The 72,089-nt window shown below is 39.2% G+C and overlaps 4 protein-coding genes across 6 annotated transcripts; 1 reads left to right on the forward strand and 3 right to left on the reverse strand.

The window, feature by feature from the left end:
* Positions 1–2,108: 2,108 nt before the first annotated feature.
* Positions 2,109–15,464, reverse strand: LOC117302505 (cyclin-dependent kinase 11B-like). Of its 2 annotated transcripts, none has more exons than XM_033786468.1 (17): positions 15,308–15,464; positions 12,871–13,060; positions 11,948–12,078; positions 11,372–11,505; positions 10,844–11,186; positions 10,255–10,403; positions 9,945–10,046; positions 9,390–9,824; positions 8,895–9,017; positions 8,212–8,448; positions 6,934–7,055; positions 6,125–6,230; positions 5,196–5,425; positions 4,313–4,429; positions 3,337–3,485; positions 2,694–2,880; positions 2,109–2,484 (listed from the first exon to the last, which is right to left on the reverse strand). In XM_033786468.1, the coding sequence occupies exons 2-17, from the start codon at positions 13,018–13,020 to the stop codon at positions 2,392–2,394; spliced, it is 2,808 nt and encodes a 935-aa protein (XP_033642359.1). In that variant the 5' UTR covers positions 13,021–13,060; positions 15,308–15,464; the 3' UTR covers positions 2,109–2,391. The 2 variants fall into 2 exon arrangements, with proteins under 2 accessions (XP_033642359.1, XP_033642358.1); XM_033786467.1 differs by having other exon boundaries at positions 12,871–13,063.
* Positions 15,465–15,852: 388 nt separating this feature from the next.
* On the forward strand, positions 15,853–26,769 carry LOC117302740 (tumor protein p63-regulated gene 1-like protein). Of its 2 annotated transcripts, XM_033786751.1 has the most exons (6): positions 15,853–16,195; positions 21,444–21,538; positions 22,896–23,072; positions 24,797–24,953; positions 25,527–25,766; positions 26,652–26,769. In XM_033786751.1, the coding sequence occupies exons 1-5, from the start codon at positions 15,932–15,934 to the stop codon at positions 25,728–25,730; spliced, it is 897 nt and encodes a 298-aa protein (XP_033642642.1). In that variant the 5' UTR covers positions 15,853–15,931; the 3' UTR covers positions 25,731–25,766; positions 26,652–26,769. The 2 variants fall into 2 exon arrangements, with proteins under 2 accessions (XP_033642642.1, XP_033642641.1); XM_033786750.1 differs by having other exon boundaries at positions 25,527–26,769.
* Positions 26,770–34,501: 7,732 nt separating this feature from the next.
* LOC117302219 lies at positions 34,502–37,008 on the reverse strand. Its single transcript, XM_033786047.1, has one exon. The coding sequence runs from the start codon at positions 36,374–36,376 to the stop codon at positions 34,823–34,825; it is 1,554 nt and encodes a 517-aa protein (XP_033641938.1). The 5' UTR covers positions 36,377–37,008; the 3' UTR covers positions 34,502–34,822.
* Positions 37,009–39,900: 2,892 nt separating this feature from the next.
* LOC117302220 lies at positions 39,901–41,300 on the reverse strand. The gene is made up of 2 exons (XM_033786048.1): positions 40,907–41,300; positions 39,901–40,767 (listed from the first exon to the last, which is right to left on the reverse strand). Exons 1-2 carry the CDS (start codon positions 41,269–41,271, stop codon positions 39,960–39,962), a joined length of 1,173 nt encoding a protein of 390 aa, XP_033641939.1. The 5' UTR covers positions 41,272–41,300; the 3' UTR covers positions 39,901–39,959.
* Between the last annotated feature and the right edge of the window lie 30,789 nt (positions 41,301–72,089).

Here is a 72,089-nt window from a genome sequence, read left to right on the forward strand (position 1 = left end):
CCCATTGTTTTCCTTTGTGAAAGCAACTGTGGACCCATTGTCCCTTTTGGTCCCCGGTTTGAATGAGGATACAAACCCATTTTAGTTTGGTGTCGTGTTGGGACGAGTAAGAGTTGGAGGTTTTAAAAACTGATTTGATCTGGTTGTTGACTACTGTACAACTCTTTATTTTGCCTCATTGTAAGAGGTCCTTGCATGTATTATATTCTTACTTGATTTCATTCAAATAAACACATATTTTCTTCTGTAATCTATTCTGTTGTATTCATTTAATCACACTGAGATTACGTGTGTGTATTCCGAGATGGGCGTCATTGATGATTTCAGTCAATAGAGGGCGACATGTAGGTCTCCAGATTGTTTGGTTTAAACAGACAAACCATTATAAATTATACAAATCAGACATTGATAATATTTACAAAAATGTTTATTTTAATAAAAAAAAAAAAACTACTTTCAAAAATACAAAGAAGCCTGCAGAACAGAAATTGAGAACCCAGATTCAAAATGGGAATGGAAGGCTCATTAGTCTGGTGTCTGTTTGGTACCACTAAGTTAGTATTCATTATTACAGACTGCACATCAGGAACAGGACTTACAGGCGACAGTACAAAACAAGGCAATGATCCCGACTCCATTGCCAGAAATGTCCACATGAACCTAAAATTATAAACTTGCCTTCATATGTATTTAGTTTTTTGCTTCAACAAAAATTTGTGTTAATTCTTTAAAATGAATGCATCCCAACTTATGTTAATTAAAATAAAATAAATAGGGCTGTGCCACCAACATAACGTTAACAAAAATAGAAAGTGAAATAGGAAAATTTAATTAACAAGTTGAACAAAAATTCCCAACCCCATAATGACTAATGTGTCGAAACCTTAAAAGTTTTGTCTGCAAAATCTCTCAACATTTACAAACTTTTCCTCGAGAAAGGTTTTTACATAAGATGCCGATTCAAATTCAATATTAATCAAAGATATTTTCAGCTATGTCATGCATAATGCACAAATCATCTTGAAATTTGTGACTTGTTTGTACATGGCTCCGGCCCGAGGTTTTATCTTTGAGAGGGAATTGGGCAAGGGCAATTTTCATTTTGCAAAGGGCACATCCATTGGAAAAATCTTTAAGTCTATGGGAAACCTTAGACATGTTAGTAGGGCACTAAGGCCAAGACCAGGGGCAACGGAGGCCAAGGCTTCTAGAAATGTAACATAAAGTCAGCTTCTAGTTACCGGGCAACCTCGGTAGTCTAGTTGGTAAGACACTGCTCTAGAATTGCAAGGGTCGTGGGTTCGAATCGCACATGAGTAACATGCCTGTGATTTTTTCACAGGACTGCAGAAAATACCGAGTATACATGTACAGAGCTAGCACACATCGGTGTATGGGTAAAAAAACAAAATATTTATTAATATTCTTTATCCCCGATGCAAATTTAACATCTATTAAAGTCAGCTTCATTACATTTGTGAAAATGACCTTTTACTAATCATTGAAACTTGTTTTCGATCAGTGTCTCAAATAAAAGTTTACTATACTTCCATAACTAAGTTGATAAATGATATCTATTGTTTCAATACATTTCTTACCATCAATAAAATAAAAAAAAATTGGACGAGGCATTTTTTAACAAAAAAACATCAAATAAATTTGGTATGTGATCAATACTGAAGTTTTTAATTCAATAAAAGTGAGAACTTTCAGCCCCCCCCCCCCAAAAAAAACCCCACCTAATTATTTTTGTAATTAAATACAGGAATTTAAAAGTTTGTGTACATCTTTCACTGCACTGTTTCTCAAAGAGTGACCAAGAACTGAGTACTGAAACATTAGCCAAAATCATTCCAAAATCTGTACAAACGCAACTGCAGTTTATTTATTCTGTTTGACTGAGGACTGCACTAGTAAAACTGATTATGCTTTACATGGGATCAGGCACACCACCATAATCAGAGTCCAACAGTTTAGGCGATGAGTTACTGAATGTTGTTGGACTGAGGACTGCACTAGTAAACTGATTATGCTTTACATGGGATCAGGCACATCCCCATAATCAGAGTCCAACAGTTTAGGTGTTGAGTTACTGAATGTTGTTGGACTGAGGACTGCACTAGTAAACTGATTATGCTTTACATGGGATCAGGCACACCACCATAATCAGAGTCCAACAGTTTAGGCGATGAGTTACTGAATGTTGTTGGACTGAGGACTGCACTAGTAAACTGATTATGCTTTACATGGGATCAGGCATACCACCATAATCAGAGTCCAACAGTTTAGGTGTTGAGTTACTGAATGGTGTTGGATTTTGTTGGAATGAATAAGGATCCTAGTTTATCACTCATGGGAGTTAGGCTGTACTGCGGTTATAGATGGATATTATTAGAAGCGTAGATTGAAACCCATTGTCTTTGCTGAAGTTCCTTGAGATGCCAACGTCAGCCGGAATCCTTCTTCAGTTGTTCCATCTTGTTCCTACAAGATTGAAAATAATGGAAAGTGTTAACCATGTTGTCATGTTAATCATGTTGTCAATAGTATACAAATATTGAGTGGCTCAGAGTGGAATGGGAGGAATATTATCGCTCGGTAAAATTTGGACTGTTCCATTTCACGAGGCGAAGTGAAGTTTGAGTGAAGTGTGAATACATCAACAGGTTCAGAGTTATTGTTCGATGACTTACCAGTTTAGCGTATTGAAGCCCGCCCTCTGGAGCCTTAGGGCTACGTTTCGTTGTACGAGCCATTTCACTCTTGGCCGGCCATGTTGGAAACATCGACTCGTCTATTGGAAGAGGTTTCTCTCTAAAGTAGGAATGATGTAATGCATCGTCTGCTGAGATACGACGCTCAGGATTGTAGGTTAAAAACCTGCCGTGAAAGAAATTTACAATTAGTTCACTGCCTTGCTTCCTGACCTTTCGGATCTTCATACAACATCAAAACTAAAAAGGCACCAGTCTAAGCAACCTCTGAGTACTTGTAGCTGCATGCCTATAGACCTTTATCATGGTGCAGCCATTTTGAATTTCTCCCATTGATATCAATGTTACCAAACCGTGGCTGGAAGAACAAAATAGTCTGGTTCCTGTTTGCAAAATGATTTTTAGCATTCTTTATTGTTATTCGATACCAGCAACATGACCAAGATAGAGGCGGATAAAGGTCTACTATGTGACATTTTCTAGTCCAACTTTTTAAATATCCCAGTCCAAACTGTAGTTTAAATGTAATTCTTTTATTTCAATTCGTAACTCATCATGGTTGATTTTGATTTCTGTAGCGCAAAGTGCGAGAGATTTAAGACAATGGTAATTTGAAAGCTACCTGTTCATGAGGTCAAAGCCGGGGTCAGTGACGATCGTCCCAATGCGTTCTCGTAGATTGTTGTACGGATGTTCGGCAAACGTCATCTTCTTGACGGCTGGTAGCTCATTATAACCAGTCCATATCTTCTCACTTGGTGTTCCCAACTCCTGTAAGATCGAAAAATGTGTTAAGCGCAAAGAAGAAATTAACCAAAATACTCAAAAGGTATGGGATTTGAGGCAGTGCGTGGTGAGGCATCAATGTATAGTTGTATCACCATAGAGTGGAGGATAGTTGAGGACTGAGGTCACCTGTAGGCAAGTAAAGCCGTTGGTCCCGGGTGTTGTGTAACGCACATAAAGAAAAGGGCTTTGCCCCGGTGTTCCGTGGCCGAGCGGTTAAGAGCACCGAATTCAAACTCTGGTGTTCCTAATCAGCAGAGTGTGGGTTCGAATCCCCAGCCATGACACTTGTGTCCTTAAGCAAGACACATAACCATTGCTTCGTCCTTCGGATGGGACGTAAAGCCGTTGGTCCCATGTGTTGTGTAAACGCATGTAAAAGAACCCAGTGCACTTATCGAAAAGAGAAGGGGTTCGCCCGGTGTTCCTGGTCCGATCAGCAGCAAATTGCGCTACAGCACCTTGTAAACCATTACATGGGTGCTTAAGGATTAGGTCTTATATCTCAAAATTCTCCCCACTCCTTGCATTAATAATACCTGGTGCTTCGTATCCTTTGGCAAAAAGGCGTGTTATAAATACGGTTCTGATTATTATTGTTCCTGGCTTGATTGGCAGCATATTGGACCATAGCACTTGTAAACCATTACACGGTGCTGTATGTAAAAAGAGTAGGTCTCACATTTCAAACGTAGTCCCACATACCTTGCAGGAATGACTGTATCTTGAAGCGTCTTGAGCGACACTGAGCGACGGATATGCGCACTGTATAAGAAGCCACTACATGTATTATTATCATCATCTATAATTACCTTAAAGATTCTGTTGAGTTGATCTACTTCAGAGCGTCCAGGGAATAATGGCTTCATTTTGATGAACTCAGCGAAGATGCAACCGACTGACCACATGTCTATTGGACATGAGTATTCCTTTAAAATCAATAATAAATATGCATTAGAATTAACATTGATTATTTAAACTTGGTTCCTAGCTAGTACCTTTAAAGGCAGTGGACACTATTGGTAATTACTCAAAATAATTATTAGCATAAAACCTTACTTGATTACATGTACGAGTAATGGGGAGAGGTTGATAGTATAAAACATTGTAAAAAACAGCTCCCTCTGAAGTAACGAAGTTTTCGAGAAAGAAGTAAATTTCCACAAATTTGATTTTGAGACCTCAGATTTAGAATTTGAGGTCTCGAAATCAAGCATCTGAAAGCACACAACTTCGTGCGACAAGGGTGTTGTTTTCTTTCATTATTATCTCGCAACTTCAACGGCCGATTGAGCTCAAACTTTCACAGGTTTGTTATTTTATGCATATGTTGAGATACACCAAGTGTGAAGACTACTCTTTGACAATTGCCAATAGTGTCCAGTCTTTGACAATTGCCAATAGTGTCCAGTGTCTTTAAACCAACTTGTTTTAACACTTCCACCCAGTGACCCATACGCCTTGCTTGTCAAAGCAAGTCATATCTATTTTATTATCCAACAATAACACATACTCCTTAGCTATTTAAATTCATCATACTCCCTAGCAAGTAAAATTTTATTCACATTATCGTACCTTTGTCCCAAGGAGTAGCTCTGGGGAGCTCTGTACCGAAATGTAACAACAATAGGTGTATAATGCTTCAACGGTGACCCATACTCCCTAGCTTGTCATAAATTATTCACATTATCGTACCTTTGTCCCAAGGAGTAACTCTGGAGCTCTATACCATAATGTCACAACAATAGGCGTATAATGCTTCAACGGTGACCCATACTCCCTAGCTAGACCAAAATCACCAATCTTAAGAACTCCTCGATGGCTGAGGAGTAGGTTGGATGTCTTAAGATCACGATGAAGGATCCAGTTGTCATGGAGATGATGCACACCACGGAGTAGCTGCAGCATCAGACATTTTGTTTCTCCTGTGAAGAGATGTTCAGATTAGAAAGTTTTAAAATCAAAATGACATCTTATCACCTAGCATTTACAACGTCTGCAGTAACGCATAGTACAATTCCAACCCCAAGTCGTCATGCAATTTTATGTCAGCTTCACTCTTACAGGAATGGTGAGAAGAAAACAGTCGTGAAGATCACAGATTTACATAAAACTAACAGTCTATTGATGATGTCAGAAAACATCCCTTGAAATATTTCTGTCTGAAATGTCATACTTGATGAGAAATAAATAAAACTAATTTCCCGTTTTTAGTTTATCGCTCAGTGAGCGTTTTATTCATATATATTTTTTAATCGATATTATGCAAAATATGTTTTTAGTTTTTCACTATTTTCTTGTGACCCATATGGCCGATTGATCTCAAACTTCTACATGTTTGTCAGTTTATGTATATGGTGGATTACAGGGACCCAGTACTTACAAGCTGTGCTTTTTTATGGGTTCCTATACAGTTTCACTCCCTGTTTACATAATACTGTATTGTATTTGACTGTTATACTTGTGAATGCTGTGGAAATAAATGAACTGAACTGAACTGAACATGTTAGCAAAAACCAATTCTGTTATATTAAGTTAAAGAACAGTAGACATTGCTTTATATCATCAATACTGTTTGGTTACACATTTCCAGAAATCTGCTTAACAGTAAAATTCTGGCTTACCGATTGTGAAAGGTTGTTTCATTGTCTCCATAAGGCTCTTTAGATCATGTTCAACGTAATCCATGACGATGTAGATTTTATCCATGTTACTTCCTACCACAATCTCCTGTGATAACCAAATTAAGAACAGACATATAAATTAATTCTTTTTGTGATTGAATTTTCTTGGTGCCCTTTTTTCAAGATTTTTGGCAGCACTGGATGCACTCCCCAGAAAGCCGAGATGGTTTAAAGACACTGGACACTATTAGTAATTGTCAAATACCAGTCTTCTCACTTGGTGTATCTCAATATATGCACAAAATAACAAACCTGTGAAAATTTGAACTCAATTGGTCGTCAAAGTTGCAAGATAATAATGGAAGAAAAAACACCCTTGTAACACAAAGTTGTGTGCTTTCAGATGTTTGATTTCGAGACCTCAAATTCTAAATCTGAGGTCTCGAAATCAAACTCGTGGAAAATTACTTTTTTTTCGAAAACTACGTTACTTCAGAGGGAGCCGTTTCTCACAATGTTTTATACTATCAACCTCTCCCCATTACTCGTTACCAAGAAAGGTTTTATGCTAATCAATATTTTGAGTAATTACGTGTCCACTGCCTTTAAGGAATTAAATAAACGGCCCAGTGACCAGGTAGCAACGTCCATACATGCCATAAGGAAATAAGGAGAATTGAAGCATAGAAATGTCCATCCTCTGATTATATTAAAACATATTGCTGAATGTTGCTTAGTCTGTTCTAAACACTACATCAATGATTGTGACAGACTTCAAATTTACGCCAAGATAAATGCGTCATATTTACCCTGACTGTTACGATGTTTGGATGTTGTGATTTTAACAAAGTGTTGACTTCTCTCAGCGATGTGATCGGAAAGCCTTCTTTTTCCTTCTCCATCTTCAATCTCTTCAAAGCGACGATTTGATCTTCAAATAAACGAAAAAGAAACGACTTCATAAAAACATAATATTTTTGTCCCCCTCTGGTAAGGGATACTTCCATGAGGAAACTGTTAATTTACGCTGGAACTTGACAGACAGAGATTCAGTTTTAAAATGAAATTGTATGAGTTTTTGTTGATATTGCTGGAGAAAACCTATTTTTTAAATATTTTTATGCTAGTCGCCTGACACACGAGGCCTGAAGGTCACTTCAAGGTGTGGGCTACAGTTATTTTTTTCCAGAGGCCATTGCCAGCTACTCCTAGGGCTGAAACAGGGTTACCCCTTTTACAGTCCATACGAATGTAGGCTTGGGTCTTCAATTCGAAGCCTAGCCGGTAGAGCAGAAAGCACTACCTCCCCAATTTTATGCAGCAAGTGTCACGACCGGGATTCGAACCCACACTCTGCTGATCAAACACCAGTGCTTGAATCCGTTGCTCTTAACCGTTCGGCCATGACACTGCCACATTTTTCTTTAAGCAAGTTCGTCCCAAACAATGCTGTAAGCCATTCTAGGTAAGGGGCTACAAGAAGAAAACGATTAAACATGAAAATAACTCAGGAGAGCTGGAGGCAGGAATTGATATTCCTCTTAAAGCCAATGGACCCTTTCGGTACAGAAAAAAACAAAAAAAGTTCACAGATTTACAAATAACTTACAGGGTTTACAGAAGGTAGTGGTGAAAGACTTCTCTTGAAATATTATTCCATGAAATGCTTTACTTTTTGAGAAAACAGTAAAATAATTATCAATTCTCGATATCGAGAATTACGGATTTATTTTAAACACGTCATGACACGGCGAAACGTGCGGATACAAGGGTGGGTTTTCTCGTTATTTTCTCCCGACTCCGATGACCGATTGAGCCTTATTTCCACAGGTTTGTTATTTTATATAGAAGTTGTGATACACGAAGTGTGGGCCTTGGACAATACTGTTTACCGGAAGGGTCCAATGGCTTTAAAACAGTCCAGATTGTAAGATGGGGGGGGGGGGGGGGAATATCCACCAGGCAAGGAGTTCCAAAGAGATGCAGGATGGTGGAATGAAACTGTTGGAATGACCTATAACAGAAACTGTCAAATATCTCAAAACACATACAAAAGACAAAATCATGACCAAACCTCAAGTCTTTACCTGTTCTCTTTTCCTTTGCACGATAAACAACCCCGTACGCTCCTTCCTCAATCTTATTCAAACAAACAAACTCTTCAACACTGCGGCAACCAGAGACAGCCGGGAAGTAGGGTGGTAACTTCTCTTTCAGCTCAATGGGAGACTGTGGCGGGGAGTCAGGGAGATAGTCCGGTTCCGCCGTGTGCTCTTCATCACCGCTTGGTGATGACGTCACATCAAACTTGGACTTCTGTACATCTGTGTAAGATTAATCGAACATTACAGAATTAGTTTTGCTAACAACAAAGTTGCTGGCAGTGTAAGCACTTTATGCAATCCACCATACACATAAACTGACCAACCTGTAGAAGTTTGAGAGCGATGGGCCATCTGGGTCGCAAGAAAATACTGTGGTCAACTACTAACAGAAATGTGGAGTATCGGTTGTCCAATTAAACATGACATTGATTTTATTATTTTATTAGTTTTATCAATACTTCTCATCAATTATGACATTTCAGACAGAAATATTTCAAGGGATGTTTTCTACAGTTCACAGTACACAATCAGTTAGTATTCTACCACCCAATGCTAACCTAGAAGGTATGGTACTTTGTGGTGGTCTGCTGTACAAGTTTATAGAAGGGTTTGACAAGAAAGATAAAGGAACATGAATAATGTTGTCTTAGTTATGGGTGTCTTACGTTGATGCTGTGGGGATCTCTTATGATGCCCGTCTTCTGTCTTGACGTTTCTTGTGTCTCTCTTTGCATCGTTGTCATGGTTACTCCGCTCACTCTCACTACTGCTTTTCTTACTGCCGTTCTCTGTAGAATTTCCAATTTTTATTGAAAAGAGAAAACTTGTTTAAACAAGCATTGTATTATTATTAGTTTGGCTTCATCATTACATCAATCAAACTCAAACATTCTTCTTTATAGATGGAATTTTGCATTGGGGATAACGAATATTAATTTTTGTTTTACTTATAGATACAAATGTGTTTTGGTTTTACCTATACACATGTGTGCCAGCACTGTATACTTATCACAGGCTTACTACTCTGGTGGGATTTGAACCCATGACCCTTATTCACGAGCTGTGTTATACAAACTAGACCACCGAGATTGCCCGGTAGTTAGAGGTATCTTTCCAACATTCCATGATTAAATTTTGATTCTACACTGATTAAGAATTACCAGACTCGGTTCCAGATTCTGATTCCGAATCCGATTCTTCCGATTCCGATGAGTCCTCTTCTTCTTCGCTCGTCTGTCCCGTTTCTCCTTCCTCCTTTCCATCGTTCTTCTCTCCTTCCTCATCTTCATCTTCTTCGTCGCTGTTCTCCTCTCCTTCTTCAGAGCTTGACTCCTCCTCAGATCCTGAGTCTTCCTTAGAGGAGTTGACGCCCGATCCAGGTCGGCTCTCTTCCCCAGACTCCTTCCCAGATCCTGACTCCGCGTCGCTCTCGCTCGACGACGAGTCCTCCTCCTCGCTGCTACTGCTACTCCTGTTGTCAGTCGCCATCTTGGTTGCCGTGGTAACCGACTCATCATGGTATTTGTCTTCTTTCTGGTTCCTCTCATAATGATCTTCGTCGGTGTCGGATTTCTCCAACTGCCATGAATGTTGGGCTACATGGAGACGAGAAGAAAATGTTGGTTATACTTTAAACAAACGACGATCTTAAATACAAGTTCTTACATGACCACAGGCCTTACATGCAGACCCCCCCCTATAGTGACTTTTCTTACCGTCTTGCTCTCTAAGTGGAGTTCGATCTCTAGTTGTCAGATCTATCTCTTCTTCATCTCGTCTGTCTTGTCTCTCATAATCACGACTTTCATATTTAGATTCTATCACAGAAGAAAACAAATATCTAATTGTTGAACAAATCTAACACATTACTTTCCCAACTAAATGTACATTTTAGGTATAATATGGGAAAAGAGGACGAATCCTCAACTATGGTAAAGTATCTTCAGACATGCAACTTTCTAACTGGTAAAGAACTTGAATATGGTGCACTAGATTGCTCGACCGACGCTCAACAAGTTAACTTACCTCCTTTATGTTTCCAGTAGTCACCATCTTGCTTCCTTCCGCGGTCTCGCTCCCTTTCTCGCTGGCCCCTGTCCAAGTCTCCTCGACCCCTCTCTCCTCGTTTTGTCAAATCACGAACTCTCTCACGCTCGAGACGTTCCAATCGTTCCCTAATATCAATCAGTTGAATAGAAATGTTGCTTATGAGGGACTCAAATTTGGAAGAGTCTCAAAGGTCAAAAGAACGTTCCCGTAGACGACGCACGCAATCCAGTGGACCGTCAGAACAGTCTACTGAACTGTGACATTGTGTTGAACATGTCAATCTCCTGCAGATTTATCTGAACTTGTTCACCATTATTCCCCTACTTGGACTTTATGATCATCTCAACAGTCATTGTTTTCAATTACAAGAGCTTGTTCAATTTTTCATGGCCACAAATCATGACCTTTTGGCCAAACGGAGTTATGACCTTCTTGCATTGATAATATTGTATGTTTACAAGTGTGCAAAACACGAACCAATATTATTGTTAGAGTTATTGTTGAATGGTATGCAATAATAATAAAGTAAGGCAAGTGGTAGGTGGAGAAAGTTTGAGCGAAATACCTGTCTCGTCTGGATTGTTCCCGTTCAAACCGGTAACGATCAGAATCGCCGTGCCTCTCTTGATCTGACGATCGCACCAGATCGCTGTATCGATTACCATCACCATGGCGACTGCCATCATTGTGTCGTGATGAGTCTACGTATCTCCCAGAATCCCCGATAACTTCAACATGACGCGATTCAGAATGCCTCGCATTGTCTTGATACCGTGATTCAGAGTGCCGTATGGGATTGCGATCTCTGACCCCTGATGACCTTGTTTCATCTCGTCTGTGATCTTTGACCTGGCGACCTCGCTCATGACCTCTTTTCTCTTTTGAATCTTTGGAGTGTGAACGTTTACCTTCCAATAGGAGGAAAGCAGTGTACAAGTAAAGACATTGTCTTGTAACGATTTTAATTTACAATCTAGCTAGTATTGCTCCTTCCCACTTTTGGTTTGGGAAAAGCACAGTATAAATGCCTTTTATGATTATTGACAAGAACTCTCTCTAGTCCCTTTGACCTATTGACCTTTGACCTACTTACGTCTCTTGTGTCTCTTATCATCTTTATCTCTTGTCTTGGAGTGTTTCTTACGGTCCTCTTTGCCATGTGTGTCCTTCGATTTCCGTTTTCCGAGCTGAGGAGGTTGAATCTGAAGCATGTCATCCTCGTCCATTCTGAAACCAGAGTTTCAAATCAAGAAAGTTGACAAACAAACATGTACAATTTACAATACAATAGGCATTTATATAGCGCCCCCACAAAGATCTGCACCCTTAAAGGCAGTGGACACTATTGGTAATTACTCAAAATAATTATTAGCACCAAACCTTTCTTGGTAATAAGTAATGGGGAGAGGTTGATAGTATAAAGCATTGTGAGACACGGCTCCTTCTGAAGTAATGTAGTTTTTTAGAAAGAAGCAATTTTCCACGAATTTGATTTTGAGACCTCAGATTTAGAATTTGAGGTCTCGAAATTGAGCATCTGAAAGCACACAACTTTCATGTGACAAGAGTGTTTTTTCTTTCTTTATAATCTCGCAACTGTTGTAGCATAGTCAGGTATGGGTTGGCTGTCTTGAGAAGCACACTAATAGTAGGAGGGTGTAGTGAGTACCTGTCATCTCCGGACGAGTTGTGGCGAGTTCTCTGAGGTGATGGATTGGAACTCATCTCTTGCTGTCCGTGAATCTCTCCTTCCTCCAAATGCTTCAATTTCACAGTTTCCTTCTTCTTGTCAGCCTTGTCCTGAGGTAAAGAAAAAGACCCCAAAAGATTTCTCAGGATACAACTGGAACTTCACACTTAAAGGAACGTTACAAAATTGGTAAGAAACAAAAATCGTGAAGATCACATATTTACATAAAACTTACATGGTCTAATGATGATGATATTTGAAAACATCCCTTGAAATATTTCTGTCTGTAATGTAATAATTGATGAGAAATAAATAATCTAACTTCGCGTTTGGAGTTTATCGCTCAATGAGCGTTTTATTCATTTTTATTTTGGTATCGATGCACTGCAAACAATTTTAATCGGTTTTCCACTATTTTCTCGTGACCCAGATGGCCGATCGATCTCAAACTTCTACAGGTTTGTCAGTTTATGTAGATGGTGGATTACATAAAGTGCTTACACTGCCAGAAACTGTTTTGTTAGCAAAAACCAATACTGTAATGTTCCTTTAATTTTACAGGAACATTACAGAATTGGTAAGAAAAACAATTGTAAAGATCACAGATTTACGTAAAACTTACACGGTTTGACGATGATGATAGTAGAAAACATACCATGAAATATTTCTGTCTGAAAACCTATGGCCATCCGGAGGACTGAGGGTTCTGATTACAACTAATTATAACCAATTTACTGGCTGTCAATAGTGCTTCAACAGCCTTGCGCTATATAAGACTTTGATATTATTATTATTAATTTTCTCATAGGGGTGCCCTTTACCAAGGAGAAAATGCCCTGGTGCCCTTGCCCTGCCAAAAACAGGCATGGAATGGCAGGTTGTAAAACTCATTCCCTCCCTACCTGTTTTCTTTCTTCTCGTTCTTTCCTGAGGCGTTTTTCTTCTAAGATTTCATCCAATGATTTCACGTGCCAGGAATCTTTATCATCCTCTTTTCGTCTCTTCTTGTGATGAAGGTCGTCGTCTTTGCTCTTACTGTCTGAGCTTGACATTCTATCAGAAGACACTGGATGCGTAGGTCAGCTCGTTTGACTGCTACATAAGGGGTGGGGTGGAGTGGGGGGGAGACAAACATAATCAGTTGATTGTTGAGTAAATAAAACCTGATCTTTCCCTTAAAGGGTATGGTTACTTTTTGTAGGACACAAAACAAGAGGTCCACAGATTTACATTAAACTCACACAGTTTGAAGATGATGGTAGAAAGCTTCCCAGAAAATATCAATTACTGAGGTGCTTTAGTTTTAGAGAAATGAGTAAAACAACGTAAAGCATATTTTCATGACATTGTTTTACTCAAAAACTACAGCACCTCTGCAAGTAATATTTTAAGGGTAGCTTTCTACTATCATTATCTTCAAACGGTGTAAGTTTAAAATCTGTGGACGTTGTGTTTTGTATCCTACAAAAAGTATGCCAGACCCTTTAAAGTTAAAGTTAACACTTACACTTGCAGTTAAAGTAACTACAACAAAAGATGACACTCTGGATGCGTATGTCAGCTTATTGGAATGCAACTTAAGGAGTGAAGACAAACTTAATGTAATCAGTTGGTTATTAAGTAAATGAAATGTAATCTAATGTGTACATCAGCTTTGGTCCTTCCTCAATTGTCGCTGGTCGACAGCTTTTTAAATGAAATTAGGACCTATCAATAGAGTCACAGTTTGTTTGTTGGGAATTTTCTGTTGGGTAACAATTTTGTTTGGCAACAATGGAATTCGTCAGGGCTGGAATTTAATCTAATTTTAGATTTTTTTCCATGGGCACATACATCTCTAACATTCTAATGACCATGGACTCGGAGCCTGCCACCATGATATGTAGAATCAGAAGTGTTTAGTGTAGAAGATTCATCAAGTTGATGATGATGGGTACTTTTGAAGGGACACCAATAAGTCAGAGACTTGCTGCACTTGTCTGGTCAACTGGCCAACTCTAAGGATTCAGAGAGTTGGCCATCCACAAAGCATGACAAAGCAATCAACAAACTGAACAGAATTCTCCTCCTACAGAAACGGGCTTTACGTACCATTAATTTTGCTGATTTTCGTTCACATACAAGTCCCTACTTTACTAAACATAAGACTCTTAAAGTCAAAGACATTTATTATCACCAACTTGGGTCCCTCGTGTATCAGTCTACCGGTAATACTTTACCATCCTCAATTAATCTTATCAAACAACTATTTATTTGTTTATTTCCAACTACAATGTAATACATTGCCTATGACCGATTTGATACTGATTGTGATTTTGAAACTGTGGAAATAAACTGATTGATTGATTGATGGCCACCGGCATGCATCAGGGCAACAAACAAAGAAAATAGGCTACAAGTACATACTATGCACTCTTTTAGAACTATATGAGGTTCGTTCCGCTATCGTCTCCACGAACCTCATTATATTATAGTTCTACCTAGGATGTCAAGTGTGTGTTATAATCTAGGCTGGCTGAATACCTTTAAAAAACTGAAGGGAGTTTCAAACAAAAGTTTATTCGATATAAAAGCGTTTCACCATAGCTTCGTCCTACTCCTAGAACTATGGTCCTAATGGAGGTTCGTTCCGCTATCGTCTTCTCGTTGTGGAGACGATGATAGCGGAAACCTCATTCAATGATAACAATGATCTAGCCGCATGTACACTGTTGTAGGCCCTAGGAGTAGCCCCACTTTTGTGGCCAAGGATAGCTATCCTTGGCCACACAAGTGGGGCTAGCCCTTCAGCCCTCATGAATGTCCGTGAGAAGATTTGTTTGTCACTTTAGTGTCTGTATTTAGTCACACCATTCACACATGGGAATAAATCATGTGATAGTAATACCCTATAAATAGATGTTAAATTTGCATCGGGGATAACGATGATTTATTTTTTGCCAATACACCGATGTGTGTTACAATACAGTGCTAACACACATCGGTGTATGGGGGGAAAAAAAACAAACTGTGATACCCATTTTACTACTGTACTCTTCTCTTGTTTTTAACTCGGACTCGGTCGCGACCGACCGAGCGAGAATAAGGAGAACGACAAAATTACATCCCAGTAAGGAAGGTCTTTTAATGATGTGAACTACATTACATCCAACTCCATGAGCGTAATGGACTACTTTACAGTAGGCATAATTGAATCATTTAAACTTTGCCTTTGAACCAAAATTCAAATTCAAATTTCAAAGTTGTAAACGAACGGTGGGTAAACCAATTCATTTTTTTTTTTAAATCAAACAACACTCTTTAATTTTGTTAGTACCATTAAAAAGACCGTTTTCTCACCTTATAATAAAAGAATCGGATACGCCTATGTACCTCCAGCCTCACTAAACTACCGACAATTGAGATCAGATCTCTTGAATATCACCTAATTAAACATGCATTTTGGTTAGAACCGTAAATTAGTGGTCGTTTCAGCATCATTTGTGCATTGATTGTAGTAGTAGGCATTGGTTTTCAGGACCGTTCACGTTGAAGAGCCCCCTCAACGTCAACATCTGCTTATCTTTATACTTATTGGCAGTTGCATGTCACTATTTATTTTTTTGCAGAGTGCTTTTTATCTATCAATTTCTTTAACTTAAAAAACGGGATAATTTAAGATTGTTTGTTTTTAATGATTAAGTTTGTTGTTGAAATTTCCCTTTCTTATTCACATTATTATGGGCATTTTTATAATCGTGAAAGACAAAATGTAGCAAGTTTTGTTCAGTGAAAACAACATCAACTTAAAACAGCCGTTGAAACGTTTTATTACAGAACCAGTCTAATTTATATCGTTTAAAAATCAAATAACAAGTGCAGGAAACCAGACAACAATTTATCTCGTGATTTCGTGGAGCCAAATTTCACAAACATAACTGGACTGAATTTTGTTTTCGCTGAAAAGCATACTTTCTCGTCAAAATGACAGACAACAATCCAGCAAATACAAATACTAGCATTGAAGATAATCTCGACGATGGTTCAACGCCTGAAGTTGCATACAGAGGTGGTACTTTGTCCTTAAATAGTATCGAAACTGGCAACTTATTGGCAGATGACAACCGTTCAGCAACCAATGTTCCAACTGCAGTTTCCAATGGCACAACCAACGGGAATTTCGTGAGGGGCCGACCGCAGAGCGCGCCGCTAACACTCGGGGTGCAAAGTGGGTTTTACGCTTCAAAGGTTGGTTCTTGGACTTATACATTTCTGGAAGTCATTTGTTTGTTGAATGTGTTAGTTTTGGATATGAAAATGTTGACTGTTTGTTTTTCACGTAAAAATATTGTTTTGCTAAAACTTGTAGTATTAATTTTAATTTTAAATTTAGCATTTTTTTTACAACACTGACTCAGCTCAGCAGGTGTTTTTCTGTCATTTCTCAGCTCAGCGGGGGAGTAAGAGGATAACTTTCCGCATGGCGCCACCACTTTTTCAATAATTTTTACAAAAAGGGATATATCAATCAGGTAAATTAGATACTATATTATTTTATTTCGAATGAAAAAGTGGTGGCGCCATACGGAAACTTTTCCGAGTAAGACTCAGTCATGTCATATCATTCATACCGTCACGACCGTGCGTGAACTGAACGTGAAAATTGGAAAAGTTGTTCCCGTTTTTTCTTTGTGGGCAAGGGGATATTTCTTTTTTTTAAACTTACCAAATGAAAATGTGTTGACAGAATTTAGGCGTTTACGTTTGTTTTCTACAACAAGTACAATATGTATAGGATAATGCCTGAGGTGCGCGCCATTCCTTGGTACGAATGGCCCGAGGGCTTCGCCCACTCTGAAGTAACGTAGTTTTTGAGAAAGAAGTGATTTTCCACCTAAATATTATTTGAATTTGATTTCGAGACCTCTCAGAATTAGAGTTTGAGGTCCCGAAATCAAGCATCTGAAAGCACACAACTTCATGTGACAATGGTGTTTTTTCTTCCATTATTATCTCGCAACTTCGACGACCAATTGAGTTCAAATTTTTACAGGTTTGTTATTTTATTCATATGTTGAGATACACCAAGTGATAAGACTGGTCTTTGACAACTACCAAAGGTGTCTAGTGCCTTTAAATGCAACCCCCTCCCAACCAGATCCGATCTGCAATATTCATCATGTGAAATAAACAATAACATTGTATAAAAAAAAAAAATTCCAACTCCAAAGTTACCTAAAGTGGGCATTTCCACCCCTTCCTTCAGTGTCAGTGTCAATGACCACGACTTGCGACAAAGAGTACTTGCATTTTGTAATCTGTTTTCATATGCCTTTCCAAAAAAATACAACTGTAGTTGTCAATTTATACCTACAATAACCAAGGGTGACCAGGTGACAGTCACCCATATAAAAAGAAAAACCTCAAAATGTGGCTTCAAATCAAAGGTATCTCAGTCCCTTTTCTCTCTACAGACTGCTGAAAACACCCATTTAAAACTTCTGGTAAAAATTAACCCTGTTTCAGACCCCCTAATAATTTTTCGTTTGAAAAGCTTGATATTGCTATGTTAAGTAATGTGTTTCAATTGGTCGAGTTGGTATTTGAAAAGCGTTTGTAACCGTTTGTTTTAAAATGCAGTTGATTAGAAAGATATTTTAAAAGTAGAATATTGTAATCCACACAAGTATTACTCGAAATTGGATGATTTTCCTTTACCTCGTCGACTAACACAATTAGGAGTCATGGGAGTCAACCATAAATGGCCGACCGTGTTAGTTACCAAAGTAAACGAGAACCACACAATTTCGAGGCAAATTTGTGTGGATCATTGTATTCTACTTTTAAAAACATCTTTCTAACAATATGCATTTTATAACAAAGGTGACAAACGCTATTCAAAGACCAACTTGACCGATCCAAGGCAACGTGTTCCTTTAATCACACACAGGGTTCTCCACATGCGGTTTTGTGCGGGCGCTGCGCCCGGACATAATTCTCAAAATACCAAAAGCGCCCGGACAAAAAAAGGCGCGCCCGGACAAAATCGTCGTGCGCCCGGACAAAAAATATCGCGCCCGGACAAAACAAATTGAAAAACACTTCACGACAAACACAAACCACCGTGCGATGCCTGTATCAACTACCTCTGTATACAATAATAGTGTGCAAAGACTGGTACCCAGATCTTGGCAATTTCGTAACGGCTACTACGCATGCATTTTTCTCTGTGTCGCAGGGCATCCTGACTACCATTTGACAACAGCGTGGTGTTTAGACTTGGTTCCAAGTCTGTGAATCGTGCAGTTAAGTCGCCCTGATATATTATTGGCTGAAACAGTGCCCTCTCATGAATTAACATCCGATGATCCATCATTAGAGCATATTATTTCGAGCGTGGTAGAAAATCTACGGGGGTTACCACACTCTCAGACTTAAAATCAATTTTACGTGGTATGAGGAGACCGATCAGAGATCGAAAAAATACCCGGACGTAAGTCTGAAACTCAATTTTTTTGGGGGTAATCGTGCATAAAAGGGTTTTGTCCGTTCTGAAATGATTTGTGCAAAATTGTTTGTTCAATCAGTCGGTCTTGTAGGAATAGTTTGTGCAACTGCCGATCGTGCAGGAATGGTTTGTGTAATCATGGAGGTATTTTTTTATTTTGGTTTATCTAATTGAGCATGAATAGTTTGCGCAATGTACCAATAGTACAGGAGTAGTGTGCGCAATATGCCGATGGATATGGAATAATTTGCGCAATTTGAAAACAGTGCAGGAATGGTTTGCGCAATATTTAACAATAGTGCAGGATTGGTTTAGCGCCCGTACAAAATTTTACCCTGTGGACAACCCTGACACAGTTAAACCCTTCATCCATGGTTAAATACAATATATACAGTGCTCATCCACTTTACTGGGGTTTTTATTTTGTGTTTTCTTTAAAGCTCCTATTGCATTCCACCAGTGAACGATTTCCCTTGTATAGTAGAGCAATGCTACACAAATTGTTTCAATTGCTATTAAAAAATCATGATTAAAAAATCATCGTACACAAAATAAGAACAGTGTACATTTTTGCTGCAGTTTGTTTAAAAATGCTGGACGAAGTCATTCCCTGTCCACTTTTACTGTTTGTGGATTTTTGTAATGTGTACGTACTGTACAATACACTGTACTACATGTACAACTAGTCCTAACATGCCTAACACGTACGCTTTACATTAAAAACAAAACCCACTTTGTACGTGTGTATACATGTATAGATGATGTTTGTGGGACCAGCTGTTCACATTGTTGTATAGATTCGTTATTGGATCAGTGGATAGTGCATTATAGTGGGTGCATCTACAAGGTCATGTACAACATCATCACCATACTCATTAGCATACATAACTCAATAATGGTTTTCTAAATTTGATTAAAAGTATCTCCATTTGACATCGTCACACTCAATGTATGCACAACATATTCAGTGTGTTTAACATTGTTTTTACTTTGATAATACGTTATGAACGATTTACAAATGTTTTGAATAGACAGACAACAGAGATGATGTTGATGTCTGTAAAATAATGACTTTGACGGACGGACGCTAGGTGTCCATCAATTTTGCATACTAAAATATTTACCAGCATTCTGTCTGCCCAAAACACGTTTTCTAGACTGAACATGTTTTGTGCAGACAGAATGCTGGTCATAATTTTTGGATTTTGTTGACGAGCAACTGAATCATTTTAACAGGATTGTCAATTTAGAATGCATGCATACATGTACTGTATGAACAGTTTACAACGAATCGTTGTACTGTTACAATGTGCATTAGCATAAATAGCCAAGTGCAATAAAAAGTGTTGACTGCACACACATGAAATACCCTGACCAGCATAATTTTTTTTATCGCCAACACTTTTATAGGCACCCTTGCTATTAGTTGTATTTATCCAATAATAAAACATCCATTAAAGGCAGTGGACACTATTGGTAATTACTCAAAATAGTTATTAGCATAAAACCTATCTTGGTGATGAGTAATGGAAGTGCCATAGTTTTAGAAAAAGAAGCAATTTTCCACGAATTTGATTTCATGACCTCAAGTTTAGAACTTGAGGTCTCGAAATCAACCATCTAAACGCACACAACTTCGTGTGACAAGTGTGATTTTTTCTTTCATTATTATCTCGCAACTTTGATGACCGATTGAGCTCAAATTTTCACAGGTTACTTATTTTATGCATATGTTGAGAAACACCAACTGTGAAGGCTAGTCTTTGACAATTACCAATAGTGTCCACTGCCTTTAAAACATTTAAAAATATAGTTACAATAAAAACACTAGAAAGAAAATTAAAGGTATACAAACAATTTAAAAACTATTAAAATCTGGACCTCGTAAGCATGCAAGATAAAAAGTAAAGGCAAACAAATATTAGACAAACAATAAAGCATTGTACATGTAGTGTATACAGGGAAAACACATTATTGTTGATTGATTAAACATTTATACTGGCATTTATAATTGGCTGAAGTTGGAGGCAGGGGACATTTTGAGTACAAATTTACATTTACAAGAATTAGACTTAGTTAAAGGGGGTACAAGATTCCCATGGGAAACAGATCAGGGGTGGATTCCACAACGAGTAAAGACTAGTCTAATCTCGAGTTAGGGTGAGTCACTCGTCCTAACTTTAGGACTAGCCGTATGTTTTTTAATATGTCCTCCTAATTTGGGACTAGTCCTAACTCTTTGTGAAATCGACCCCTGGTCTTGTATGAATAACTGTAGACACGTACATGTAGGGCTTGTGAAACAACTAGCATTAAGTGGGAGGCAGTTTAAAAGTTAAACTATTATAAACTAAGGGTGTACGTGTGGCCTTTCACTTAGAGATTGCCATCCTAGGGTCAGGGCTGTATGCTTCGTTTTTGAAAGGGCAAGGGCACCAAGGCAATGACAAGGGGCAACGGAGGCAATCGCCTCCGTTGCCTCCGTGAAGTATCAGGCCTGACTAGCATTAAGTGGGAGGCAGTTTAAAAGTTAAACTATTATAAACTAAGGGTGTACGTGTGGCCTTTCACTTAGAGATTGCCATCCTAGGGTCAGGGCTGTATGTATCGTTTTTGAAAGGGCAAGGGCACCAAGACATTTTCTCTTTGGCAAAAGGCACCCTATGAGGAAATTGTAAAGTACTACTTGAGCATTTCAAGGGCACCAAGGCAATGACAAGGGGCAACAGAGGTAATCGCCTTCGTTGCCTCGGTGAAGTATCTGGCCTGTAGGGTACTTTATGTGGAGTTTGTGGGGGTTCTCTGGGGGGGGGGTCTATGTAAGTATAACCTTACAACCTCACGGCACGGCACTGTTTTGGCCCTGTGCTTTAAGTGTCTACGAAATCATTTTCAAATCCAGTGTCTTACAAATAATATTTTCCCAGGTGGGGGTTGTTTAGTATTGTTGATTTGATTTGTTTGTTTGTTTATTGTTTTTCTATGCAGGTTGGGCGTCTTGAAGAGGCTGTTCTTGAATGCAAAAAGGCTACAATTGTTGAGCAATTGGATGGACAGGTCCTGGGAGTGTGGCTGTTAACAGAGTAAGTTTCATCTGTTTCATCTGTCTTTATCTAGGGTTTCAAAATTACCCCATGTTCTCAAATTTTCTGCATTGTCCATAAGGGCAAATCTATTTGCTGTTCATTTGAGTACATGTGCTAGTTCTGAAAGTTAGTGACAAGACAGCAGTGAATGTTTCAAGCATTTGTACAGAATTTGGGATCAATTTGTCTCTTTGTGAAAACGCAGAGGAGGCTTAAAGCCATTGGACAGTTTCGATAAACAGTATTGTCCAAAGGCCCACACTTCGTGTATCACAACTTATATGTATAAAATAACAAACCTGTGAAAATTTAGTCTCAATCGGTCATCGGAGTCGGGAGAAAATAATAGGAAAACCCACCCTTGTTTCTGCACGTTTCGCCGTGTCATGACATGTGTTTAAAATAAATCCGTAATTCCGATATACAGATATATCGAGAATTGATAATTGTTTTAATGTTTTCTCAAAAAGTAAAGCATTTCATGGAATAATATTTCTAGAGAAGTCTTTCACCAAGTGTCCAATGACTTTAAGCCATGTCCAAAATGATAGCTTTGATAGTTACTACATGTACATAGTACGTACAAGTGTCCAGAGTGCTACATTGTAAAAATGCAGGCCTTGCCCTTTCAAAAGTTTGCGATCAAGACTTAAAGATTTTCCAATGGACGAGCCCTTTGCAAAATGAAAATGACCTTCCTTGCCCTTCCAAAGATGAAATTCCAGGCCTTAAAAAGGCCTACATTTTCAATGTTGACACTATATGCCCAAAAACTCTAGCCTTAGCCACAGCGCTTAGCCAGAATTCCATGACTTGGATGTAGTCTTAAGCCTGGTTCATACTTTCTGCGAATGCGAAGTTAATTTAGGCAATCCCTATGCTTCTGTCCATTTATTGTTTTTTTGTTACGTCCCTCATTGTTTTCCGAATGTTTTTAAATCCTACATTTTCTGTTATTGTTGCTGTGTTTTTTTGATGTTTTTAAAGCCTGAAGGAATAAATTAATAAATAAATGTTGACGTCACAGGGCTGTTTTCACAGCGAATGTTTTTGCAAGAGTGGAGCACAAGTCAACTGATGTGAGTTATTCAGTGCGAATTCGTGAAGTCAAAATTTGTATCGCAATGACATTCGTAGAAAATATGAACCGGGCTGTATACATATCAAATTGTATATATGCAGTGCATGAAAATATGAACCGGGCTTTATACATTGAAAGTATCAAAGTGACATAGATGTACAATTTTGATACGGAAAGCCGGGTTCATATTTCCTGCAACTGCGAATGCGCTACTAACAGTTAAAAGACCAAACGGATGCAATCTGACCATGGCTTGATTTGATGTGTGTTTAGGATTGACCATTGGGATCATGAGAAGGAGCGTCTGGCCATCTTGACCGATAACAGCTTCCTGCTCATCAAGTATGACTTTGTATCTGGAACTGTGAGAGAATACAAACGTATCAATCATGTCGCTGTCAATACTATGCAGATTGGTGTCTTCTCGTACCCAGAGAAGTCTCTAGTAAGGTAAGATCTTAATACTTTTTTTCTGGGTCTGTGAGAGAATACAAACGTAACAATCATGTCGCTGTCAGTACTACGCAGATTGGTGTCTTCTCGTACCCAGAGAAGTCTCTAGTAAGGTAAGATCTTAAAGTAAGACTTTGTATCTGGAACTGTGAGAGAATACAAACGTATCAATCATGTCGCTGTCAATACTACGCAGATTGGTGTCTTCTCGTACCCAGAGAAGTCTCTAGTAGGGTAAGATCTTAAGGTACATATAACCTTGTATCCGGGTTTGTAAGAGAATACAAGCGTATCATTTAGGCCTGGACGACATGTAAAATTTACTACTCAACTCGTCGAGGTTGCTGTCAATACTATGCAGATTGGTGTCTTCTCATACCCAGAGAAGTCTCTAGTCAGGTAAGATCTTAAAGTATATGACTTTTTATCTGGGTCTGTGAGAGAATACAAATGTATCAATCATGTCGCTGTCAATACTTTGCAGATTGGTGTCTTCTCGTACCCAGAGAAGTCTCTAGTCAGGTAAGATCTTAAGGTATAACCTTGTATCCGGGTTTGTAAGAGAATACAAGCGTATCATTTAGGCCTGGACGACTTGTACAATTTACTACTCAACTCGTCGAGGTCGTTGTAAATACTATGCAGATTGGTGTCTTCTCGTACCCAGAGAAGTCTCTAGTAATGTAAGATCTAAAAGTATGACTTTGTAAATGAGACTGTTAGAGAATACATTGTATCATTTAGGCCTGGGCGACTAGTGAAATTTTCTACTCGACTCGTCGCACTTCAAGTAGTACAACACAGTAGTCGCGACAAATTTTTTAATTCGAAAGATGCATTGTAGCAATGTTTGCCGCAGGCGCAATATAGTAAAATTCAAGTTGAACGGATTGAAGGATTGTGTCACTGATGTCAGATTGTGTTTTGTAAGTAAATTATGGTTTTCCTGAGTAGTCGTGACTATTTTGTTAGTAGTCACAACTATTTTTGTAGTAGTCGTGGCAGCATGATTAATCGAGTAGTTGAAAACGGTGGTCGAGACTCAATTTAGCAATCAATAGTTGCGACTACAACACTAATCAAACTAGTCGCCCAGACCTACTCGGCAGATTGGTAGATGCTCGGCAGATTGGTGTCTTCTCCTTAATACACAGAGAAGTCTCTGGTTAGGTAAGATATATTATAAGCTGGGGATTATCTTTACTAAAAATGCAAAGATGTTCAAATGTTGAATACCCATAATCAGTTCTAATCATCCATAGTACTTTGTTAGACCTACGTTATTGTACTCAAAAAGACAAATGAGATCAAGTTGTGTTTGTTCTTTATACATGTAGGTATAAAACAGACAATACTGTAGAGAGTTTTCTCATGTTTAAAAATGTTGAGCTTGCGGTCTTGTGGAGTTAACCCTCACCACACAAAAAGATCTCGGCAGTTGTTTTACTTTTAATGTTACATTAAAGTTAATAGTCTACAAATCCTCTGTTTGGAATCGGCCAAGTGCAATAAAAAGTGTTGTCTGTACACACACGTGAAATATTCTGACCAGCATAATTTGCACAAAAATTGTTGAACTGTCAAAACTTGGCTGTTCAAAACCATACTTGTACACTGTTGAAACCCTGACTGGTTGACCCCTTGCAGCAGCGCCCACTGTGGCTATAGCACTGGTTATTAGCTACTTATGTAACCAAGTCGTTTGTATGATTTATTTACAGCCCACGAGATGGAACTGGTGTGCGCGTTATCTGGAGCCATGGTCGACAACCATCATTCGCAGAACGCTGGAACCCATTTTGCGGCACCATACCATGGGTAACATTGACAAGCCACCCACTGGAGCATAACAACACTAGGGAAGCTGAGAACTATCAGGTAAAATGGGGAGATAGTGCTTTCTGCTTTACCAGCCAGGCTCCCGATGGATGATACCCAAGTCCATACATCCGCATGGACTGTTAAGGGGGTACCTAAATTTCCTGCGGATAAGACACGTTTTATCTGACTTTTTAGACCCCATAAACATTGTTGCGTCTTACCTTTTGGAGCGCCCTTCTGCTAACGATTGAATTCTTTTGACGATCACCGCGTGAAGTCTTACGTTTATGCAGTAGAATTATACAGTAAAATGTTATCATTTTTCTTCAATTGAAACCAGCATCGTACATGTTGTGTAGTTTTAACAAGCTTTGACGAACCATGGATGAACGTACCGACCAAAGAACTAACTCACTGCCATGCTGATGCCCGCTAGTACATGTAATTTAAAAAATGTGGGGCGCAATCTTTGAAAAGATGCATTAAACAAAAAAGTCACTAGGTGGCTTAGATTGATGGTAATATCCCTTGGCTTACATTGACAAGCCACACCCTGGACCACACCAACACACTCAGATAAGTTATTCCATTGTCTTATTCTTTGACGATGTTTCTTTACTTGTTTCTTAGATTGATACCTTCAAGGGAGCATACATTCAAGCCATCAATTCCTGGCGTCAGAAACAGAACCAGGCATTGAGTAATGCAGCGTCTAGTACCCTGACTATCATCGAGACTCCTATTGAATGTGACGTATTTCTGGGTTTGTCCTCTTCAGTACATAACCAGAGTCGGCTTGGTTTTTACAGAGAGAGGGGCGGAGTTAGCTTCTAGAGAGGGGGCAAATTTCGCTGCTAGACGTCCATGAAGGTACATGACATAAAATATATGAAGAAAGCTTGAATTTATTTTTGTTGCTGTATTCACTAATTGTTTGCTTGAGAGCATTATTGGGCCCAGTTTCATAGCGCTGCTTAATGGAAGCAATTCCATGCTAACTGTAGCAGAAAAAATTGCTTCAAAAGCATAAAGGGGATTTCATGAGTTAGCAATAAAATTAGGCGGCCATCTTGCGTGTTCTACATGGCTTTACATTGTTACAAGTACGTCGTTCATTTTCATATAGTATTAGTAAGCACAGGAAGCTGAGCATGGGATTTTCATGTGCTTACGGTAAGCAGCAATATGAAATGGAATTTGTACAGTAAGCACAAAATCGGCTGTTTAGCAGCTCTGTAAAATTGGGCTCTGTTGTTTATTGGCAAACTGTGATGTCACACCATATGGGGGTTGTGGTACATGCAACAGAATTGTTGATAAGTGATTTTATTTTTGAAGATGAAGTCCTAAAGTAAAGTTGCAGGTACAGGGATGAGATTGTTTTTTTTAAGGATCAAATTCATAAAAAAAAATGAAGATAAAACCATATAATAATGCCCCAGATTGCAGAGTGGGGCTTTTAGAACAAAAGATAAATATTAATATTGGGCTTCATGCTCGCAAGTTTTCGAGCTTCCTTGCTTTCGTGCTTTGCGCTCAGAGTTCATTTTTTGTTCTCAACAGCCTATCGCATCCCTACAGGTATGCTGGCTCCTTTTGCGTCTTATTAAGATTGTTTCATTGCAAGTTAGAGATAATGTATATATGCTAGCTTGGAGATCTCTTTATCTTGTTAATAAGTTTGATGCAATTATACTCTTAGTCTTAGCCACTCCCTCTCTACTGAAGTTGTTCTTTGATTTTGATTTATTCAAGGAAAGTTCAATGATGGGACTTGGCGTTTAAAGACATTCTTCAAAGACTAAAGGCCCGGTCATACAGGCTCGATAACAAGAACGAAAACGAGAATGTTGAAAATGCACGCCAACAATTGGTTGAATAAGCGTGGGCGTATTCTGCGGGGAGCAATTCAACCAATAGAATGCGCTCTCTTTGCGTCGTTATCGTTATCGTTTTTGTTAATGCTGCAGTGTGACTCGGCCTTAAGGCGTTTTCTGAATTAAAAGTTGTTGTCATGAGAAGTTTGTTTTGAAGATGAAGGGTTTTTGTGTGTGAAATGACACGAGGAGCTGGGTTTGGCAAGGACTTTGAGCATGCAGGAGATGCAGTTATAGGGGATTTGGGTACTTTTTCGAAATTCCACAGATTTACATTTTACTTACACGGTTTGAAGATAATGATAGAAGAAAGCTTCCCTTTAAAGGCAGTGGACACTACTGGTAATTACTCAAAATAATAATTGGCATAAAACTTTTCTTGGTGACGAGTAATGGGGAGAGGTTGATAGTATAAAACATTGTGAGAAACAGTTCCCTCTGAAGTGACGTAGTTTTCAAGAAAGAAATAATTTTCCACGAAGTTGATTTTGAGTCCTCAAGTTTAGAATTTGAGGTCTTGAAATCAAGTACATGTATCTGAATGCACACAACTTCGTGTGACAAGGGTGTTTTTTCTTTCATACAGTAGTTATCTCGCAACTCCCATGACCAATTGAGCTCAAATTTTAACAGGTTTGTTATTTTATGCATATGTTGAGATACACCAAGTGAGAAGACTAGCCTTTGACAATTACCAATAGTGTCCAATAGTGTCCCTGTGTCTTTAATGTAAATCTGTGGACATTGTGTTTTGTGTTAGAAAATAGTACACAGACCCTTTAATTATTGTAAATACAATTGTAAAGCTTTCAGCACTTAAATTTATAGAGTTTTGTTGTGTCTAAATGATTTTCAAAAAATACACGTAACCCCTTATGTTCCTTTAAAATTGCTTCTGTGTATTGGATGTGGAGGTATATCAGTTAAGAATGTACTTCAACATTTGGACATTATTGGGTTAATTTTACGGAACATGGGGGGCCTGATCAAATGTAAGTAAAGTAAGTCACTGAATGTTGGTTTGAGTTATGTTTGATTATTCAATTGATGACGGACTGAAAACATCATACTCTGTATTAAATGTAAGAGGCTGGATAAGTAAACGGGACTGGGGGACTGTATTTTTTACGGTTATTAAAGTAAATGTCTTTGATAAAGGGATTTAATCTAATAGATTGAACTTTGCATCAAGGATAAAGAATATTAGTTTTTGGTTCTACCCATTTACTGTTAGCACTGTATACTCCAGTACTTACCAGAGCTCTGTGAGCAAAAATTAATGAGTTACTACTCCGGTGGGATTCGGACCCACAACCTTTGCAATTCTAGAACAGTGTCTTTAATCTTGTTTTAAAAGGAACACGTTGCCTTGGATCGCACGAGTTTGCCTATAAAAAGCGTTTGTAACCGTTTTTTTTTTTTTTTTAATGCATGGTTGGAAAGATGTTTTAAAAATTGAATACAATGATCCAAACTTGCCTCAAAACTGTGTGGTTTCAAGGTCAAAATTTTTTAATTTGACTCCCATAAATGGATGACCGTGTTAGTCGACGAGGTAAAAGGAAAACCGTGCAATTTCGAGGCATGTTTGTGTGGATCATTGTAATCTACTTTACAACATTTTACTACCCATTTGCATTTTATAACAAACTGTTACAAACGCTGTTCAAATACCAACTCGACTGGTCCAAGGCAATGTGTTCCTTTAAGTTTGCATTAAGCTTGGGCGATATCGCGATATTATTGAATATCGCGATATTTATTTGGAAACGATTTCGATATCGGATGGATTTGGTTTTAATCGAAATATCGATATATCGCGATATATCGCGATAATCGCGATGTATTTGCAAGCTAAGACATCTTGCACCACATGGGTTTGGAGTAAAACCAGAAGAATAGGTCATTAGAACACCTCTCTTATGCTATGACTGTCTCTTCTACAACTTTTACTTGGAGTTTGAAGACTGATGATGTCAAATTTAATTAATCGCGATTATATCGAATATCGCCATATATTGTCGGCGATATATCGTGAATAAAATAAATCGCTATCGCCCAAGCTTAGTTTGCATATGTAACAACCGTGATTGGCCCAATATCCTCTTTGCTGAAATGAAGGATTCAGAAGGGTTCTTTCCATTGTTTTCAACAAAGATGAGACCTTATTTGCAATCCGTCTATTATAAGAAGTTTGCAATCTTAGACGAACAATGAGAGAGAATAAGATAAACCATAGAGAGCTGGGAAAGAACAAAACATTAAATGAATATTGTAGTAGCGTACTAAATTATAAGGCATTATTCAAAATTAATTTCTTTCTTGGTTTAGAAGAATAATGAAATGAATTTTCTTGACATACGTTCCACAAGGAAAAGTTTTTTTAAGATAAAACTATAAGAAGAGGACTGAGAATATTTGTGTAAATATTAGTTTTGGTCATACACTGAAATCAATTTGGAAATATAGGTTACTTATTACTATGAAACAAAAAACTTCATCTGCACGTACTATATTTTAAAAACTATATTTATGTTATGCTTAAAGCAAATGAAATGTAAAATATGGAGGGATTAAGTTCTAGTAGAGTTCACCTGATGTTTAATTTAACATAAAGTGTTTTTCTATTTTAGTTATTTTCGTGGTAGATTATCCGAGTACCAGGGTTGTAGTTTTGCCAAAAAGGACCCAATTTCATAGAGCTGCTTAAGCACACAAAGTAGCTAAGCACAACAAACTTATGCTTACCAGAATAGGATTGCCAGCCAAAACAGGGCGTAACATGTACATCATGACTGGTATCCTGCTTTGTTTTGCTTAGCAGAACAATTGTAAAGTACTATTTCCTGCTTAAATAATTATTAGCACAAAACCTTACTTGGTAATGGGGAGAGGTTGGTAGTATAAAACATTGTGAGAAACGGCTCCCTCTGAAGTGGAGTAGTTTTCGAGAACGAAATAAATTTCCACGAATTTGATTTCAAGACCTCCGGCTTAGAACTTGAGGTCTCGTAATCAAGCATCTGAAAGCACACAACTTCGTGTGACAAGGGTGGTTTTTTCTTTCATTATTATCTCGCAACTTCGAAGACCAATTGAGCTCAAATTTTCACAGGTTTGATATTTTATGAATATATTGTGATACAGCAAGTGGGAAGACTGGTCATTGACAGTTACCAATAGTGTCCAGTGTCTTTAAGGGGCTCTATGAAATTAGGCCCAGGTCTTCAATCAGTTAAATTCTCATATACATGTACATGTACACTGTACACCAAAATCCTGCTACAATGTTGAATCTTATTTTCACACAAAGTTTATTTAAATAGAAACTCATTGCAATTTAAGAACACACAAGGTTTCTGTACAAAGCTTTCCTGAGTAATTTGTTTTTCTCTTTTTGGATGTGATACTCTATATATGTACATTGTACACAGCATGGTAAGGGCAATTTGTAAAGCCAAACTTATATATTTTTGCTTTTTAACTTTGGTAAGTTTAAAGAAGATTTAGAACTATTTGATGCAGCTGGTTAGGACTGGTTTAAGTAAGAAAGAAAAGCTATAGTTTAATTTGTCCTTGTTTGTCTTATGTTTTTTAGGAGGTACATGTATTGATGTTTTTCTGCCATTCTATGTATATAATGTGTTTGTTGGGGTGTCAATCTGGTTTCCTGCCATTCTCTATTAACATTGATATAAGCTACATGAATCTGAGTGTCTATAACTTCAATCGTCAATTGTGTGTCTGAATCTGTTTGTTGGTCTGTTTGTCCATGCTTGTTTGTCCGTCCGTGCCATTTGTCTGTCTATTCTACATCTTGTAATCCTCAAGTACTGTAATCATCCTATTGTAATAATTCTATTTCACTATGACCTCTGACCTATGTTTTGTTTATCCATCAACTATTTCTATTTGACTTCTGGAAACTTTCTTGAACTCAAATCTGTCTTGACTTTTCCTTCTTCTTAGACTAACAATACTAAATGCATGAAAACAGGAGGAGGCATAGCTAACTAATAGAGGAGAGACATATGTAGATATGTGAGTATACAATTCATTTTCATGTTCATATTTTCAACATTATTTTCTTTCAAATTCTTAAATTGTTGATTGTTGTTTTCTGCTTTTAAAGTTCTACTTTAAAACGTACGATCTTGCACTATGGTTTTATGAACAACTGCAATAATACTATTCAGTGTGACACTTTGGAACGCTAGGTGGCAGCAGATAACCAGGGCTCTATTTCATACTGGGCCCCTGTCTTTAGCCACATAGATAAAGACAGGTACATGTTACTCAGATCCAGTGTCTGCTGCCACCTTGTGTCCCAAAAAGTCTCGTCAGTAAAGCTCCAGAAAACACATATTACATGTACTTTTTTCATTTCATCGGTTTATTTTGTAAAGTAATAAAGACATTTTCCAACTGTTGTCCAAAACTTTGTAACAGGTGAATGTTATGAGAGGAAGTGGATGGAAGAGAATGTTACATAGGCTTGGGTGATTTGAAGGTTTTGTTTTGTAAATATTTTGCTTTGCTTGCAGAGTTTTCTTTGCCTTTGTGACATTAAAAAAGAAAGAAATCAAACGTCATCAACTTATGCTCTAGACTTTTAAAAGGTTGGATTGAAAGCAAACGGTGGAAATAGATTTTTTGTTTACAAAGTTTTTTCTTGAGATTAACCACCCGTAATATATTTCAAAATATTTCAACATTGCTCCTGGTTGATAATTGTAGTGAAGTTGTCCCCTTTTGGGATGTCAAGAGGGGCCCACACCCGACCCAGACCCAACCTGAACCCAGACCTCACCTTTACCCAGACCCCACCCGTACCCTAACCCTCTCTGTACCCAGACACCTCCCCGATCCGTGCCCAGACTCCCTCCCCACCTGTACCCAGACCTCTTCCCGGTCCGTAACCAGACCTCAGCCATGCCCAAGCCCCCTCTCTCCTGTACCCAAATCCCTCCCCGATCTGTACCCGGACCCCCCCCCCCCCCCGAACCCAGACCCCCCCCCCCCCCCGAACCCAGACCGCTCTCTCCCCTGAACCCAGGCCCCTCCCTCCCTTGTACCAAGACCCCTCCCTGATCCATACCAAGACACCGATCCGTACCCAGACCCCCTCCCCCATCCCTACCCAGACCCCAGCCATACCCGGACCCTCTGAATAAGGAGAGTATCCTTATTCATACCCTTCTCCGATCATTACCTAGTCTAGGTTCCTAGACCATTGGTGTTGCGTGGTCACACACAACGAACGTTCCGATTATGCACGGCAAAAACTGTACACGCTTGTAATGAACGAACGCTAGCGGGCGCTCTGTTTCTCTAATTTCCGGATCTCCCCATGTCCTGTGCTCACCTTGGTGAGCACCGGAAATCAGAGAAACAGAGCGCCCGCTAGCGTTCGTTCATTACAGTGTGTGACCACGCAACACCAATGGTCTAGGAACCTAGACTAATCATTACCCCTCCCTCCCCCATCCGTATACCTCCGAGTTTAATGTTTTATACTGTAGTTCCCTTGGTTTAGATCCTATTTTATTGTTTCTGTCGTAGAGTGGTCCGGAAGTTGGGCACTGTTAACTGTTTCCTGCATCATGTCACAAGTCCATTTACATGTATTTCCTTTTCACTATGAATGGTGAAGATTATATTAGCATATAAATCAGCTTATTGCGCAACAGGAAACTGTTCAACAAATTTTACCCCTTCCCCGGTTTCCACGAAACTGTGCTACACAGAATCGTTTTACCAATGTTGGTAGTCTAGAGCTATGACGGATACGCTGGAAGTCACTAGTGCAAACATTTCATTCGATTTTACTGTATATTTTACAGGTATTTGAATGTTGAATGAAAAACAAGTAATCTCATGAAGCAAACACATGTTTACGAGTGTTACACATTAATTTAATCGATACAATCTTTCATTAAAGTTTTAACAATAAAGTCGAACATTTTAAACATAATTATCAAAATGTTAATAACTACTGAGCCAATTTTGTTGTTATATCGAGTGATACGGATATAACCCACACTTTTTGTTTTAAATCAAATACAATGTAACAGTTAAATTAACCGGGTAACTCGTGGATCATTTTGGAAATCTTTTTAAATCACTTTTGTTTCTTAATAGGCGGTGCTTTGGTAATCCATGGGTAATCCAATCCTTCAAAGGAACACGTTGCCTTAGATCGGTCGAGTTGGTCTTTGAAAAGCGTTCTGTAACCGTTTGTTATAAAATCGGTATGGTTAGAAAGATGTTGGAAAAGTAGAATATAATGATCTACACAAATATGCCTCGAAATTGCGTGGTTTTCGTTTAACATCGTCGACAAACACGGTCGGCCATAAAAAATTGACTCCCATAAAGGCCGACCGTGTTAGTTCGCGACGTAAAATAAAAACCGTGCAATTTGGAGTGATACTTGTGTGGATCATTATATTCTACTTTTAAAACATCTTTGTAACCATATGCATTTCATAACAAACGGTTTCAAACGCTTTTCATAGACCAACTCGTCCGATCCAAGGCAATGTGTTCTTTTAAATGCCATGCACAATGTACAGCGTACATACCATGCACAATTTGTTTGCTTGTTTGTATAATGGTCGTGACTGACATACGTGAGATGATGACCCCACAATAAAATCATCTTTTACATAAACTGATAAACCTGTAGAAAAGTTTGAGATCGATCGGCCATCTGGATGCCGAGAAAGAACAAGTGAACACCAAACACACACCAGCAGCACTATAGACATCCTTCCATCCATTGTATTGAATCTGGTTCCTTGAAGTTGTTTGATGAAGAAGTTGGACGAGGATAGGGTTGGATGAAATAGCATGAGCAGACAGACAGCTTGTAGGAATGTAAGAGTGATTGTATTCATGTACCTGACTGACAAGGTAACTTGGTTGTACTTGTTTATAAAGCATCGCACACCAGTGAACTTCATCACGCACCGCTTAACTTCATCAATAATTTTGAGATTTGGGACGGGATGTTATTGAGTCATGTAGTCACCAAATCTAAAACTATTTCCATTTATTGTGGCGACGATTGATACAGAATTTGCATAACAATAATCAGTGTTTACATTCTAAACGGTGATGTAATGAAAGAGTTAGGTTCGCGTAAATTAAGGATTTTTGCTACAAACCTAACAAAACTTGGCTGCAATTCCGCATGTTTAAGCGCTATTAAAAAAGTTACTGAAATTACCACCACAAAAATCTAATCGCAATGTACTGTACCAACAAATATACAGTTTGTGTTAAATTTGTCCACTGTTTGTAATGTTTTAAGAACCCCCTAAGTTTTTACTAAACACGGGTTGGGTAAAGGTATTCATAAACATTTTGTAATTATTTTTCTTAAGTATTTTTTGTACCGAGTTAATTGGTTAAAAACACCCGACTTTGTGTAGAATACTATGATTTTACCCATGAATTCGGAAGATTTGTCTTCACCGTTTGACCTCGTAAACTTGTTGCTAAATTATTTGTTTTCCGAATGATTTACAATAGATCAAAAGAATATTATGAAACTAAATCACTGCACACAAATAATGTGTTTACTTTCAAAAATGGTTCTGGAAAGTAAACGGCCGACCGTGTTAGTTCGCGACGTAAAATTAAAAACCGTGCAATTTGGAGTGATACTTGTGTGGATCATTATATTCTACTTTTAAAACATCTTTCTAACCATATGCATTTCATAACAAACGGTTTCAAACGCTTTTCATAGACCAACTCGTCCGATCCAAGGCAATGTGTTCTTTTAAATGCCATGCACAATGTACAGCGTACATACCATGCACAATTTGTTTGCTTGTTTGTATAATGGTCGTAACTGACATACGTGAGATGATGACCACACAATAAAATCATCTTTTACATAAACTGATAAACCTGTAGAAAAGTTTGAGATCGATCGGCCATCTGGATGACGAGAAAGAAGTGAAAAAGCAAGAACACATTTTGCACGACATCGATTAAGTTTTTTTTTTTTTTAATAAAACGCTTACTGACTTTCCGTATCTACTTTAAACCTGGTTTGTAGTAGGTGTGTTTAATGCCAGTTGTTCCTGAGCTTGGTGCTGGGTCAACGTGCACAGTGACTTGGTGATTCCTTCTTTGCTGCTTGGGATCATGTGGCTGTGGTCGAAGGTAGCCATACTTAGGGCTGTCAGTCTCTACTTCAACCGGCTTGTAGTAGGTATCTTGTGTGGTAGTTGTTCGTGAGTCTGGTGTTGGGTCAACGTGCACAGCGACTTGGTGATTCCTTCTTTGCTCCTTGAGATGTGGCCGTGGTCGAAGGTAACCATCCTCTTGGCTTTCCTTCTCTGCTTCTTGTTTGGTAGTTGTAGCCGTAGTAGGTTCTGTGTATCCTGTGTTCTTGTCATCCGTTGGTTGCAGCGTCGTGTAGGGATCAGCTTTGGGCATTTGAGATGTCTCGGTCTCTCTGATGACGCGTCTCATTTTGAAGATTTGAAATACACCAAGAATGATGATGATGGTGGATACACTGAGGGTAATTACAAACGCTACAATCCATAGATTAAAAGAAGGGGTCTGGTTGGGTAGGGTTTGGGTTGGTGGGTGGGGCTGGTTGGGTTGGGTTGTCTCTGGTTCGATTGATGTTATTTCATTAGTCGCATCTGTCGAACTTGCTACACTGATTGGTCCAATGATACACGAACGTGTCATACTTGCACCACTCCCTTGTAATACAGAGCAGTTAAATGCAACACCATCGTCAGCAACAGTCACAGTCAAATTCAATGATAATGTATCCTTACCATCGACTCTTGAATATGTCCAGAGGTGGCTTCTGGGATCAGTCATTGGATGGGTTTCTATATCTGCAGGTTTACCAGTCTCAGACAGACATCTCAATTGTAGCTCTGTACCGGTGTCTACTGTGATAGGTCCAGAAGGGGAGCATATCGGGTACGATGGAGCTGACAGGAATACGCTGGATGTAGCTACAATTGTGTTCCCTCCTCCTCTGATAGGGTGGTTGACGTTACAAACATATTCATCATAGTCGTCAATCTGCAGATAAGTAATCGTAAAGTCTTGAACAACCATCCCACTCTGTGGATAGGTTTTTTTGAACTTATACCGGTTAATGTTCGTTTGGTTAGAGTCTTTCCACCACAGAGTAGTATCGGGTTGAGTTGACCTCCACTCCACAATATGGTCCGACTCGAGGTTTGTAGCGTTACACATCATAACAACTTGCCTGCCCATCCTACGATCGGCCTCTGGTGTTAAGATCACCGATGTCACCGACACCACTGGTTTGGGTGTTGCAATTGGTTGAGCAGTGACAGCCATCAGGAGTCCGCCTGCATCAAGTGAACACCAAACACACACCAGCAGCACTATAGACATCCTTCCATCCATTGTATTGAATCTGGTTCCTTGAAGTTGTTTGATGAAGAAGTTGGACGAGGATAGGGTTGGATGAAATAGCATGAGCAGACAGACAGCTTGTAGGAATGTAAGAGTGATTGTATTCATGTACCTGACTGACAAGGTAACTTGGTTGTACTTGTTTATAAAGCATCGCACACCAGTGAACTTCATCACGCACCGCTTAACTTCATCAATAATTTTGAGATTTGGGACGGGATGTTATTGAGTCATGTAGTCACCAAATCTAAAACTATTTCCATTTATAGTGGCGACGATTGATACAGAATTTGCATAACAATAATCAGTGTTTACATTCTAAACGGTGATGTAATGAAAGAGTTAGGTTCGCGTAAATTAAGGATTTTTGCTACAAACCTAACAAAACTTGGCTGCAATTCCGCATGTTTAAGCGCTATTAAAAAAATTACTGAAATTACCACCACAAAAATCTAATCGCAATGTACTGTACCAACAAATATACAGTTTGTGTTAAATTTTTCCACTGTTTGTAATGTTTTAAGAGCCCCCTAAGTTTTTACTAAACACGGGTTGGGTAAAGGTATTCATAAACATTTTGTAATTATTTTTCTTAAGTATTTTTTGTACTGAGTTAATTGGTTAAAAACACCCGACTTTGTGTAGAATACTATGATTTTACCCATGAATTCGGAAGATTTGTCTTTACCGTTTGACCTCGTAAACTTGTTGCTAAATTATTTGTTTTCCGAATGATTTACAATAGATCAAAAGAATATTATGAAACTAAATCACTGCAAACAAATAATGTATTTACTTTCAAAAATGGTTCTTTGTTTCAGATTCATTTGGATAAAGAAAACACATGTAAAAATATAACATTTTGGAAAACTAATGCAAAACACAAACATATAAATGACAGGATCAATAGGAAAATAAGTGGCTGCAACTCAATATAACTTCTTATCTAGCTACTATGGTTCAACAATTACAAAAAAGAAACAAAAGTTTTCATTTTGTTCTGCGTCATTTTACAATTTCTAAACCGTATCCTGTTTGTTTGTCTGTTTGTTGAGATGGTTGTACAAGTTGCTTGTGCTCAGTATCACGCTCCAGTGAGCTTCTATTTTTGAGCTTTGGGATTTTATGTTTTGAGTCATGTTATTCAAAGAATCGTTATGTCCTATTGCCATAGTGGTGACGATTCAAATAGAATTTGCAGAATAATATTAAAGTAGGATTTGAAACTTTGCATGGTGGAAATACGATATGGAAAGGTTTGCGGTAACACCATGTAATGATTATCTCTAATAGAGTTGCGGTGGTTCTGAAAAAAACCGTTGGTTTCAACTCCTTTCTCCAGAAGACGATCAGAGCATACTGATCGAAACGTCGAGTTGAAACCAACCGTTCTTTTCAGAACCACCCCAACTCATTAGAGATAGTCATTACATGGTGTTACCGCAAACCTTTCCATATTGCATAATACTGTTCATCATTCAAACTGTTCTCAATACTATATATCTAGACAACAAGAACTGAAGCCACCACAGATTACTATTGTTTATTCCGATTGCTTCCATCAAAATAATTGCGCGATACAAAAACACATACAGACAATTCATGACGAACATCAATAATTTGTATTATTTTCACTCTAACGGGATCGGACAGCTGTGTTTATGGTGTCAACCGATGACTTCTTGTTATCCCATTGTTTGGACATATTTTTTTTTTAGACGTCCCCATTGGTTTGTACACGAAATCGAATCGAGGACGTCCTCCGCGGTGCGACTTTTTCCCGGATCCCATGTGTTATAGCCCTCTCCAAGTCCTCAGTCTGAATGCGTGGACATGCCAAAAATACAAGGTAGAGATGGTTGTTCATTTTGGGTATTACCAATACACCGATGTGTGTTTCACTGTATACTCAGTACTAATACCCGAGTTGCGTTCTGTCAACAAAATCACATGCATATTACTCTGGTGGGATTCGAACCCACGACCTGCAATTCTAGAGCAGTGTTATATACTAACTAGACTACCTATGCAAATTTAACATCCCATTAGATGGTTAAAGTCACCTGGAAGTGGTATTTTTTCAAATAAAGCTTTTGTCACTAATATATGTGTTTTGATGAGTGGAATGTGAATAAACAGTTAACTAAGGTTTTAAAAAATCAGTTCTTATGTTATTTACAAATTTAAGAGTAGACCCCGACCCGAGAGGGCGCTGTTCGCGACGTCAATCGAGGCAGACTTTGCCTGTAATGCGTAGAGTAAACACAATTGCAAAGTACATGTACGGACCAAGTCGTGAGTTTGTACGTTTTAAAAACAGGTTTTTTTTTTTTTTTTTTTTTTTTTTCCGGCAATGCCGACCAGGTGTTTTGCTGCTGAATGCAGAAAAACACTTTTTGAAACGTACCAACTCACGACTTGGACGTACATGTACTTTGCGCGTGTGTTTACTATACGCATTGCAGGCAAAAGGTGTAGGCGGAGTCAGCCCCCAAACAACTTTATATATTTTTTAAACATATTATAAATCGTGACAAACAATTACTAAAAAAAATGTTTTATTGTTCGTAAGCATACTCTTATGTTTGAAAGAAAAAAAATTCTATTTCCAGGTGACTTTAAAGTTCAATATTACTCTTCCTGAAACCAGTGATGTCGAATACCATTGAAGTATTTAACTCATTAATTGTAACAACTGATTACGCCTTGCACTCAATGGCTTTACGTTTCAACCCAAGCAGAGTTAGATTCTGAAATGCTATTGATATATGTTTGTGTTTAATCTTTTACACAGAGAGTCAATCAAAATTTTAAATCTACAAATTTGGCTCTTTCCTCAAAATCTACTTCTAACATTGAACTACTGTCGAAAATGAAGTTCTGTTTTATATCATAATGATTCATGGCACATGCTAAAAGGTTGTATCACCAGGAGCGTGTTTTGGCGACCATGACCAGAAACAAGTTTCTGACGTCAAATTCACTGACCGAAACAATTTCAGAGAGCTACGCGAAAACGGGTCGGTAACCAGAAACAGTTCATGACGTAGGTACATCTCTCAAAATATATAGCCGTCATTTTATTATCGACGACTGGAACTTAGTCTTTGTCATTTTATCAACATTGCTTCATAGTATTCCAGTACGTTTTCCGTTAGTTTTTAGAGTCCGCCATCTTAAAACCAAGCCTAAATCGACTTAACAAGTCGGTTACGGTTTGGTCGGAACAGCGGTTCAACCGAACACGCGGAAACGCTCGACCAATGACCAAACATGTTTCTGGTTAGGGTCGCCAAAACGCGCTCCATCCAGGGTTCTTCGTCCATGCTCATTATGACAAATGCTACAACGAGGGGGCGTTGTAAGAGGATCAGTGCTCTTATTTTAAGCCATTATACACTTTCGGTAAACAGTATTGTCCAAGTCCCACACTTCGTGTATCACAACTTATATATAAAACAACAAACCTGTGAAAAATTAGGCTCAATCGGTCTTTGGAGTCGGGAGAAAATAACGGGAAAACCCACTCTTGTTTCCGCGCGTTTCGCCGTGTCATGACATGTGTTTAAAATAAATCCGTAATTCTCGCTAACGAGAATTTATATTGTTTTACCGTTTTCTCAAAAAGTAAAGCATTTCATGGACTAATATTTCAAGAGAAGTCTTTCACCATTACCTTCTGTAAACCCTGTAAATTATTTGTAAATCTGTGAATTTCTTTTTTTTTACCGAAAGGGTCCAATAAACAATAAAATGTCTAATTGTAAAGATTCTGATATGGTCTCTCAGCTGAACTCGGTGGCTGTCTGACCGCTTCATAGTCGGTGTTGGTGCTGCCCTCTGGCCGAGCGTAGTCATACTCATGGCTGTCTGTCTCTACTTCAACTGGTTGGTAGTAGGTATCTTGTGTGGTAGTTGTAGCCGTAGTAGGTTCCATATAGACTTTGTTCTTGTCCTCCGTTGGTTGCAGCTCCATGTAGGGATCAGCTTTGGGGACTTGAGATGCCTCTGTCTTTCGAAGACTTTTTATGATATGTCTCATTTTGAAGATTTGAAATACACCAAGAATGATGATGATGGTGGATACACTGAGGGTAATTACAATCCATAGATTAAAAGAAGGGGTCTGGTTGGGTAGGGTTTGGGTTGGTGGGTGGGGCTGGTTGGGTTGGGTTGTCTCTGGTTTGATTGATGTTATTTCATTAGTCGCATCTGTCGAACTTGCTACACTGATTGGTCCAATGATACACGAACGTGTCATACTTGCACCACTCCCTTGTAATACAGAGCAGTTAAATGCAACACCATCGTCAGCAACAGTCACAGTCAAATTCAATGATAATGTATCCTCACCATCGACACTTGATGATGTCCAGGGGTAGCTACTGTAATCAGTTATTGGGTTGGTTCTTGTTATATCTGCTGGGTTACCAGTCTCAGATAGACATCTCAAAGGTAGCTCTGTACCGGTGTCTACTGCGATAGCTCCAGAAGGGGAGCATTCTGGATACGGCTGAGGTGATGATAGTATAACCTCAGATGTTCCTTCAACATCCACGTACTGTCTAAAGCGTGTTCGAAAAACCAAACAACAAAAGTTAGCATTATAGTCATCAGTCTGCAGATCGATAATCATTGGTTAAGTTTTGAACAACCATTCCTCTCTCTGGATAAAATGTGGTGTAGAAAAACCGTCTGTTGTACCTTAATGGGTGATCAATCCGTCTCACGTAACAGATGTCAAAAGTACTCCACTCCACGATGTGATCCGACTCTAGGTTTGTAGCGGTGCACCTAATAATAATCTGCCCACCCAATTTACGATCAGCCTCTGGTGTTAAGATCTCAGCAGACACTGTTGGTTGAGCAGTGACAACCATCAGGAGTCCACCTGAATCAAGGGAACACCAAACACACACCAGCAACACATACATAGACATTCTTCCATCCATTGAATCTGAGTCCTTGAAGTTGCTTGATAAGATAATGAGTGATGATGATAATGAGTGATGAAATAGCATGAGCAGACACTCAGCTTGTAGGAATATTATAAGTGGTTTATTGTACATGCAATTGAATGACAAATTAAATTGGATGTACTTCCGTGTACTATTATTTTCATCACACACCCGTGAACTTCCTCAAAGGGCTCATAATATCACAGGAAAAAGCAACGAGTTTACGTCACTTTGCTTTTCAGAATCGCATTTTTGGCAATTGACGATATTTTGTTTAGCATTATAAATAAATGAAGCTTTCTTCAGGATAAAAAAGAAGAAGTTGTGACTGGAAATATTTATGGACAATGTGCATGGCATTTCTTCACAGCCCCTATCCCCAGTGACATTGATGTTGCAGTCAGTCTTTTGATGAAAGTATTAATAAACATGTTGTTTACAACTTGATTGTGATGAGGGAAGATGGAACCAGAGTTAGGCCGTGTCCGAATTAGCGGCTACAGCTCTGGCTACGGCTAGATTTCCGTGTCACCACGCACTGAGGTATAGGGCGCCCTTAGCAACACCTTTAGCAACAGCCGTAGCCGTAGCCATAGCCGCCAGTTCGGATTCGGCCTTAGAGCTTGCAGTTCAACATGGTTTAGACATGGAGGAAGAAAGTCTCCCTCCATGGTTTAGATGGACACAACTACTTTGTTGTTCATGTAAATAGGCGTGACGTGGCCGAGCAGATAAAAACACCGCACCCATGCTCAGTGTGTTTCTGTTCAGCAGTGTGTGGGTTCGAGTCCCGGTCGTGACACTTCGGACGGGACGTAAATCAGTTGGTCCCGTATGTTGTGTAACGCAGTTAAAGAACCCATTGTATCGAAAAGAGCAGGGGTTCGCCCCGGTGTTCGTGGTTTGATTGTCTGCATTTTTTCAATGTACCTTGTAAACAGTTCATGGTGCTATGTAAACGAATATGCCGCATACTTAAAAAAAAACAGTAGCTCCACATTTTTAACTTGAAAAAACATATTTGAATGTTGAGGCGCCTTGAGCGTCACTGACGGATATGGAAGCTTAATGGCAGTGGACACTGTTGGTAATTACTCAAAATAATTATGAGCAAAAAGCCTTTCTTGGTAACGAGTAATGGGGAGAGGTTGATAGTATGGTGAAATCATTGTGAGAAACGGCTCACTCTGAAGTGACGTAGTTTTCAAGAAAGAAGTAATTTTCCACGAATTTGATTTGTGGACCTCAGAATTAGTTTTTGAGGTCTCGAAATCAAGCATCTGAAAGCACACAACTTCGTGTGACAAGGGTATTTTTTTCTTTCATAATTATCTAGCAACCTCGACGACCAATTGAGTTCAAATTTTCACAGGTTGGTTTTTTATGCATATGTTGAGATACACCAAGTGAGAAGACTGGTCTTTGACAATTACCAATAGTGTCCATTGTCTTTAAGAAGAAACAACTATTATTATTGTCCGTCTGATGTTCGCATTATACTTCGGAAAACACTACGACATTCAGTGTTATCACATGAAAATACATATTGAGAAACCAAACTCATTTTGGATACACTCACCAAAGGTTTTATTCTGTGAAAACTCGTTGTCAATTTTTGTTTGTCAACTATACACCATTGAACTTAAAAGGTTTTGTAGGACAAAGAACACAATGTCCACAGATTTACACTAAACTTACACAGTTTGAAGACAATGATAGTAGAAAGCTTCCCTGAAAATATTACGTGCTGAGGTGCTGTAGTTTTTGGGAAATGAGTAAAACAATGTCATGAAAATAATGTTCGTCTCATTTACAAACGTATTTTCATGACATTGTTTTACTCATTTCTCAAAAACTCCAGCACCTCAGTAAGAAATACTTGAAGAGAAGCTTTCCACTATCATTATCTTCAAACCCTGTAAGTTTAATGTAAATCTATGGACATTATGAAAAGGTACCCAAATCCTTTAAGTTGAACCAGTCAGTTTCCATTGTGATTTATTATTTTGATGTAACTCATTGTGGTATACCAATAACATACAAGAGTCACCTATTAATGATTCAAACTAAATTCGTAAAGGCCATAAATACTTATTATTATCCTGAGTAAACAAAAACTATAAATTAAATCAAGGCTTGAATACATGTTTGCGATGGATCGGTCAAGTTGGTCCATGAAAAGCGTTTGAAACCGTCTGTAATAAAGTGCATAATATGGTTAGAAAGATGTTTTAAAAGTAGAATATAATGATCCACACAAACATGCCTCGGAATGGAATGGTTTTCCTTATAAGCCGTTAGCTAACACGGTCGGCCATTTTGTGGAGTCAAGTTTGTAAACTCCATAAAATGGCCGACCGTGTTAGTTCGCAAAGTAAAAGGAAAACCACGCAATTTTGAGGCATGTTTGTGTGGATCGTTACATTCTTCTTTTTAAAACATATTTCTAACATGCATTGTATAACAAACGGTTTCAAGGACCAACTGGACCAATCAAAGGCCCTCTAATTAAACTGCAAAACCCCATTTATTATTTCTGTACATTCCAATATAATATTATAGAAAAATTGCTTAAATTCTCTGTCCTGTTTATGAGTATAGTTCTTAGTTTCGGTAAATTCACAAATAAACTAGCAATGAGTTTGATTATATAATACGAATAAAGACTGCATTATGCGATATATACAAACGGTTATGTTAACAAGATCCAAATCTGCGTATAGGTATTGTTTATAGTTTACAAATTTACTAGATTCATTGAAAGAAGTCTAAATTCATGAATGATCAATGAAGATTCATACCAACACCAAAGAGTCTGTGGTTAAATTGGAACCGCTAAGCTTTTAAAATGCAAGAAAATTGCCACGGTATTCGAACAAATGATTTAAAAAAAGAATTTTTTGTTGTTGTATAGTTATATGAACTATGTTATTGTTTAACTTATGGTTATTTATGTTTGTTTTGTAACATCTTTTTTTGTTTGGCAGCACTTGAATTACAAGAATTCTTAATATTAGTGAATATTATGCAAATAAATAGAATTCTAGTCGAAATTTTAGTAAATTCTTCACTGTTCCCTCGAACCCGCGGCTGTATAAGCGCTGGAAATCGACTAACGCTGTGAACGATCAAGGTAATTTACATCGGTTAACAAAACTCACCTTACCCGCCGCGTTGTGCAGCCATGGTACATGCGTTTTTGTTCCACATCACGTGATTGGTTCTCGACCAATCAAACTTTCTAATTTGTTACCGAGGTATAACAATGTTTTATGGAGGATTTGATCAAATCTCCTGAAGTTCATTGAAATTCTTTCTAATATAGATTGCAACTAGTGACAACTGCAACTGATTTTGTCCCTGATTTCAATCCATTTAGACTGAATTTCAGTCTAAAACTTTAAAGACACTGGACACTTATGGTAATTTTCAAAGACCAGTGTTCTCACTCTTACATAAAATAACAAACTTGTGAACATTTGAACTCAATTGGTCGTCGAAGTTTCGAGATAATGAAAGAAAAAAACACCCTTGTCACATAAAGTTTTGTGCTTTCAGATACTTGATTTTGAGACCTCAAAAATCTAATTCTGAGGTCTCGAAATCAAATTCGTGGAAAATTACTTCTTTCTCAATATTACTTCAGAGGAAGTAGTTTCTCACAATGTTTTATACTATCCATGGTTTTGAATCCGATTCCTTGAAGTTATTTGATGGGGAAAGTTGGATGAGGACAAAATGGATGAAATAGCATGAGCAGACAGACAGCTCGTATAAGAGTGTTTTAATGTACATGTACTTGACTGGTACCTGTTAACATACAGCACACTCCAGTGAACTTCATCACGCACCGCTGAAGTTCATCAATAATGTTGAGCTTTTGGATCGGGTGTTATTGAGTCCAGTTCTATTTATAGTCAAATCCAGAACTGTTGCCATTTTAATATAGTGGCGACGATTTACATAGAAACTTAACAATAATGTTCAGTGTTAACGTTCTAAGCAGTGATATAATAAAAGAGTTGGGTTTGCGTACAGAGGATTTATGCTACATCATACTTTAAAGACAGTGGACACTCTTGGTAATTGTCAAAGACCAGTCTGCTCACTTTGTATACTCAACATATGCATCAAATAACAAACCTGTGAAACTTTAAGCTCAACTGGTCGTCGTAGTCGCGAGATAACTATGAAAGAAAAAAACACGAAGTTGTGTGCTTTCAGATGCTTTGATTTATAGACCTCAAAATCTTATTCTGTGGTCTCGAAATCAAATTCGTGGAAAATTACTTCTTTCTCGAAAACTGCGGCACTTCAGAGGGAGCCGTTTCTCACAATGTTTTATACTATCAACCTCTCCCCATTACTCGTTACCAAGTTAGGTTTCATGCTAATAATTATTTTGAGCAATTACCAATATATAGTGTCCACAGCCTTTAACCAAACTTGGCTGCAATTCCGCATGTTTTCTAGGCGTCATTCGCACATTCACTTCAGAAAGTGCAACTATACAAAACTTTAATCGCGGTGTATTGTCCACTCACATAGACAAAAAAAAAACAGTTTAGTACAATTTGTCCACTATTTGTTTTGTTTAAAGAACTCTCACAGTTTTTACAGAAGGTATTTACTCGAAATTGACTATACCAATTTCAGAAGGGTGTTCTTTACCGTTTGACTCGTAAACTGTCGGCTAAATTACTTGTTTTCTGAATGAATTACAAATAGATAAAAAGAGTGAACCCAGGCAGAATAATTCTGAAACGCTATTGATGTTTAATATTTTGTGTGTGATCTTTTTCTCAGTGACCCAGTTCCACCAGAATGTTTCTTGTTTTATTTATTTATTTTTTCATATTTATATTTATATTCATATTCATAGACACAATGATTACAAGTTGGACAGTGGCTGTCAAGGATTATTATACAAACGTTTAAAAACTGTCATCTTGAGATGTATAAAACCAGACCCCGGCAAACGATAATTATATAATATAAAAAGGAGATTGCACTCCCCAACGCTTTTAAAATCACACATTATAAAACATTAAAACAGAGCAAATCCAGATTAGTGCAAATACAACACCCACAAAACACCATAAAACAGGAGGAAGGGACAACAATTCAAAAACCCAGAGCCAAAAACGCGAATGGGCTGAAAACCCTCTAAAGCAAACATACAACTGGTACCAAAGAACATCTTTCAAATCAATGAAGCAGGCGCTAAAATAAATGAGCTAAACATACAATTAAAAACCAACACTAACATACAAAAAGTTCCACCCCGGCTGTGATTTTTTTTTTCTAAACGCCATTGCAATGATTTGGTGAAAGAGCAGGCCATTTCATGATGACGTAATCTGACGGAAAGAGCCAATCACAGCGGCAGGGAAAAAAATATTGCAATGTCGTTTGGGGGAAAAAAATCGCATCCGGGCTACATTCGAAAGGACTTGTAACCCCCCATAAAATAACCAAATTAAAACTGGTACATCAAAAATATTTCAAAACCATGAAGCAGGAACTTACAATTAATTTAGTAAACATACAATTAAAAACCAGCGGCACAAACCTACAAAAATAATACTAAAAGTTCCTAGCTCGGCTACATTTTGAAAGGACAAAATTTACAAACCCCAATGTCCTCAAACTCCGTAAGATGTTAGTGGGCCAAAAAAATCCAACAACTTTGCAGTAGCTGATCCCGTTCAAGCAGGCGCCCCAGAGTCGCGCCGAACCAAACAGATTAGGAGCGACCCTAGTCGACCCAAAATTTGGTTTTAGACTAGACTTGTGGACAAGTCGTTAATGGTCCCACGCGATGAGATAGTCGAGTTGTGGCGGTGCTCTCGCGAGATCACTGCTCTGCATCAGCAGTTCGCGCGAGAGCAGTGATCTCGCGAGCGCACCGCCACAACTCGACTATCTCATCGCGTGGGTCCATTTACGACTTGTCCACAAGTCTAGTTTTCGACATTTACATTAGGTTCGGCTTATGACAAGATTTACGTCTGGAAGTCTGTCTGGAGTCGTTCCGAACGACTGCATCGGTCGATCTTTCGACTTCAAGCGTCCAGTCGCTCCTAACTGTTTCAGATGTCTAACGTATGCAATACATTGGTTCGGCGCGACGCTGGAACGCCTGTCAAAAACGGGTGTTCTTCTCTAATTGTAAATATTCTGGTATCGTCGCTCAGAATGTTGTGGCTGTGTGAGTACCACTTCATAGCCGGTGCTAGTGTCTCCCTCTTGGCGTTCGTTCTCTAAATCAACTGGTTGGTTGAAGGTGTGTTAAATAGTAGTTGCTTCTGGGTTTGGTGTTGGGTCAACGTGCACAGTGACTTGATGATTCCTTCTTTGCTCATTGGGATCATGTGGCCGTGGTCGAAGGTAGCCATCTTGGCTCACGTTCTCTACTTCTTGTATGGTAGTTGTAGCCGTAGTAGGTTCCGTGTATCCTCTGTTCTTGTGATCCGTTGGTTGCAGCTTCGCGTAGGGATCAGCTTTGGGGACTTGAGATGCCTCAGTCTTTCCAAGACTATTTATGAGACGTGTCTTTTTGAAGATTTGAAATGCACCAAGAATGATGGCGATGGTGGATACACTGAGGGTAACTACAAAAGCTACAAGCCATGGGATGTGGTTGGGTGGGTTCGGGGTCTCTGGTTGGATTTGGATTGGTCCAAAGATACACGAACGTGTCATTGTACCACTCCCTTGTAAAACAGAGCAGTTAAATGCAACACCATCATCAGCAACAGTTACATTCAAATTCAATGATAATGTATACTTACCATCGACACTTGATGACGTCCAGTTGTAGTTACTGGGATCAGTCATTGGATAGGGTTCTATATCTGCAGGGTTATCCGCCTCAGATATACATCTCAATTGTAGCTCTGTACCAATGTAGACTGGTTTAAGTCCGGAAGGGGAGCACACAGGATACGATGGAGCTGACAGGTTTACGCTGGATGTAGCTACAATTGTGCTCCCTCCTTTACTGAGAGGGTGGTGGACGTTACAAACATATTCATCATAGTCGTCAATCTGCAGATGATTAATCGTAAAGGTTTGAACAATCTTCCCACTCTCTGGAGAACTTTTAGTGACCATAAACCGTATGCTGGAAATGTCCTTTATTGGTTTGTTGTCCCGCCTCCATTCAATAAAGGAATCCGGCTGGAGGTTTGTAGCGTTACAATTCATCACCAACTTCCCACCCACGTTACGGTCAGCTTCTGGTGTTAAGATCTCAGCATACACTTTTGGTTCAGCAGTGGCAACCATCAGGAGTCCGCCTGCATCAAGTGAACACCAAACACACACCAGCAACACATACATAGACATTCTTCCATCCATTATATTGAATCTGATTCCTTTAAGTTGTTTGATAAGAAGTTGTATGAGGATAAGGATGGATAAAATAGCATGAGCAGACAGACAGCTTGTAAGAATGTAAGAGTGATTTAATGTAGGCCCCTACGTGTATTTGACTGACAATTTTACTTGGATGTACTTGTTTATATAAGCATCACGCACCACTGAACTTAATAAATCATTTTGAGCACCTGGATTGGGTGTTATTGAGTCTTGTTATGGGTCGTTTATGACGTAGAGAGCCGAATTCAAATCTATTGCCATTTATAGTAGCAACGATTTACACAGAATTTGAACAATAATGTTCAGTGTTAACATTGTAAACGGTGATGTAATGAAAGAGTTGGGTTCGCGTAAAATGAGGATTGTTTGCTACACCATGCTTGGCTGCAATTCCGCATGTTTTTGAAGCGTCATTTATACAGTTACTTCAGAAATTACAACTGCAAAACTAGTAAATCGCGATTTACTATACCCACACACAGAGAAAATACACACTTTTTGTAGAATTTTTCCAATTTGTAATGTAATATAAGAACCTCCCAAGTGTTTGGTATATGTTTAAAGACACTGGACACCTTTGGTAATTGTCAAAGACAGCAGCATTTTCACTTGGTGTATCTCAACATATGCCTATAATACCAAACCTGTGAAACTTTCGAGCTCAATATTGGCCGTCGAAGATGCGAGAGAATAATGGAAGAAAAACGCCCTTACGTCGCATAAGTTGTGTGCTTTCAGATGCTTGATTTCGAGACCCCAGCTGAGGTCTCGAATTCAATTCAAATATTTTGGTGAGAAATTAGCTAATTCTCATAAACTACTTTACTTCAGAGGGAGCTGTTTCTCACAATGTTTTATACTATCAACAGCTCTCCATTACTTGTTACCAATTAAGGAACACGTTGCCTTGGATCGGTCGAGTTGGTCTTTGAAAAGCGTTATAACCGTTTGTTTTAAAATGCATATGGGTAGAAAGATGTTGGAAAAGTAGAATACAATGATCCACACAAACATGCCTCGAAATTGCACGGTTTTCCTTTTACCTCGTCGACTAACACGGTCGGCCATTTATGGGAGTCAAATTTTTGACTCCCATAAATGGCCGACCGTGTTAGATTGCACAGTTAAAAGAAAACCACGCAATTTCGAGGCAAATTTGTGTGGATCATTGTATTCTACTTTTAAAACATCTTTCCAACCATATGCATTTAATAAAAAACGGTTACAAACCTTTTTTATAGACCAACTCGCGTCCGATCCAATTTCTAAACCGTATCATGTTTGTTTGTTTGTTTGTTTGTTTGTTTGTTTGTTTGTTTGTTTGTTTGTTTGTTTGTTTGTTTGTTTGTTTGTTTGTTTGTTTGTTTGTTTGTTTGTTTGTTTGTTTGTTTTGTTTGTTGTTATTTTTTCGTTGTTAAGGGTTTTTTTTGGGTGTTTGTTTGGTTGGTTGTGCTCAGCATCACGCGATACTGAGCTTCTTTAGAAATTTGAGCTTTGGAATTTGATGTAGTTTTTTATGGTACTGAGTCATGTTATTCAAAAGGTCGTAGTGTAATAGGTAACCAAATCCAGAACTAATGCCAACGTGGTGACGACTTCGTGTTCTGACAGCAGTTTGTAACAGTGATGTAATGAAAGGGTGGGGGTCGTGTGAATCTAGAGTTTTTGTTAAGTTAACTTGGCTGTATTTCTTTCGCTTTAGCGCCATACACATTTATTTAATTAATAACCGCACTCCTCATCTCTTTTACATTTTGATGATGAAGTGTAGTGCTGTGTCGATAATAATAGTAATAATAATATCGAAGTCTTATATAGCGCACGTATCTATCAATGGGGTACTCAAGGCGCTTAGTATATACAATTTTAATTATGAATTCTGAGACCCAATTATGTAGCACATTATGGGTTTACAAGGTTCTACACGGCGCATTCAGCAACCACAGCCAGGAACATCGGGGGAGAACCCTTTCTTTTCAAATAAGTGCAGTGGGTTCTTTTACGTGCGTTACACAACACACGGGACCAACGGCTGTACGTCCCATCCGAAGAACGAAGCGATAGTCTTGCTTTAGACGCCGCTTCTACTGCGATGGAAAAGTGGCCGAGAGCGTGACCAACCGCGCACCAATCGTAGGCCAAACGTGGGAGGATCTCATGGGCGTGGTTTGGTCGGGGTGGGATCTCCCAGGTCGAGAAGCTGCACGCTCTCCCCACGCGTATAGCCGGGTCGTGGCCAACAATAAGCGGGGCAAAGTCGTTGTGGGAGCGACATTATCGTACAAGCATCGTGGTAGCATCGGCAACCATTTCGAAGTAGAAAACCGCGTGTCACGACTGGGATTTGAACCCAGGCTCTCTTGGAGTTTGAATTCGGCGCTCTTACAACCGCTCGACCACGACACAGGTTTCTCACAACTTGATTGTGATTATATTAAGTTACATGTATCAGAGAGTTTTATTTTGGGCACAACCACATTTATATTCCCTTGTCGGCCTGTTAGCGCTTCTCCGGAAGGAAACAATGACGCCATGGGTTATTACAACATGGACAATAAACATAGACTAAGCTCAATGTCATTCCTAATCCAAATCAGTAACGGTATTATTATTTGACAAAACACAACAAATAAAGTGCAAGACTTCAAAAGTAATCATCATTCCAATTGTTCTCGTCCATTTAATACTATCCAGACAGTAAGAACAGAAGTCCCCACAAATCTGCATCTGCCTATATCATTCCGATTACTTATATCAAAATAATCGCGTGATACAGAAACACGTGCAGACAATGGGGGACTTTTGGGACGCTAGGTGGCAGCAGACTTATTAGGTAAAATCACTGATCCCTATTAAAGTTTTTGTACTGTTTGTGTAGATCGGTGGGTACAATTGAATCTATTGTTTTCGGTAATGTGCTCAAAACTACGTCAACAATAGACCTTTTCGCAAATACCATTGCGCAGGCGCAAACTGTCGAATGAGGTGCATGCTGGTCTAGCTAGTGATCAAATTTGATAGCTAGCTAGACAAGCATGCACCTCATTCCACGTATATTGTGCGCGTACCGAGTATTTGCGGTAAGGTCTATGGAAATTAACCTGGCAAGTCTGCTGCCATCTAGCGTTCAAAAATTTCCCATACCAGACGATCATCAACCATGGTTTCACTCATTACAGATGGGATCACAAAAACACAAATAGGTGGTTTTGTTGATGCCTATACAGTTACTTATTTACTCTTCAAGAACCCATGATGTCAAATACCATTAAATTTTCAATATATTGATTGTATTGGTGATAACGCCTTGCGCATCTCCGATTAAACACTCTGAGTAAATTCTGTTTTATCCTCCCCAATCCACCAATAGTTATTTATAAATTCTACAATTCATACATTTGTTTTCCATACATTTGAACTGCGTTGGTTAGACGGAAGTAAACGTACTGTTGTACCAAGAGAAAGTGACGTGTTTGTTGACACAATGACGGTCTTTGTTCGTCTCTGACTGCATTGTTCTATTCTATTGTTAAACCCAGGGACTGGGTCAGAAAGGGAAATTCCCTCCTATGAAATCTCTCTGTGGGTTGCACAACACTCATATACATGTAATAGTACTTCCATTCACACAATAGTGTTGTGCATGCAATGAGGAACAGAATATGAATAGTCTTCCCATAAATTTGAAGCAACCTGCTTCAATTAGTACATTTCCTAGAAAACTTAAACATTACTTGTTAGATACACATCTGCAATGCCGTCATTAAATGTCGTCGTTCTTTTTAATGGGTTATGTTTGTTTGGTCTCAGCAGTCAGCTTGTGTATACAAGTTTGTTTTTTTGTCTGTCAAATAGGGAAAAGAAGAAAAGTAACATTGTATTGCTTCACGTACATTTATTATATTTTTAGTAAACCAATGTATGCATTGATTAAAGACAATGGACACTATCGGTAATTGTGTAAGACCAGTCTTCTCACTTGGTGTATATCTCAACATATACATAAAACAACAAACCTGTGACAATTTGAGCTCAATCGGTCGTCGAAGTTGCGAGATAATAATGCAAGAAAAAAACACCCTTGTCACACGAAGTTGTGGGCTTTCAGATGCTTGATTTCGAGACCTCAAATTCTAAATCTGAGGTCTCGAAATCAAAACTCGTGGAAAATTACTTCTTTCTCAAAAACTACGTTACTTCAGAGGGAGCCGTTTCTCACAATATTTTATACTATCAACGGCTCCCCATTACTTGTTACCAATTAAGAGTTTTATGCTAATAAATATTTTGTGTAATTACCAATAGTGTCCAATGCCTGTAATTATTTGCGTTTCTACAAAATTGAGTCGGTTTCAATTTAAAATGTTTCCTGTCTGTGATGGTGAGATATCTAAATAAAAAACCCTTAAATAGGGTTTCAGTTTCAACTTTACCCACTGACTATACAGGTCTTGTAGCCCAGGCATTGGATTAACTGCTCCATTTTTGTTTTGACAAGAACAACATGCTTAAGTTGAACCTTTTAGAACGAGGATTTGGACATGAAAAGCTAAATCATGAATTAATAAATCGCAAAAAGTTTGAGGGGAAAACAAATCAAGACTGTGTGTCATGTGCGGTGTGATGTAAACTTGATGCCCATCCCAATACAGAAACTACCCGACCCTGGGAGTAAGCAGTAGATATTTTGAGCTCTGTACAAATTTAAAAGTATATCATGAAAATATATGTATAAAACACAATTCATTGATAAGAAGTAGGAAATTGACACATAATTTTTTTTATCAAATTTTAGACTTCCAACAAATATGTACATGGTGCTGGTTAAGATCAAACTGAGTGAATTCGGTATCAATTAATGTTACAGCTATAAAACGAAGCATGTTTAGGTAACAGATTTGTTTTTTCCAATGCAAGAAATGTGCCAAAGTTTAACAAATAAAGAAGTTTTAAAAAGCAAAATTACATATGATTTAGTATTTAGTTAAACAGGTCAGTTGTTAATTTATTGGTAAATAATTTTCATTATGTGGCATCATTTTTGCTATGCCTCGAGTCAAGCATTAGCCTACTCCAGTCTGAATACGTTTGGTAATGACCTAAATCAATTAATGCGATACAAACTTACGCGGTAAAAAGTACAACATGCAGCTTTTGATAATATAGTGCATTTTGAGAAACATTTCGCTTCGAAGTGCTGCGGTTTTGCAAAAAGATATCACTTTTTATCCCCAAAAGTTTGAATATAAAAATTGTTACCGCGGTAACGCTTCTCAGATTGTGTGTTCCTATAGGGATTGTTTCCCTGCGTGGACATTCGCTCCGAAGTTGTCTGCGATATCTCAAAAACGCGACAACTTGTGTGTACAGTGTATCTACATTTATATAGACGATGTGACCTGTGACACCACATGTTTACAAAAGAGACACCAAACCTGGACTTCCTGCAGGCACGATTTATACATGCAGCCTAAGGGAAGGAAACATCAAGCTGATATTTTATGGAGATTGCACTGTCCAATTTTTATCAACTTTTGATATGATGAAATGGGGGCACATCCCACATCTTGACCAGCTTTTACTTTCATAGCTCTTGGATTGATGTGGAATTCATGACACAAAATGTCAACTTTCCCATATGACCAGTGCAGTATATTGCCTGCCAGCCTAGCCAAAGAATGTACAAGGTCACACTTATTGTAAACAAAGTTCACATGGTCTATATGATTAAAACAAAAGATATACAATGCCTTTAAGCTTCTCTTTGAGAATGTTTCTTGTTCTATAAAAACTTGGTTTTATTTTTGTCGCAGTTTATTGGTTGAACTAGGAGCTAAGAAAACATTTTAACTTTGCAAGAACTGTTTTCTCATAACACTTGCGTACGTCACTGCATCAGAAGACGAAGGAGAAGCGAGTCCGCCGTCTTGAATCTCATCTGATTGCAAATCCAAATCAGCGTAGACAAGGTGGTCTGGGTTGTCATGGGTACCCTGCTGCCTCATGGGACGAGAGACCTGGGTATCAGTAGGATCACTGGGTGCTGGGTGGGCTTCCTCCTTGGTAGAGAGACCGGCATCTGGGTGCATTGGGATTGACACTGGGTGTATTTGGGATGGAACTGTCTGGTTGTCACTGTGAGTTAGGGGATTGCTACGCTGTGCTGATTTAGGCTGATAGGGTTTAGGCTTGGGGGGTTTTGACCGTGAGGATGGAATTGGTTTGACAGTTGCCGTCGGTTTGGGGGATGTGAGTAACCCGTCACGAGAGGGCCTTGTTGTTACATCAGAGACATTAGAAACAGCGTATCGCTGACCGTTATCAGTGGTAGTAGGTTTAAATGATTGGTCTGGTTGCTGCCTCATCGACTCATGAGCAGGGGGGTGAGCTTGGTATGGTTTAGCGTATATTAGACTTGGATCAGTCGCCTGTGCTCTTTGTGCCGGCATTGTGCCGGACGCGTCAACGTCGCGGTGCTGAGTGCTTAAATACATGGTATTGTTCTGTAATCCTTCTTGTAACGTACCAAGACCTCCGCATTCATTAAGACTGATCTGAGAATCGTCAAGTCTATTAAGAGTTTGTTCAGTGTTTGTTTGGTTGTATGACTGTACCGGTTTGGGATCTGAGAATGCGAGGCGACGTTTACGGCAAGTGATGATCAGGATAATGGTGAGAAGAAGAGCTACGACTGCAGCGGAGACTATACCAGCGATGACTGCACGGCTGAATGGTGACGACGATGGTAACCTAGTGGTTTCGTTGAACGGAGTAAACGGTGTTTCAGATGGCTGTAAAGACGTAGTGTTGGTGATTGGTGTTGGGTTTCTCATCTCGGTTGATGTCATTGAAGACATAGACGGCATACATGTGGGAGTGGGTACCGCTGTTGGCTGAGTTATTGTGATTGGTCCAATGGTACAAGAACGTGCCATATTGGGGAAAAACTGCGCTGATGTAATGGTGCATGTGAATACAATACAATTATCAGCTACGCCTGCTATCGAACTAGATGTCCTGATGAGTGTATCGGTGTCAACAGTGATTTGTGATGTCCATGAAGTGAAGCTAGACGTATAAATCGAAGTTGTGACTGCTGCTATGACTGCCGGATGACCGCTCTCAGATGTACATCTCATATTCAACACTGTTCCTTCGTTTACTGTAATGGGTCCATCTGGAGAGCATATAGGGAAGGATGCATTGGGGAAGTAAAACACTGAAAGTGTAACACTGGATGAGGCTATAACGTTGTACGCTCCATCTGGTGTGGGGGAAACGACTTTGCAGCCATACCGATTGGAATCTTCCCTTTGGACATTGATGATGGTAAAGTCTTGAACTGTCCTCCCAGTTGTCATATCTTCCTGTGTACTAAACGTGAATCGTGACTCCGCGGTTACAGTTACATCCCCCAATCTCAAGACACGGTCTGGGTTTGTTGCGCTCCATGAAACTATGTAATCCGACTGGAGGTTCATAGCGGTGCACCTCAAATCAACCTGCCCGCCCTCCTTACGATCAGCATATTGTGTTAAGAACACCGCAGATACTGTTGTTCGAGCAGTGACAACCATCAGGAGTCCGCCTGCATCAAGTGAACACCAAACACACACCAGCAACACATACATAGACATCCTTCCATCCATTGTATTGAATCTGATTCCTTGTAGTTGTTTGATAAGAAGTTGGATGAGGATTGGGTTGGATGAAATAGCATGAGCAGACACACAGCTTGTAGGAAATTATTGAGTAATATTGAATGTGCATGCACTTAAATACCAAGTTTTGGTTGTATGTGCTTCCGTGTAATAAGCATCACACACCAGTGAACTTCGTCAATGATAATAATATGAACTTAGAGTTGTGTTTTTAAATGAGGGCCATATTGTCGCGGGTAACTAAATCCGGATCCCACTGCCACACGTAGTAGTGACGATGTACATATAAATTGGAAAATATGCCTCAGGCTGGTTTCATATTCAAAGTTTTGAACTCTGAGGTGAATATTGGGAGAGGGTTGCGTGAAAGTAGGATTTTTGCTGCATATACTTGGATGCCGGTTTACGCTTATTTTCATGCACCACAGGCCACTACTTTACGTGACTGACAGTGTGAGAAGCACAGCTGTGGTAACTTCAATGAATGTTTTGAGTCAAAATAGTTGTTAGCATAACAACTTACTTGGTAACAAGCAATGGAGAGCTGTTGATAGTATAAAACAGTGTGAGAAACGGCTGCCTCTGAAGTAAAGTAGTTTTTGAGAAAGAAGTAACTCACTTAGATATTTGAACTTAATTCGAGACCTCAGCTGAGGTCTAGAAGTCAAGCATCTGAAAGCACAACCTGAGTTGACAAGGGTGTTTTTTCTCCCATAATTCTCTCGCTCGCAACTTCGATGACCAAATGAGTTCAAATTTTCATAGTTTGGTAGTTTGTTCATGTTGAGATACACCAAGTGAGAAGACTGGTCTTTGAAAATTACCAAAGGTTTCCAGGGGTCGATTTCACAAAGGGTTAGGACTAATCCTAACTTAGGACTAGTCCTAAGAGATATCAAAAATGTACAGCTGGTCCTAAGTTAGGACGGGTAACTCGTCCTAACTCGAGATAAGACTAATCTTAACTCTTTGTGAAATCCGTTCCTGGTGCCTTTAACTGCTCCATTTTTGTTTTGACAAGAACAAGCTATTAGTTTTTTCTGTTTTTTTTTGTGTGTTGAACCTTTTAGAACGTGTTTGACCCCGGGGAAAGGCAGTGGATATTTTGAGCTCTGTACAAAAGTATATCATGAAAATAGATATGTACAACAAAAACAGTTCAATGATAAGATATAGGAAGCTAAAACATAATTTTTATTATTTTTAGATTGCCAACACTAATGTACATGGTGCTGGGTAAGATCAAACTGAGTGAATTCGGTATTAATTAATGTTACAGCTATAAAACGAAGCGTGTTTAGATATCGGATTTGTTTTTTTACAATGCAAGAAATGTGCAGAAGTTTAACAAACAAACAAGTTTTAAAAAGCAAAATAACCAACGATTTAGTGTTTAGTCAAACAGGTCAGTTGTTAATTTATTGGTATTTAATTTTATTATGTGGCACAAATTTTGCTATGCCTCGAATCAAGCATTACTCCGGTCTGTATACGTTTAGTAATGACTGAAAATAAATGCGATACAAAAACTTGAGTGGTAAAAAGTAAAGCAGCTTGGAAAGTTAAAGGAACACGTAGCCTTGGATCAAGTTTTTGACTCCCATGAATGGCCGACCGTGTTAGCTCGCAAAGTAAAAGAAAAACCACGCATTTTCGAGGCAAAAGTGTGTGGATAATTGGATTCTACTTTTAAAACATCTTTCTAACCATATTTTATAACAAACGGTTACAAACGCTTTTCAAATACATACTCGACCGATCCCACCCGCAGGTAACGTGTTCATTTAAGTGCGTTTAGAGAAACAAGTGCTGCGTTTATGGAAAAATACGTCACTTTTCATCCACCAATACTTGAATATAAAAAGCGTTAGCACGGTAACGCTTCTCAGATTGTGTATTCCTATAGGGATATTTTTTTCAGCATGGACATAATATTCGCTCCGAAAATTGTCGGCGATACTTCAAAAACGTGACCACCTTTTGAAATGAAATGTTCAGAGGTTGGTTTAATTGTATGTACAGTGTATCTACATTTTATATAATAGACGATGTGAACTGTGACATCACATGTTTACAAAAGAGACACCAAGCCTGGACTTCCTGCAGGCACGATTTATACATGCAGCCTAAGGGAAGGATACATAAAATCTTATATTTTATTGAGATTGCACTGTCAAACTTTTATCAACTTTTGATATGATAAAATGGGGCACATCTCAAAACTTGTCCAGCTTTTACTTTCATGACTCTTGGATTGATGTGGAAATTATGGCACAAAATGTCAACTTGCCCATATGACCAGTGCAGTATATTGCCTGCCAGCCTAGCCAAAGAATGTACAAGGTCACACTTATTGTAAACAAAGTTCACATGGTATATATGATTAAAACAAAAGATATACAATGCCTATAAGCTTCTCTTTGAGAATGTTTCTTGTTCTATAAAAAACGTGTTTTTTTTTTCACAGTTTATTGGTTGAACTATGAACTAAGAAATCCCTTCAACTTTGCAAGAACTGTTTTCTCATAACACTTGCGTACGTCACTGCATCAGAAGACGAAGGAGAAGGGAGTCCGCCATCTTGAATCTCATCTGATTGCAAATCCAAATCAGCGTAGACAAGGTGGTCTGGGTTGCCATGGGTACTCTGCTGCCCCATGGGACGAGAGACCTGGGTATAAGTAGGATCACTGGGTGCTTGGTGGGCTTCCTCCTGGGTAGAGAGACCGGCATCTGGGTGCGTTGGGATTGACACTGGGTGTGTTTGGGATGGAGCCATCTGGTTGTCACTGTGAGTTATGGGGTTGTTACGCTGTGCTGATTTAGCCTGATAGGGTCTATTAAGAGTTTGTTCAGTGTTTGTTTGGTTGATGGACTGTACCGGTTTGGGATTTGAGGTTGCGAGGCGACGTCTACGGCAAGTTACGATCAGGATAATGGTGAGAAGAAGAGATACGACTGCAGCGGAGACTATACCAGCAATGACTGCAGGGCTGAATGAAGATGATACTAAATTAGAGGTATCGTTGAACGGAGTGATTGGTGTTGGGTAGCCCATCTCGTGGGGTGGCATTGAAGACGCAGTCAAACATAGTGTTCTAGTGGGAGTGGAGTCTGATGCGGAGGGGGTTATTGTTATTGGTCCAATGGTACAAGATCGTTCCATATTGGGGAAATTGACTGAAGTAATGGTGCATGTGAATGCAATACAATTATCAACTACAACAGCTGTCAAACTAGAAGTCCTGATGAGTGTATCGGTGTCATTAAGAACTTGTGATGTCCATGGAGTGTATCTAGCAGTATAAAACGAGTGAGTGACTACTGCTGTGACTGCCCGATGACTGCTCTCAGATGTACACTTCATATTCAACACTGTCCCTTCGTCTACTGTTATGGGCCCAGCTGGGAAGCAGATAGGGAAGGATGCATTGGGGAAGTAGAACACTGAAAGTGTAACACTGACTGAGGCTACAACGTCTTGCGCTGCTCCTCTTAGTGCGCTCCTCTCGGAACTGACTGTGCAGAAGTAATCATTAGAATCTTCCCTCTGCACATTGATGATGGTAAAGTCTTGAACAGTCATCCCAGTTATCGTATATTCCGTCGTGTTAAATAAGAATCGTGGCCCTAAAGGGGGAACAGTTTCATTTCCAAATCTCAGGACCATCTTTGGACCTTCAGTGGTCCACGAAACAATGTGATTTGGCTGTAGGTTTGTAGCGGTACACCTTATGTCAACCTGCCCACCCTCCTTACGATCAGCCTCTGGTGTTAAGATCACCGCAGACACTTTCGGATCTGTTGTGGGTGTTACAACTGGTTGAGCAGTGACAACCATCAGGAGTCCGCCTGCATCAAGTGAACACCAAACACACAACAGCAACACATACATAGACATCCTTCCATCCATTGTATTGAATCTGATTCCTTGAAGTTGCTTGATAAGAAGTTGGATGAGTACAAAGTTGGATGAAATAGCATGAGCTGACACACAGCTTGTAGGAAAGTATTGAGTAATATTGAATGTGCATGCACTTAAATACCAAGTTTTGGTTGTATGTGCTTCCGTGTAATAAGCATCACACACCAGTGAACTTCGTCAATGATAATAACATGAACTTAGAGTTGTGCTTTTAAATGAGGGCCATATTGTCGCGGGTAACTAAACCCGGATCCCACTGCCACACGTAGTAGTGACGATGTACATATAAATTGGAAAATATGCCTCAGGCTGGTTTCATATTCAAAGTTTTGAACTCTGAGGTGAATATTGGGAGAGGGTTGCGTGAAAGTAGGATTTTTGCTGCATATACTTGGATGCGTTTCCGCTTATTTTCAAGCACCACACGCCACTACTTTACGTGACTGACAGTGTGAGAAGCACAGCTGTGGTAACTTCAATGAATGTTTTGAGTCAAAATAGTTGTTAGCATAACAACTTACTTGGTAACAAGCAATGGAGAGCTGTTGATAGTATAAAACATTGTGAGAAACGGCTGCCTCTGAAGTAACGTAGTTTTTGAGAAAGAAGTTACTCACTTAAATATTTGAATTTAATTCGAGACCTCAGCTGAGGTCTAGAAGTCAAGCATCTGAAAGCACAACCTGAGTTTACAAGGGTGTTTTTTCTCCCATAATTCTCTCGCTCGCAACTTCGATGACCAAATGAGTTCAAATTTTCACAGTTTGGTAGTTTGTTCATGTTGAGATACACCAAGTGAGAAGACTGGTCTTTGAAAGTTATCAAAGGTTTCCACTGGTCGATTTCACAAAGAGTTAGGACTAGTCCTAACTCAGGACTAGTCCTAAGAGATATCAAAAATGTACAGCTAGTCCTAAGTTAGGACGGGTAACTCGTCCTAACTCGAGATAAGACTAGTCCTAACTCTTTGTGAAATCCACTCCTGGTGCATTTAACTGCTCCATTTTTGTTTTGACAAGAACAAGCTATTAGTTTTTTTCTGGTTTTGTGTGTGTTGAACCTTTTAGAACGAGGATTCGGACATGGGAAGCAAAATCATGAGTTAGTAAATCGCAAAAAGTTTGAGCAAAAAAAATCAAGACTGTGTGTCTTGATCGGTTGTGCCGTAACTTGATGCCCAATAAAGAAAGTGTTTGACCCCGGGGAAAGGCAGTGGATATTTTGAGCTCTGTACAAAAGTATATCATGAAAATAGATATGTACAACAAAAACAGTTCAATGATAAGATATAGGAAGCTAAAATATAATTTTTATTATTTTTAGATTGCCAACACTAATGTACATGGTGCTGGGTAAAATCAAACTGAGTGAATTCGGTATTAATTAATGTTACAGCTATAAAACGAAGCGTGTTTAGATATCGGATTTGTTTTTTACAATGCAAGAAATGTGCAGAAGTTTAACAAACAAACAAGTTTTAAAAAGCAAAATAACCAACGATTTAGTGTTTAGTCAAACAGGTCAGTTGTTAATTTATTGGTATTTAATTTTATTATGTGGCACAAATTTTGCTATGCCTCGAATCAAGCATTACTCCGGTCTGTATACGTTTAGTAATGACTGAAAATAAATGCGATACAAAAACTTGAGTGGTAAAAAGTAAAGCAGCTTGGAAAGTTAAAGGAACACGTTGCCTTGGATCAAGTTTTTGACTCCCATGAATGGCCGACCGTGTTAGCTCGCAAAGTAAAAGAAAAACCACGCAATTTCGAGGCAAATGTGTGTGGATAATTGGATTCTACTTTTAAAACATCTTTCTAACCATATTTTATAACAAACGGTTACAAACGCTTTTCAAATACATACTCGACCGATCCCACCCGCAGGCAACGTGTTCATTTAAGTGCGTTTAGAGAAACAAGAGCTGCGTTTATGGAAAAATACGTCACTTTTCATCCCCCAATACTTGAATATAAAAAGCGTTAGCACGGTAACGCTTCTCAGATTGTGTATTCCTATAGGGATTTTTTTCAGCATGCACATAATATTAGCTCTGAAAATTGTCGATGTCTCAAAAACGTGACCACCTTTTGGAATGAAATGTTCAGAGGTTGGTTTAATTGTATGTACAGTGTATCTACATTTATATAATAGACGATGTGACCTGTGACACCACATGTTTACAAAAGAGCCACCAAGCTTGGACTTCCTGCAGGCACGATTTATACATGCAGCCTAAGGGAAGGATACATAAAATCTTATATTTTATTGAGATTGCACTGTCAAACTTTTGTCAACTTTTGATATGATGAAATGGGGCACATCTCAAAACTTGTCCAGCTTTTACTTTCATGACTCTTGGATTGATGTGGAAATCATGACACAAAATGTAAACTTGCCCATAATGACCAGTGCAGTATCTTGCCTGCCTGACTAGCCAAAGAATGTACAAGGTTACACTTATTGTAAACAAAGTTCACATGGTCTATATGATTAAAACAAAAGATATACAATGCCTTTAAGCTTCTCTTTGAGAATGTTTCTTGTTCTATAAAAACTGTTTTTTTGTCGCAGTTTATTGGTTGAACTAGGAGCTAAGAAAACCCTTCAACTTTGCAAGAACTATTTTCACATAACACTTGCGTACGTCACTGCATCAGAAGACGAAGGAGAAGGGAGTCCGCCATCTTGAATCTCATCTGATTGCAAATCCAAATCAGCGTAGACAATGTGATCTGGGTTGCCATGGGTACTCTGCTGCCTCATGGGACGAGAGACCTGGGTATAAGTAGGATCACTGGGTGCTGGGTGGGCTTCCTCCTGGGTAGAGGGATCGGCTTCTGGGTGCATTGGGATTGACACTGGGTGTATTTGGGATGGAGCCATCTGGTTGTCACTGTGAGTGAGGGGGTTGTTACGCTGTGCTGATTTAGGCTGATAGGGTTTAGGCTTGGGGGGTTTTGACCGCGAAGATGGAATTGGTTTGACAGTTGCCGTCGGTTTGGGGGATGTGAGTAACCCGTCACGAGAGGGCCTTGTTGTTACATCAGAGGCATTAAAAACAGCGTAACGCTGATCGTGGTCAGTGGTTGGTTCCAATGACTGGTCTGGTTGCTGCCTCAGCGACTCATGAGCAGTAGGGTGAGCTTGGTGTGGTTTAGCGTATATTAAACTCGGATCAGTCGCCTGTGCTCTTTGTGCCGGCATTGTGCCGGACGCGCCCACGTCGTGGTACTGAGTGCTTAAATACATGTTATTGTTCTGTAATCCTTGTAATGTATCACGACCTCCGTATTCACTGGGACTGATCCGAGTATTGTCAAGTCTACTAAGATTTAGTTCAGTGTTTGTTTGGCTGTTGGACTGTACCGGTTTGGGATTTGAGGTTGCGAGGTGACGTTTACGGCAAGTTACGATCAGGATAATGGTGAGAAGAAGTGCTACGACTGCAGCGGAGACTATACCAGCGATGACTGCATGACTGAATGAAGATGATACTAAAGTAGAGGTATCGTTGAACGGAGTGGACGGTGTTTCAGATGGTTTGATGGAAGAAGTAGGCATTGGTGTTGGGTTTCCCATCTTGGTTGATGGCATTGAAGACGCAGTCATACATGGTGTTCTAGTGGGAGTGGGGTCTGGTGCGGAGGGAGTTATTGTTATTGGTCCAATGGTACAAGATCGTTCCATATTGGGGAAATTGACTGAAGTAATGGTGCATGTGAATGCAATACAGTTATCATCTTCGTCAGCTTTCAAACTAGATCTCCTGATGAGTGTATCGGTGTCTTCAATAACTTGTGATGTCCATGGAGTGTATCTAGCAGTATAAAACGAGTGACTGACTATTGCTGTGACTGCCCGATGATTGCTCTCAGATGTACACTTCATATTCAACACTGTTCCATTGTTTAATGTAATGGGTCCAGCTGGGAAGCAGATAGGGAAGAATGCATTGGGGCAGTATAAAACTGAAAGTGTTACACTGGATGAGGCTATAGTGTTGTACGCTCCATCTGTTGTGGGGTCATTGACTTTGCAGACATACCGATTGGAATCTTCCCTCTGCACATTGATGATGGTAAAGTTTTGAACTGTCCTCCCAGTTGTCATATCTTCCTGTGTACTAAACATGAATCGTGACTCCGCGGTTACATTTACATCTCCCAATCTCAAGACACGGTCTGGGTTTGTTAGGCTCCATGAGACAATGTGATCCGACTGGAGGTTCATAGCGGTGCACCTCATATCAACCTGCCCGCCCTCCTTACGATCAGCCTCTGGTGTTAAGATCTCAGCAGACACGTATGGTTGAGCAGTGACAACCATCAGGAGTCCGCCTGCATCAAGTGAACACCAAACACACACCAGCAACACGTACATAGACATCCTTCCATCAATTGTATTGAATCTGATTCCTTGAAGTTGTTTGATAAGAAGTTGGATGAGGATAGGGTTGGATGAAATAGCATGAGCAGACACACAGCTTGTAGGAAAGTATTGAGTAATATTGAATGTGCATGCACTTAAATACCAAGTTTTATATGTATGTACTTCCGTGTAATAAGCATCACACACCAGTGAACTTTGTCAATGATATGAACTTTTAGAGTTATGTTTTTCAATGAGGGTCATAATTTCACAGGTAACTTGAACCCGGATTGTACTGCCACACGTAGTAGTGACGATTTACATATAATTTACCTTTAAGGCACTGGACACTTTTGGTAATTACTCAAAACTATTAAAGCTGAATCATTTCATTATGCATCAGAAAGCACACAAAGTATTATGAAACAAGGATGTTTTGTCTTTCCTTATTCTCTTGCAAATTCGATGACCAATTGAACCCAAATTTTCACAGGTTTGTTATTTTATGCAAATATTGAGATACACCAAGTGAGAAGACCGGTCTTTATTGACAATTACAAAAGGTGTCCGTTGCCTTTAATATGCTCCTGGCTGGTTTCGGCCCTAAAGTTTTGAACTCTGGGGTGAATATTGGGTGAGGGCTGTGTTAATAATGTAGAATGTTTGTTGCCTGTACTTGACTGCGAAGTTAAACTTGGGTGTGTGTCTGCACGCTTCAAGCATGCACTAAGGAACTTCAGTCATAACTTTAACAGTTTACTGGCGTGATATATAGGCAGAAGACGTTCAAAAACGTGAATATACACAACGAAACAAAGTGTTAACGTTATCCTGTGATTCTTTTCTGAAACGCATAGTGTAAGTCAACAGGAAACGACAGAAAGAATTCGAGATTTAATTTGAATCGAAATACTAATAGGAAGTTGATTTGTTTGTACACGGGGTGGCTGGAATATGCTTAACCACCACGATATTTTGATTGTTTCAGGTAAATTATTGTCCATTTTTAAAAGTATCCAATGAATGTTGTTACAGAGTGTGAGTTTCCAGCAAGTCTCATTAACTAGCTTATAGATTGACATAATATTAGTGTTTACAATCTCGCAGATCCTTCGTGTTTATTATTTTACTTCTGTCTTTACGTGAGCCTTTACGCCTTGACAATGTAACCACACTGGATGTGTGAGAAGACTGGTCTTTGACAATTACCAAAGGTGTTCAGTGTCGTTAAAACGTGAGAATTTAACAACACAATATCCTGACGTTCACGTTCACGTATTTTGCTCACGCAACGTGCAGCTAAGCCTCCCTATTGTGTACAACGTGTGTTCAAGTAAGGTTACGTTTAGTGTTCGTCTCATGAAATATGTCACGTCTCATATCCATAGGGAGTTCCTTCATTAGCATCGATAGGATATCCGTTGGAAAACAATATATCTGTATCATAAAAAAAACAAAATAAACAAATAAGATCAATGACTGTGATTCTTACAAGATGAGGTATGTTGGTTTTTGTTTGCCTGAAGACGAGCAGCGTATACTAGTTGAAACGTCGAGACCAAAACGGCTCTTTTCGGAGCCAACACTCCCTCAAAAGAGATTTTACCCATGGTTCTACCCGCCAGTTTACCATTTATATTTATACTTATATCGAACAAACAAGGACAAGGTAACCGGTAGTGTGGCGGCACTCTTTGCTTAGCAATTAAAATTGATACAAAGTTAAGATCAATCGTAGTGCTTTGTGAAATCGAACAGCACGGGAATCTAGCGGGACCCGCGCGTAGCGCGGGTTTTCGCGCTAGTATTTATAGTTACTCTTTTTCATAACATTGTTTGTGCTTGATGTTCACAAGTTAACATAAATTATGATTGACGATGGCTCGTATTTTTATGTGTTGTAAATCTTAGCTCTCAAGCAATAGTGTGAAAACGCAAACATGATTTCAGCAACATTCAGGCCATCATTAAACCTGTCTGACAGTAAGGTTCCTAACTTGGGTTTACTTCGGGTGCTAATAATGCATCACGTACCAATGAACTCCATCATCTTATACCATGTTATTAAGCAATAAGACCTGTGCCTTGTAGCCTAAGACATATAACACAACTAGACAAGTTACAATTCAAATCATGTTTCATTTCCTTCAAATCTATAGACCAAAAATACAATTTATTTTTTACAATTCGTAGCCTATCTTTCTGAAAGTTTGTATATACTCAGCGTCTTGAGTACCTTGTTTGGTAGATACGTGCGCTAGATAGGACTTCGATATTATTATTATTATTATTATTTATAGTTTAATAGCGTATAATGTACACGTAAATCCAAGGTATTGTATCAGCACCCCCACAGGCCCCACCTACATTACTAACATAATTTTACTGTTTTAATGATTAAGGTAATAATCAGTAAGACATTTTTAACAAAAAAATACTCGTTTATACCACTAAGGACGGGTTTTGGAAATAACACATTATCGTGGGCATCATTTTTTCGACTCTATCGAAAGTGACAATCATTTGTAAACATGATTAAATACAAAAAAACATACAAGCATTAATAAATACAAAAGTAATAGCATAAGGAAACATCAAAAATAAGAAAACGCACTGCTCTTATTAGCTAAACAGTGATCAAAATTTAATCACGAGAGGGCGCTGTGAGATATGACAAAAACACAACTTCGCAAAAAGATTTTACTAGCGTAAAGACGTACAATAATGTACACGATCTACATGTACATACATGACAAACTAGTCTAGAACACAAGCCATATGCCTTCAATCAAGTACCATGTTCATGCAATTCTAGTTCATGGTGCATTTGTGAATTCCTAATCCGTCAGCGGATTTTATGCAGTCAGCCAAGTCATTGTAATAAATTTATAAATAGGACAAAAATAACCATGTACATTGTTATTATGATGCGTACAACTAAATAGAATGATATTCTGATGTGGGCGGTATTTTCTATGGGTGCGTTCGTTTAGCTTCCCTGGGTCGACCCCGGTGTGTGGCGATTTTTTTTTCTCCAGGACGAACGTAGGTAATTATTTGCCCACGTTCGTCATTGAAAAAAAAAACCCGCCACACACCGGGGTCGACCCAGGGAAGCTAAACGAACGCAACCTATAAGAAACAATTGCAACGTTGTGACGTCATACATGGCTGTTTTCGAAGCTACGGCTTGGGCTTCAGAATAGAGATGTGGTTATCGCCCGGCTGTTTGAAGAGCCCTGCACAGCCAGAGCCTTAAACAGAGCCCAAAGCCAAAACCGTAGTTTCGAGAAGGGACTCTGTACCATGCTTAAAGGCAGTGGACCCTATTGGTAATTACTCAAAGTAATTATTAGCATAAAACCTTACTTAGTAACGAGTAATGGGGAGAGGTTGATAGTATACAACATTCTGAGAAACGGCTCCCTCTGAAGTGCCATAGTTTTTGAGAAAAAAAGTAATTTTCCACGAATTTGATTTCGAGACCTCAGATTTAGAATTTTGAGGTCTCGAAATCAAGCATCTGAAAGCACACAAATTTGTGTCACAAGGGTGTTTTTTCATTCATAGTTATCTCGCAACTTCGAAGACCAATTGAGCTCAAACTTTCACAGGTTTGTTTATTTTATGCATACGTTGAGATACACCAAGACTGGTCTTTGACAATTACCAATAGTGTCCACTGTCTTTAGGTGTGTCCAGTGTACTGATGCTAATGCAATCTTGTACTGAAAGTTTGTACATAAATGTGAATGTCACTACAATGAAAAGCTTTATACGGTTGAGTGCCTCCGCCCAGTCGCGATAGAGCACACACTTATGCAATAGCCATGTAGACTTGTATTAGGCGTCTCATCATTTTTTGACGCAACAGGTAGTCCTTGTTATCATTTTAGACTTGTGTTATGCGTCTCATCATTTTTGACGCTACAGTAAGGACAGTCCTTGTTTCACACCACGCTATGAGCCATTTAGGAGGAACTAGTAACGAGTCTAACACATGTCTAAGGAACGACTCAACTTTCTGAAATTGTCTATTATAACCCTCATGGATTTAAATTTACAAAATGTACACATTGTTTATACGGTGTGCATAGCACGTTCTAAAATGAACATAACTTGACAACTGAAATTAAATAGCTTTAAAGCCTGTTATAGTATGCTACATTTGGATATAAGACGCGTGAGCTGTTTTTGGTTTTAAATTAAACTTTGTCAAATACCTCTTGCTTATAATATCTCAGAGTGCAAATAATGAAAACGCGCACGTGTGAGACGCGCCATGCGTATTCCTGGCCATTGAGATGGCCAAAGGTCTAGTACAGTATTAGCCTTTTTAAGATATGGTGGACAGTATACGAGTGCACTGTTTGGTTTGGGTGTATACTGGCAAATTCACCAAACCTGTTATTATAGTAATGTTTCCATCAAAATGTCAAAATTGCGTTTGGTTACACAATGCATATTCAAGTCTAATTCAAGTGCAATGGGTGCGTTCGATTAGCTTCCCTGGCTCGACCCCAGTCTGCCCCCGGTACGTTCGAATAGCTTTGACGGCATTCCAGGGGCACACCCGGGTCAACCCCCAAGTGCCCTGCTTGTGGAACATGTAACCTGGGGCTGGCCCGCGGTGCACAACTACACCACGAATGTCAGGGGCTCACCGGAGTGAGCAGGGGTCGACCCAGGGGGAAGCTAATCGAATGCACACTTTATAACCGTGTTGATGTTTACGTTGTCGTAACAGTTGCGTACACTACTTGACCATCATCGGCTGGTGACGGCTTTGAGATGTCTGCCCTTGTGTCTGCTTGCAAATCCAAATCAGCGTAGACAATACCATCTTGGTTGTCATGACTACTAGGCTGCCTCTTGGGTACACTAGAGACTTCAGCATAAGTTGGGTCGTCGGGCAAGATGGTTTCGTCTTGGGGAACGGTGGGGGATTGGAAAGGCATAAGGTTCTCTTGGTGGTTCAGATTATTGTCAGGAATCTTATGGCTTGATTTGGGCTTATAAGGCTGAGGTTTTTTAGGTGGTTTGGCCGCCATTGGTTTAACCGTTGCTACTGGTTTACCAGTAGATGCATAGGAGTGGTCTTTGGCTGGTGACGTCACGATATCTTGATCAAACACAGGGTTATCGTAAGTCTGCTCTGTCGAGATGGGTTGCCTCATCACAGCTGGTGAATTATCCATGTTCGATTTGACTTTATTAGGCTGAGCGTATATTGGACCTGTTTGTATGTTGGATTCTGAATGTCTTGGTGATGCGGTACGTCGTGGTGATGCAGGATTTGCATCGCGAGTGGTCTGAGATGTAGTCTGGATCGACTCAAGTCCAGCGTATTCGTTGAAGCTTTGACGGGGGATCTCGGTCGATTCCTCGGGGTTTGATTGACCCGCGCCTAGCTTGGTATCCTTCGGAAACAGAGCACACTTGAAGAGGCCTCGTCTTAGGCAAATGATTATTAGGATCGTGATGAGTAGAATAGCAGCTACGCCCCCAACGGCTGCCCCTATGATCACCGCTAAGTTACTGCTTGGTGTGTTTGGCACAGTCGTAATAGACGTTGTGGATGTTATCATGTTTGTAGTCTCTACACTTCCTATAGTTGTTGCAGTTTCAGCGACGTTAATGGGCCCGATTGTACAAGAAGCTTTCATTGAAGGGAAATAGAACAGAGATGTAACGGTACAATCAAATGTGATGTTATCTACTGGGGCATTTACCAATAACATCAATGATGACTCAATCGTGCTCGATCCAACGGTTGATGATGCCCATGTATAGCTATTTGACTGAGCTGGGACTTGGGTTACCGCTACTGCTACTAATGGATTGCCAATCTCACTTGAGCATTTCAGGTATAAATTCGTTCCTTCATCAACTGTCAGAGGTCCTGCAGGGAAACATTCAGGGAAAGACGGGCTTGGGAAATATAACACTGAAAGTGTTACCCTTGATGAAGCCACGGCGTTGCTGCCTCCAGTCGAAATTGGTTGGTAGACAGTACACACATATTCATCAGTATCACTCCTCTGCACATTCATTATAGTAAAATCCTGAACGGTTGAAATGCTGGTATACCGTGTATTAAACACAAACCTTGACTGTGTAGTAATTCTAGTCGCACCCCATATTAAGACTTTCTCAGGGTCCTCAGTCCTCCATGCTACGATGTCACCTGCCCCGAGGTTCGTAGCGGTACACGTCATGTCAACCTGCCCACCCTCCTTACGATTAGCCTCTGATGTTAAGATCACCGCACCCACTGTTGGTTGAAGTTGTGCAGTGACAACCATCAGGAGTCCGCCTGCATTAAGTGAACACAACAGCAAAATCAACATCATTCGATCCATCTTATGTCTTTCGTTAGATATACTTTGAAGACACCCACAAGTTGATATGGAAAGGTTTGCGGTATAAACACCATGTAATGACTATCTCTCTATGAGATGGGTGGTTCTGTAACGAACCGTTGGTTTCAACTCGACTTTTCGATCTGTAATTGCTCTGATCGTCTTCTGGTGAAAGTTTGTTGATTTGACAACTTGGCAGATAGAACCATGATAGAACTAAAGACAAATACCACCGGTGTACATTCCGCGTGTGCTCGCTGATTAGTGATAGTGGTAATATATGTCCTAGCCGATCACCAGTACACCACACACCAATGGGTTTCAACAATAAGATCAACACCAATGTTTGCTTTAATAGTTATTCAGGGAAGTTCCTGCTTCGAGGGTCATCTTGTATGAATACGTCACAGTTGAACGGAAACCAGATTACGCCATACAGAAAGTACATACAGCTGACCAAGGCAGCCTGTTGGGCCTTTTATGGTCCCAGCTAACACACGACCTTACTGCAACGTTGCCTGAAGGTTGCGGTTTCGTCATGTTACCTAGTAACGTTCACACAATGTTGCAACAACGTTAAATGGTGACGTTGTATCGCAACATTGCTAGAAAGTTCTGCCGCAATGTTGCTGGAAGGTTGCGCTTTCGTCATGTTACATGCTGACGTATATACAACGTTGCAACAACGTTTTAGTTGTACATTGCTTTGGAACATTGCTTCCACGTTTTGTCGCAACGTTGCATGAAGGTTGCAGTTTCGTCATGTTACATTATAACTTATACCAAACGTTGCAACAACGTTACAATTGTCTGTTCCCTAAACATCTCCCGCACGTTTCTTCGAAACGTTGCCTGAAGGTTGTGGTTTCGTCATGTTACTAGAAACGTTCATACATTGTTGTGAAAACATTAAATGGTGACGTTGTGTCGAAACATTGCCAGAAGGTTTGGCCGCAATGTTGCTAGAAGGTTGCGCTTTCGTCATGTTACATGCTGACGTATAAACAACGTTGCAACAGCGTTTTATTCGGACATTGCTTTGGAACGTTGCTTCCACGTTTTGTCGCAACGTTGCATGAAGGTTGCAGTTTCGTCATGTTACATTCTCACCTATACCAAACGTTGCAACAATGTTACAATATTGTCTGTTCCCTAAACATCGCCCGCACGTTTCTTAGAAACGTTGCCTGAAGGTTGTGGTTTCATCATGTTACTAGAAACGTTCAT

The sequence above is a fragment of the Asterias rubens genome, chromosome 18 (genome assembly GCF_902459465.1).
Source record: "Asterias rubens chromosome 18, eAstRub1.3, whole genome shotgun sequence".
NCBI classification, from domain to species: domain Eukaryota; kingdom Metazoa; phylum Echinodermata; class Asteroidea; order Forcipulatida; family Asteriidae; genus Asterias; species Asterias rubens.

Coding starts and splice junctions, on each gene's coding strand:
- LOC117302740 (XM_033786750.1), top strand. CDS start 15,932: ATGACAGACAACAATCCAGCAAATACAAATACTAGCATTGAAGATAAT. Junction 16,196..21,443: donor GTGGGTTTTACGCTTCAAAG/GTTGGTTCTTGG, acceptor TTTTCTATGCAG/GTTGGGCGTCTTGAAGAGGC. Junction 23,073..24,796: donor CCAGAGAAGTCTCTAGTAAG/GTAAGATCTTAA, acceptor ATTTATTTACAG/CCCACGAGATGGAACTGGTG.
- LOC117302220 (XM_033786048.1), bottom strand. CDS start 41,271: ATGTACAATAAACCACTTATAATATTCCTACAAGCTGAGTGTCTGCTC. Junction 40,768..40,906: donor CGGATTGATCACCCATTAAG/GTACAACAGACG, acceptor AACACGCTTTAG/ACAGTACGTGGATGTTGAAG.
- LOC117302219 (XM_033786047.1), bottom strand. CDS start 36,376: ATGAAGTTCACTGGTGTGCGATGCTTTATAAACAAGTACAACCAAGTT.
- LOC117302505 (XM_033786468.1), bottom strand. CDS start 13,020: ATGTCAAGCTCAGACAGTAAGAGCAAAGACGACGACCTTCATCACAAG. Junction 11,187..11,371: donor TGATAAGAGACACAAGAGAC/GTAAGTAGGTCA, acceptor TCCTATTGGAAG/GTAAACGTTCACACTCCAAA. Junction 8,449..8,894: donor GAGATCCCCACAGCATCAAC/GTAAGACACCCA, acceptor AATCTTACACAG/ATGTACAGAAGTCCAAGTTT.